Raw genomic sequence first — 60,948 nt, 5'->3', positions numbered from 1 at the left:
CACATCCTTATACTGTTTTGTGGGGTTTTTGTTTGGAGGCAGAGTCTCTCTCTGTCGCCCAGGCAGGAGTGCAGTAGCGTGATCTCAGCTCACTGCAACATCCACCTCCTGGGTTCAAGTGATTCTCCTGCCTCAGCCTTCTGAATAGCTGGGACTACAGTGGCACCCGCCACCATGCCTGGCTAATTTTTGTATTTTTGGTAGAAACGGGGTTTCACAGTGTTGGCCAGGCTGGTCCCAAACTCCTGACAGGTGATCTGCCAGCCTCGGCCTCCCAAAGTCCTGGGATTACAGGCGTAAGCCACCATGCCTGGCCCCTTATACTGTTCTAGCTTATATGCACACAAGTTATCTACTATCTTCTTTGGTTAGGTTAAAAATTCCTTCAGAACATAAATGCTCTTATATTCCCTCTATCACGTCTTTAAGCACATAGAAGGAACTCAAATATTTGCCTAATTGACAAGTTGTTTATGACTGGCGATTCCTCCATTCATTCTTTAGGTTAACAACCCAAATAAATGGGGGGTGATCCTGGAAACAGTCCAGTAGAAAGTACTTAAAAGGTACAGTCAGAGATTGTTGGATAGATAATGTTGGCAATTGTAGAGTCTATGTGCTGGGTTTATGGGAGTTTATGCTTCCTTCAGTTCCATCTGAAATAATTTTTAAAACGTTGGAGGAAAGGTAATCAGTAGGAAAAAGTCACAAAAATTGGACTAGAATTCCTGAGTACCCACAGAGGTACGCAGAAACATAGTACAATTTAAAATTAACTACAAATATGGGTACAGTATTAACTAAAATACAAATGAAGAAAAAAACTTGAGCTTTCAAGTTTGTTTTGTTTAGAGCAACCACCAAAATTTTCTTTTGCCATTCTATCCAGGGTTAAACAAAATAGTCTAGAAGCATCATGTCAGGGATAGAGTCTAGAAGCAGCTATAGCCTAGAAGCACCATGTCAGGAACAGAGGCACATTGGAAAAGCATCAGCCACTGGAACCAGACAAACCTGGACTTGAATCCCTGCTGTTACTTACTAGCTCTGTGGTCCTGTCCAAAAGTTTATTTCTTTGTCCCTAAAGTTGAAATACATATCTTGCCAGCACAGAATTTCTGGTTAGACATGGCTTTTTCAAATCATGTTTACCTCTGCTCTCTCCCAAAACTCCATTAAAAGGACAGGAAAGAAATAGGAAGGTAAAATTATAAAGATGAAAGAATCCGAATGGCCATTAGATTCTCAATAGTGACAACGAAACAGTGGCTTCAAGTCTCAAAAAGTGACACTCAGGCTAAAATTCTATATATAGCCGAACTAGGAATCAAGTATAAGGGTCGAATAAAGACATTTTCAGACTTACAAAGTCTTAGAGATTTTGCCTCCCAGGCACCCTTTCTCAGGAAGCTAGTAGAGCCTTGTGTTCTACAAAAAGTAGACCAAGAAAGAGGGAACAGAGGGAATCCAGAAAACAGGAGTCTAACACAGGAGGTAAAAGGAATCCCCAAGAAGGTTATAGGAAATACCAGAGCAACAGCTAGCTGTACACCTTGCCTGGAGGGCATCAAGTACAAATTGGAAAAGAAGCACCAAGGACTCCTGCAGGGATAACTCTAACAAGGATTATTCAGTATGTTTTAATATATTGAGACACTTATGCTTCTAGAAGATTTGGGAATGAATCACTGATGGGTAGGCACAGAAAAAAAATTTTTTGAAACACTGTTAACACCAAAGACAATAAAAGTTACATAAGTAAATTTAATCATAGCATACTACATAGCTCAGCTGTATTAGTTATGTAGACTTTTGATCTAATCTATAATTGTGACAAAACTATACTGAGAGAATGAAGAAGTGGAAATATATGTGGAACAGAGCCTTCCTCCATGGTATGAAATAGATTTCTTTAAAAAATAAAAAAAAAGAAGTGAACAATATAACCATATTACTTAGAAACATGGAGGTATATACATGAAAAACTCAAGAGTTGAAAGTGGTCACCTCTGGAGAGTGGGAATCTTGAATGGGAGGAATGGGCTGGGGCTTTTTTGTTATAAGCCTTGACTTTTCAAATTATGATCATGTGTAACTGATAAAAGTTAGAATAAAAGCACTAGCACAATGTCTGCCATAAAGTAGGCCCTTGATAAAGAATAGACATTTATCTAATTGTCCCGTCTCTCCACTGCTGCTGCCCCACTTCTTGCATTCAACAATGTAGACATCTGATCCGTTCCTCAACATTCTATTCTCACCCTTCCTAACAAAGTATGACAGGAAAAAAAAATCACCGTTTCAATGGACACTTTTATTGTTTACTTAATGGATCATCAATTTTGTCTCCCTACCTACAAATGGAATTTCATCTTGTTTCCATGCCGAGTAGTGAAACAGTGACAAAGCTAATCATAACCTACATCAAAAGAGAACTAAGTTAACACAGCTCACTTTCTTTTTAACAGGCAAAATATAAATATATGCACTCTAGAATGCACAATGGTTTAGTCACTAAGAAATTCAAATGGGATCTTGAAGAATGTAGGCAAATCCAGGGTGCAGTAAAGATGAGCTGAGATGCTGTGCAACTGTTTAAGGGTTCCTGGCACTGCATATCTTGGCCACTAGCTGAATCTTGACATGGAAGGTTTTAGCTAATGCCAAGTGGAGATGCAGAAAATGCTAAGTTGACTTAGGGGCTGTGCACAGGAACTAAAAGGCAGGAAAGTACTAAATATTGCTGAGAGCATCCACCCCAGGAAGGACTTTACCTGTTTTTGAGAGAGCACACATACATAGACAGCATTACTATAGGGCCCCAGTAAGCCAGATTTCTCCCACTTTATCTTCCCAATAACATGCCAGCTCTTTTTTAGGATATATGGCCAGGAGTTGGCCAACTTTTACATTGTGGATTCCAGGTCTACTAGACCATAACTCTCAGAACAAGTTTCTATCTGTCCCTCCCCACCTCAGTGGATGCCAGGAGCTTTATCTGAAGTTCCTCTGTACTGCCCAGCTAGTAATGACTGCTAATGACAACACTACCTAGTAACTTTCTCCACTCCTTTCTACCCACCTCTCACTGCACAGTCCCACCCTTCTCCCAAACAAGCCAAAAAACAGAAGACCCTCACCTTCCAGGAGCTCCAAACTGGCACCACCCCCAGTGCTCACATGGCTGACTTTATCCTCCGTGTTCCATTTGGCACAGCAAGTGGCAGTGTCTCCACCACCTGTTGAATGAAAGCCAGGTAAAAAGGGAAAAGAGAGAAAAGAAAAAAAAAGGGATTGGCACCAAAACTGTAAGGCAGTGTGCTCCCCAACCCAAAAGGTAGCTTATAAACCCCCAACTCTATCTTACCAAGAGGCTCCTCTGTAAATTATCTACCTGTTTACCTCTTAAGATTTACCCGGAATAAAAAGACACAGAAGTTCTCCATTCCACCTTCCTCTGATCAGAATTCTGCCAGCTTATATGGGTATTAGCTTTGTATAGGACCGCTTACCTATGATGGTGATGCAGCCCCTAGAAGTGGCTTTCACCACCTCATCCATGAGAGCTTTGGTTCCCTGGGCAAAAGCTTCCCATTCAAATACCCCCACAGGACCATTCCACACAATCTGCTTAGCCCGAGTGACAGCGTCAGCATACTTCTTGCTGCTTTCAGGACCACAGTCCAAGCCCTGAGGGGTAGAGGTGAAAGAGAAGATGAGCTATCAAGAAAAGCTACTTAAACACCACCTCCACCAAGACCAGAACTCAGGGCTGCACACCAAAGTTTCTTCTAGAACCAAATAGTACCCTTCAGTCTTTAAAATTATAAACCTGTTCATGGCCTTTGTACTCAAAAATTCTACTGTATGGAAGATCAAGTCTAAAGGAAAACCTCAAAAGTTATTTAATAAAGACATTCTTAGCCACACTATTTATGTTAGTGAAAACTAGATCAATAGTTCTCAACCAGGGTCAGTTTTGCCCCCCTTCACAATAGATAGGCATGTGGCAATGTCTAGAGATATTGTTGTTGTTGCAACTTGGGAGGGTGCTACTGGCATCTAGTGGCCAAGGATGCTTTAAACAACCTTACAATTCAACAGTCCCCCACAAAACAACAGATGTCAATAGTGTTGGGAATGACAGTGAACTATATCAGTAGTACTCAAACTTTGCCATGCGTGAGAATCACCAAGAGGGCTTATTCAAACACAGACTATTTGGCCCCACCCCCAGTTCCTGATTCAGTAGGTCTGGGGTGGGGCCCAAGAACTTGCATTTTTAACAAGTTCCAAAAATGATACTGACACTGCTGGTCTTAGGAACACACTTTGAGAAACACTGAACTAAATAATACGTGAATGCTTGAAAAGAAAAATAAGCAAACTAGCATGTAAAAACATGATACAATTTTACACAGCAATCAAAATGATATTTGGAGCACCCTAAAATCAACTATATTAGTCTTTAATATACACTTACATTTCTCCATGCTTGTAATCAGTATATTTTTTTCATATGAGAAAGTTTTCTTATATAGCTTTCTAGATAGCAACATAATCCAAAACAACCCAAACCATGAAAGTACATGACACTATCTCCAGCACGCAGTAAGTACTTAATACACATTAAACAGATGAAGAAAAAACAGAAAAAACTAAAAATGGGCCGGGCACAGTGGCTCACGCCTGTAATCCCAGCACTCTGGGAGGCCAAAGCGGGTGGATCACGAGGTCAAGAGATCGAGATCATCCTGACCAACATGGTGAAACCCCGTCTCTATGAAAAATACAAAAATTAGCTGGGCATGGTGGTGCACACCTGTAGTCCCAGCTACTGGGGAGGGTTAGGCAAGAGAATCACTTGAACCTGGGAGGCAGAGGTTGCAGTGAGCCAAGATCGTGCCACTGCACTCCAGCCTGTCACTGACACAGTGAGACTCTGTCTGAAAAAAAAAACAACAACAACAACAACAACAAAAGGTTTTGCAACACATTACTGCATTACTGAAGGCCAGTAATCCAACAGCACTGCTTTTCTCCCATGGAGAGGAACTCACTGCAACATGCAGAGCCCTCTCTGACAGATCTCCTATAGAGATTGTTTTAAAATGCTTGTTGATTGGCTCAATCAATGAATAAATGATACCACAGAGTTTCTGTTTACTCACACTACCAACCCACTCAAGTGACTCACCATCCAGCCAGCAGGTATGCCAGAAGCCACAGTGGCTTGGCCAGTCTTGGCATTCTCATCAAACTTGTCAGCAGTGACAAAGTCAACAGGCAAGGTAATCTTCACACCATTCTTCTCAGCTTTGGACATTAGGTCTTTGACAATCTTGGCTCCCTCTTCATCAAACAGAGAAGTGCCAATCTACATAGGGGAGCCAAAATGATGGAGGTCAGCATCTATACTAAGAACAAGACTGCCTCACAAAGCAGACAGGAACCAGACACAATACAATATAAAGGAACAATGCAAAGACAAAAGAAAGACTTGCCAAAATAAATAAAAATGGGAATTTTCAGGGCTTATGTCAAAAGACTGTTTTCTTTTTACATGTATACAACCTGCTATTATCATGGAGAGCAATTTCACATCCACTTGGCATTGGTTTCCTACCTCCATGTTGTTGAGCACCTTAAGGAAGGTAAAAGCCATTCCACCACCAATAATCATCTCATTGACTTTGTCCAGCATATTATTGATGAGCTGGATCTTGTCTGCAACTTTAGCTCTAGAAGAGAAAGCAAGAATCATCACTTAAAGAAGAATGGACTAGAGAAGTGATATTACATAGAACTTGAGTTTCTATTTCAAGGCACAGGAACAGAGAAAGTCTCAAAGTGACAAAAGTACCGCCTAACTTTGCCCTATGTTTCTCCAACCCAAAAACTCAATCATTTCTAAGAAATCCTTTTAAGGTATGGCTCCAGACATCAGTATACCTTTTTAAAAATTCCTCACCCCACTTACCATCAGTACATTTTTTTTTTTAATTCTACCTAGAAGCTGACGGACAACAGATTTAAATCCATATGCTTTTTTTAAGCAGGGCTCAGAAGACCTACTCTTGTCTAAGGAAACTATGGGTTCCAAATCTATTTTGCACATTCCCCAACACACACACACACACACGCACACACACAAATTCAGAGCATCAAGATTGCTAATTGTATCTAAGCACGATTGCTAATTGTGGAATCCCGGAGCCACTCAGAATTATCCTAACCTTAGAGCAGGGATCGGACTGTATACTAAATAAATATATACTGAACAAAAATATATATTCCTAAAGTCATACCCTATGCTCAGTTGCTGGGACATTTTTTTTCTCTCTCTTTTCAACACAAAGTCTCACTCTGTTGCCGAGGCTGGAGTGCAGTGGTACAATCACAGCTCACTGTAACCTGGAACTCCCAGGCTCAAGCAATCCTCTTGCCTCAGCCTCTCAAGTAGCTGCGACCACAGGCATACAACACTACCCCTGGATAATTTTTCTTTTTAAATTTTTTTGTAGAGACAAGGTCTCACTATGTTGCCCTGGCTAGTCTCAAACTCCTAAGCTCAAGTGATCCTCCTGCCTTGGCCTTCCAAAGCACTAGGGTTACATGCCTAAGCCACCATGCCCAGCCTGGGACATTTTCTTTATGGCATTTATTTTTGTTGGATCACCCAATTCAACACATTTACTAGGCACCTACTCTGTGCCAAGCACTATTCTAGGTCTTTGAGAAACATCAGACGGCAAAGGCAACAGAAAGATCCCTACCCTTTGGGAGCTTATTTTCTAGTAGACGGAAATAAGATAAATACACATGTATCTTTCATCTCCCTATGAGACAAAAAAGATCCAAACTAAAGAGAAACAAAGTAATAGCTTGCCTTCCATAAACATTCCCATATAACTAAATCCCACTTACATGGACAAATCACCTTGCGTCTGTTTCCTTCTTCATTCAATAAACAAGATAATGCCTATCCGGTGAGAAACCCTATGCTAGGATTTGTGAAAAGGAGATATGAAACAACAGTGATGTGGGTCAACAGATGGCAAGAAACTATTTACTATTTATTTCAGTTGTAAAGATTGGCTACCACCAAGGGTAAAGATAGATTGTTTTAAATACACACACACACACACACACACAAAGGGAAGAAAGCAGTTAGAAAGGAGTTCAATTTCTTCTAAAGAATAGCTTACAGCTCAAATGCCTGTTTGTTCAACAAATCAACAGAATGAAAGTAATAAATAGGGGATTATTACAAGAGATACCTAACAGCCAAAGGCAACGCATGGACTTCATTTGAATCCTTATTCGAACAAACCAACTGTAAAAAGACACTTCTGAGATGATCAAGAATATCTGAATACAGATTGGGTATTAGATGATAGTAACGAAACTGCTAAATTTGTTAGGTATAATATGGTGATTATTTAAAAGAAATCTTCTTATCAGTTACAAGATGTATACAGGAGTATTACAGGTTGAGTATCCCTAATCCAAAAATCTGAAATCCTCCAAGATCAAAACTGTTTGAGCTCAAAGGAAATATCATTGGAACATTTCAGACTTCATATTTTCAGATTAGGATGCTCAACTGGTAAGTACCATGCAAATATTCCAAAATCCAAAAATAAATCTGAAATCCAAAACATTTATGGTCCCAAGCATTTCAGATAAAAGATACTCAACCTATGTAAGTGAAAGTATATGATGTCCAAGGCTAACTTAAAAACATTCCTGACAGCAGGGCACAAGCTCACGCCTGTAATCTCAACACTTTGGGAGACCAAGGCAGGCAGATCGCCTGAGCCCAGGAGTTCGAGACCAGCCTGGGCAACACAGTGAGACCCTGTCTCTACAAAAAAATTCAAAAATTAGCCAGGCATGGTGATGCATGCCTGTAGTACCAGCTACTCGGGAGGCTGAGGTGGGAGGATTGCTTGAGCCTGGAAGGTCAAAGCTGCAGTGAGCTGTGATCATGCTACTGCACTTCAGCCTGGGCAGCAGAGTGAGACCCTGTATCAGAAAAAAAAATATATCTATATATATATAGATCTAGATCTATCTATATAGACATATCTATAGACATATCTATATAGATCTAGATCTATATATATAAATATGTCTATATATCTACATATATCTATATATCTAAAATATCTATAGATCTATATCTATATATCTAAAATATCTATATATAGATCTATATATCTAAAATATCTATAGATCTATATCTAGATATCTAAAATATCTAGATATAGATCTATATCTATATGTCTAAAATATCTATATATAGATTTATATATATAGATCTATATCTATATATATATACACACACACATATATATATACACATATTTATTTCACTTGTATTCACATTGTCAGGAATATATACGTGTGTGTGTGTGTGTGTGTGTGTGTGTACATTCCTGACAAAACAGAGTTAGGACATAAAAGAAACAAGATTAGCAAAAATGTCAATTAATTGTTGAAACAGGGTAATGGATACCTGGGAGTTTACTATATACTGTTCTCTCAACTTCTGTACATATGAGTGTTTCTTACAATAAATTTTGTTTAATAAAATATAAAAGTTTTCCCAAAAACTGTTAATGGCCTAGGGAAACTACACTGCAAGAAAGGTGGCAAAAAAATCTCACATACAATTCCCCATAACAGCTATTTCAGTCTGAACCTAAAAACCTAACCATAAGGTGGCACTAGGTGGCACTCACTCCCATATTCCAGGTCTACAGAAAGTTGGAAAACAAAGCCCAGGAATAGATACCGTTTTCCAAGAACAAGACACAACAACCTGTATCTACCTGAGTTATTTTTAAGACTCTGAAACTGGGCTCATAAAGCCTGGAGAGCAACTGTATTAGCCCATTTTCACAATGCTATAAAGGACTACCTGAGACTTGGTAATTTATAAAGAAAGGTTTAATTGACTCACAGTTCCGCATGGCTGGAGAGGCCTCAGGAAATTCACAATCGTGGTGGAAGGCAAAGGGGAAGCAAGTCACATCTTACATGGTGGAAGAGAGAGGCGAGCGAGGGTGGAACTGCCAAACAACACTATCACAAGAACAGTATGGGGGAAACCGCCCCCATGATCCAATCACCAGGTCCCTCCCACAACATGTGGGGATTATAATTCGAGATGAGATTTGGGTGGAGACACAGAGCCAAACAGTATAAGCAACTACGCTACCTGAAATTGACACCCAACTCCAGAGTCAATTTTCATCAGGAAATAGTATGTTCACTCCCCTGGGGGAAAAAAAACCTTGCTCATAGAAGGGTAATGGGCCTCCAGCCATAAAGAGACTGCTACCTAGATCACCACACCAAGTCACAGGAAATTGTCTTATCTAAGCAGTGCTGGCTCTCTCACCTAAAACTTATCACCTAAAATTTATCCTCCTCTCAACCCTCAATTCTGAAATTTCTATTTTTAACTAAGCCATTGGAAAATCATCATCTACTTGCTGCCTTTCCCTATAGGAGAAAAGATAAAATAGGTATGTAATCTGGAGAAATGAGGTCTAAATTACATATTAAACACATACGAAGAGGTTTTTATAGTTATACCCTGCCAGGTTATATGTATGTAAAAGGCTCAAGCACTTCAAAATTGCTAAATGAGCACCTATGGTGGATCTTTCCCATTCTTCCCTGCAGAGCCATCTTCTATCCTTCTCCACCCTGTTGCATCACAGGAGGAGGACCTGCATGGACTACATCAAGGAGCTTTCTTGCACTCTGGCTTCCATTTGGGTTTCAGCCAAATTGAGGGTGGGAGGGGGTGCAGCAGCAGGAGACTGAAAGGAGATCAGAATATTTATTGCCCTGGCTCCCCCTCTCTACCAATCTTGTGTCCTTTGACCAAAGGCTACAGTTCCCATCAGATAGCTCTCTCCACACCAACTTTCCTCTCTGAATTCTGATAACCATTCCCCTCCCTTTGTCCCTTCAGGCATAGAGATGGTGATGCCTGTTGGTAGCCCCAAATTACTGTACTGTCCCTTTGCGGTCTCCCTGAAGCCTACCCACACCTCTGTATGTAGTTCGTTCGTTCGTTCATTCATTCATTCATTTATTTTGAAACGGTCTTGCTCTGTCACCCAGGCTGGAGTGCAGTGACGTGATCACAGTGCACTGCAGCCTCTACCTCCCAGGCTCAAGTGATCCTCCCACCTCAGCCTCTCTGGTAGCTGGGACCACAGGTGCATACCACCACCGCCCAGCTAATTTTTTTTGTAGACATGGGATCTCACTTTGTTGTCTGGGCCCATCTCAAACTCCTGGGCTCAAGCAATATTCCTGCCTGGGCCCTCCCAAAGTGCTGGGATTACAGGTGTGAGCCACCATGTCCAGCCTGTAGTTCCTTTATTAAATTCTCCTCAGTTACCCAGTGTGACTGAGCTATATGACAATAAACCACCCAAGTTATGGCCTACTACCAGGCAAACAATACTTAAAGCATGATCTTAAAGAGTTCTTCATACCCGCCCAGGATGGCCAGGAAGGGTCGCTCTGGGCTCTCCAAGGCCTTTGCAAAGTAGTTCAGCTCCTTCTTCATCAAAAACCCACCAGCCTTCTGTGGCAGATTGACTCCTACCATGGAGCTAGAAAAGATCAAAGACATTCAAATTCTAGCCAATCCCTATCATTCCTCCTAGTCCTAGAGGCCAGCTCCTTATCACTAAAATATTTCTACTTCTGGACTGCAAGAAATCATGGTTTTCATCCCTACATTGCAACAAAAAACACTTAGGTACAAGATAAGATTTTTAACTAATACTGCAAGGTCAAGGGGAAAGAGTAAAAAAGTAATGAACTTAGGTAGAATTTAAGATACCCAGTTAACACTCTTCAGCAGGCCAAAGGGCAAATCACAGTAAGTAATTGGCCGGCTGATGATAACAGAAGAGGATTCCTCAATTTGCTTCCTACTGACAACACGAGAGTCTGATCTTGTAACGTTCATAAAAGGATAACTCTGTACAAAATATCTAAGGTGAGAAAGAGCAACCTCTTCCTGAAACTCCACAAAAAGCCCTACAATTACCAACATTTTTTTACCTTTATTTCCTCTTTGGATGAGAGCTACTCAACAAGAGCCATAGTGGCAGTTCCAATTAGAGAAGCTGAAAGGGTTACAGTATAATACAAAACTCTCCAAAAACCACCCAGAGCTTGGGCTACTCAAGTAAATAGGAATACTGTTCTCAGTGTGGTAGTCTACGAGGTTCTTGGTACCTGTGGGCTCTGTGAGCAGTGCCAAAAGCATCATTGACGTAGACATCCCCTAGCTTGGAAAGTGAAGCTCGGAAAGCTTCTATTTTGGCTGGCTCGGCTTTAACCTATAGAGAAAAACAAAAACAGAAAATGTGATGGCTCCAAAGACAACTATAAAAGCATTTCATACACCAAGAGTCCTCTTGAACATCTCTAAAGACCCTGAGTAGGTGGGACAGCGATTTTTTAGAACCAGCAGTAGGATGTGTTCTTTCTTCCAAATATTCCAGGTACTTTGGTCATTTCTGCATGTTTCTGCTCTCCCTTAACTTCCCTCAAATTGCAAACCTAACATTCCTGAACGATGGCTTTACCTCTAATCACATGAAGTTAACCACACCCCACTAGCCTCTCCCCAGCCTTCAGCTCATGGTTCTGATTATCCTTCCCTCTCCTTGACTTAGTTCCTCATTTTAAACATTCTCCTTGTGATAGTATCATACTTGACTCAAGCTGCTGGCTACCAAGGCCTTTCTGCGAAGTGGAAGGGGCTCTCACACATATTCCTCATAAAAGCAACAAGGGCAAGCTGGGACAGAGAAGGCAGATGGAAACATGACAACAGAAAAGAACCTCAGAAACACTTCACATTGACAAAGAGGTATTTTATGACCTTCTCTGGAAGCTAGGCATCTGAGAAAACAAGAGATATACTTCTACAAAAAGAGAGGAAGAAAATGTAGAAGTTAAACATAGAGCTTTAAAATGTCAGCTTGCCATCAAGGGATACCCCAAAGGTGACAGAAAGCAACATGGGAGGATAAGCAAAACAGACAGTCTCTGGCAGGAGATTAAGCAAAGAGGCACAGGAAGCAAGCCAGATGAAAGGGGACAGGACACAGAAGAGTACATAGCACAAAGCAGATGTTCATTTCAAGTCACTGCCCACTCCTATGCTCCTATGTATCAAGGAGGTGAAGGGGACTGCCATAAAAAATGGGGCTTTTCCCTAAAGACCCAAAGAATTGCAGAGGCACTAATGCTAAAAATTGAAGATTGTGGTGCTCCCATAACCTCTCTAGAATAGAATAACATCTGCCACTAGTGACTGGAAGATGACACATGTAGTAATGATAACAATGCTGAAATGTAAGGAGACCTGAGTTCTATGTCCAGCTCTGACACTAATTCATTGTGTCACCTTTGGGAAGTTGCTCTGAAATTTTCCCTTCTATCAAAAAGGCATAATAACCCCTCCATTTAAGAACTATTTAAGGAGGCCGGGGCAGTAGCTCACACCTATAATCCCAACACTTTGGGAGGCCAACATGGGAGGATCACTTATGCCCAGGAGTTCGAGATGAGCCTGGGCAACATAGCAAGACCCCGTCTTTACCAGAAAAAAAAAAAAAAAGTAAAAGTCAGTTGGGCATGGTGGTATGTGCCTGTAGTCGTAGCTCCCTGCAAGGGATGAGGCAGGAGGATCACTTCAGCCCACAAGTTTGAGGCTGCAATGAGTTATGATCATGCCACTGCACTCCACCATGGGCAACAGAACAAGACCCTGTCTCTTTAAAAAGATATTTAAGGAAAAACAGGGTAAATCGAAAGCTCTTCATGAAAAAAGGTGCCATGGAAATAAACAATATCAATCAGAACTCATTTCTCATTTACTGATCTGCAAATAACTAGAAGAAAGAGAAGGCCCTTAAAAGATCAATGTGGGCACTTTGGATAAAGGGAAAATGTTTATGTCCTCATGTCCTCACTTTGTTTTTGTGGTTTTTTTGAGACAGTCTTGCTCTGTTGCCCAGGCTGGAATGCAGTGGTGCAAACTTGGCTCACTGCAACCTCCACATCCTGGGTTCAAGCAATTCTCCTGCCTCACCCTCCCCAGTAGCTGGGATTACAGGCACTTGCCACCATGCCCGACTTTTTTGTATTTTTAGTAGAAACAGGGTTTCACCATGTTGGCCAGGCTGGTCTCAAACTCCTGACCTCGTGATCCACCCACCTCGGCCTCCCAAAGTGCTGGGATTACAGGCATGAGGCACCTCACCCAGCCTCACTGTTTTTTTAATCCATTTTGAACTTGGGACTGACTCCTGAAATTTCAGGTATTAAAAGCCATTAGATAGTGAATGTCAAGTCAATTAACTAAAAAAGTCATAGACTACATAGTCAGCTCATCATTTCCTAAATAAAAAGTTTTGCTTCAATTTGCCCTTTGCCTCCTGCCACTTCTAAGTCCCAGAGTTCATGCATCATGAGTTCCAGTTTAAAAGGACACCAAATTTTAGGTCAGCATTTGACTCCTAATACTGTAGCAAGACCACGCCAAAAGCAGGATAAGGCAAGACCAGCACCTTTGGTGCTAAAAAAAGAAACTGCTTGAAAGCAGGCACTCCCAATGACCTTAATAAATTTGAGAAGCCAAAGGAGACTGAGACACTAGACTCAGAGCATCTTGTTCTCCGAGATACTAAAGACCAGAATAGTGGAAAGTACTAAAAAATACCTTCAGCTTCCTTTCTAGCCAATGGGCAAATTCAAAATCATCTGCAAAGAGCCAGTTTTATCACTGAATATTTGAATTCTGGTTGTCAGTTCACAGTAATCTGTTTGGTGAGTTAGCTATGGCTGCTTTTGCACAACACTGACAGAGAGGAGTAGTTCCAACAGAGACTATATGCAGATGGCAGTGACTGCACAACACAGAAAGCCTAACAGAAAGCCTAAAATATTAACTATCTGGCCATTTATAGAAAAAGTTTGCTGATCGAATGGGCTGAGCTCTAAAGACCACCAACAGCACCACTGCCTCTAACTTTAATCATACAATTGCCTTTCAGAAACTTAAGTTTTTGAGACTTAGTTTCTTTATGAAATAAGGTGATACCTGTACCTCTATCTTAAAGAGAGATTTAAAGGAACATACTTTACACGTCTTAAGAAAATGCCTTAAATCCAAGGTGACATCATGACCATCATATTCACTGAATACTCTTCCACCACAAAGGTGTTCACATATTTTTCAAACATATTTAAACACCACCTGAACATGAAGGAGGGCTTCTGGGATGCTGCTAATATTCTACTCCTTGAGCCGGGTGATGGTTACACAAGTGTGTTTACTTTGAGATAACCCATCAAGCTGTGTCAGCATTGTATACTTCAATAAAAGGTGTCTAAGTCAAAATAAATGAGCTTTCTCTATTCTTCAACCACAGTCTCTTACAGACTCAGGCCCTCACTCCCAATAATGTCAAAATCACAGGTCCTACCTTGTTCCCAGAAGCATCTTTTCCCTTCCCTTCTTCCTCCACATGAAAGCGGAGGTTCTCCAGCAGGATGACAGACCCAGCAGCTGGGTTGGCACAGGCTTTCTCCACTTCTGGGCCTACACAGTCCTTCAAGAACAGAACATCCCTGAGAAGAGAAGAGATGAAGACACTTGAGCAGTCTGAAAGTTAAAAACCAGTAACAACGTGCTTGACAACTTCCCCCGCCACAAAGTCTACCAGCACCAGAGCCTGGCACTTACTTGCCCAGCAGAGATTTGAGTTCTACAGCAACTGGCTCTAAGGAGTACTTGTCAGGCATAGGGACACCATCAGGCCGGCCTAGGTGGCTCATAAGGACTACTGACTTGGCTCCATTGTCCAAGCAGAATTTGATGCTTGGGACAGCAGCCTTAATCCTGCAACCAAAGAGAGACAACAAACAGAACGAAGTTACTCCTAGAAATTAGTGGGAACTAGTTTATTGATAACCTCATAAAGCATAAAGCTCCTTTTCTTCTCCAAGTTCCTTCAAATCTACTATCAGTAATTCAATGGTGGTCCTTAGGGGAAGAAGTTAAATGCAATGCCAACCCTCCACCTAGGATTGTACAATCTCATTATGTATCTGCCCCTTTCACAGACAAGAGTTAACACAGCAGGCCTGAGGCTACTATCTACAGAAGGACCTGTCTGTAAGACTGGATCCTGGCTGGTATCTGGGAACTTGGCTTTCAAAGTTAACTGATAAGACCAACAAGGGCTATTCGCTCTTCCTAGACTGTCTATACAAACATGGTGATTTATGCTGAACACCTGCCCCACTCTAGAAGTCTAGAATTTTTTTTTCCTTTTTTTTTTTTTTTTTTTTGAGACAGGGTCTCACTCTGTCACCCAGCAAGCTGGAGTGGAGAGGCACAATCTCGGCTCACTGCAGCTTCAACCTCCCCAGGGGCTTAGGTGATCTTCCCACCTCAGCCTCCCAAGTAGCTGGAACTACAGGAATGTACCACCATGCCCAGCTAATTTTTGTATTTTTTGTAGGGGTTTTGCCATGTTGTCCAGGCTGGTCTTGAACTCCTGGGCTCGAGTTATCTGTGGGCCTCAGCCTCCCAAACTGCTGGGAATACAGGCGTGAGCCACCACACCCAGCAAAAGTTTGGAATTTTGGTAGTTGCTAGGCAGAGGATACCTATGTGACCAGTTCCCAATAAAAATCTTGGGATCTGAGTCTCTAGCATGCTTCTCCAGGCAGCGACATTGCAGACAATTACTGCATTTTTCACTGCTGAAGAAAGGAAAACACTTGATGTGTCCCCTCACGGGAAACTGGAAGCCCATGGATTTCTCTAGACTCCCCCATGTCTTTTCCTCTTCCTAATCTTGTCATGCATTCTTTCACTGTAATAAACTTTAGCCATGAGAACAGCTCTGAGTCCTAGCAAATCATCCTGAGATATGTGGGTGGTCTTGGGGACCCCTGAAAACACTCTTCTTATATGACTATGGAAAATAGATAAAATTCTCAAATATTGAAACCATCAAAGGAAATTTGGGGAAAAATCAAAAACATGTAGTAACTTTTCTGCACCTATTAGTAGATCCTAAGTCACTTTTTTATGTAGGAAAAAATAATTGCACTGTCTAGAGCTTGGTTTCCATAATGTATCACATTTATTACATTATAAATTAATCAAAAAATTAACTCCCTTTAAACATTTAAAAGTTTTGTTATAAACCTGCTACTAACTTGCCATTTTGCCAGTTTATAAGAAATTAAAATTGATCAAGAAAAGCATTTATTTATTCACCAAATATTTACTGAATGCTTCTTTTGTGCCAGGCATCATTCCAGGTTCTGAGAATGAAACAGAAAACTCTTAAAAAGTCTCTGTTCTCATGGAAGTGAAATTCTAATGGAGAGAGACAATAAACATGTATGTGTGTGTGCGTACATGTAATATATCAGATGGTGAGATACAGAAAAAAACAAACCATTGTTCCCCATTTTTGTCCCCCTACTTTTGAGGACAAAAATGACCGGGGAACAATGGTAGAGGAGATTTTTAGATAGGATGGCCAGGGACAGTCTGATAAGATGACATCTGAGCAAAGAATGGAATGATTTAAAAAGTTATATTTTTAAAATATGCTATTAATATTTAGCAGATATAAGAACTCATTTATATCAAATTTAAAAATCTGTATCAGGTACAAAGTTTGTGCAATGGAACCAATTAGTTTTCAGGACTATCCCTTATCAGCAAGTTTTATTATTTCTAATGTTTCATTTTGTTAACTCCATGGATTTCCGGAAATGAAAAGATTTCCAAACATGTTTCTTTACTCTTAAAATACCTTGATAGGCATATTTCCAATCGTTTCTGTGTGTTGCACAATAATGAAGATCAAGAGGGATCAGACCTGCCTTATACAAAGACCCTGCCACTATGGTACAGCAGGGATGTGCTTGGCAAAATGACAGGCTCTATTCTGGGACCAATACCTGAAAATGTTCTGGGTCTAGACCTGCACAGTCCATTACAACAGTCATTTAGTCATGTGTGTCTGTTGAGTACTAGATATATAACTAGATCAAATTGAGATGTGCTGTCAGTATAAAAACACATGCCAGATCTTGAAGACTTAGTACCAAAAAAGTTAAATGTCCCTTTAATTTAATTAACACAATTTGGCTCACATTGTATTTCTATTAGATACCACTGGTCTAGATCATTGGAAAGCACCTTGCCAACACAAACCCTTCATTTAAAATTTAAAATAGGCCGAGCACAGTGACTCACGCCTGTATTCCCAGCACTTTGGGAGGCCAAGGTGGGCGGGGTCCAGGAGCTCAAGGCCAGCCTGGGCAAAAGGGCAAAACACTGTCTCTACAAAAAAAATACGAAAAAGTAGCCAGGTGTGGTGGCTCACGCCTATGGTCTCAGCTCCCTGGGAGGCTGAGATGGGAGGATCGCTTGAGCCCAGGAGGCAGAAATTGCAGTGAGCCAAGATCGTGCCACTGCACTCCAGCCTGGGCGACAGAATGAGGCCGTCTCAAAAAAAAAAAAAAAAAAAAAAAAAAAAAATTAAATAAAAACCTTCTTGATGGATACCCCATTTAACCTGATGTGATTATGTATTGCATGCTTGTATCAAAATATCTCATGTAACCCATATATATATAAAATCTACAAAAATTAAAAATTAAAAAAATTAAAAAGAAAGTAAAGACAAAAATAAAGACCTTTTACAACCTAGTTAAAAGCAAGAGCAGTACTCTCACTTAAAATTTGTTTCTGAATCTAGGATCCAAGACATTGGAGCAGCTAAACTGACTGAAAATGTACTTCTGAAGTCCTTCCTGTTTGTTTTTTTGGAAGCAAAAACAAATGAAAATTCTCAAAAATTGACTTTATCTGAGTCATATGGAATGGGGGCTTGTAAAACTACACGTAACCTTAGTAACTACTGGTACTTTTAAAATCCTTCTCTTACATAGTTCTTCATTTTGCAAGAGAAGCCAAGTAACCCTAAACTTTTATATTCTTTTTGTGTGTTTTATAGAGATGGTGTCTTACTATGTTGGCCAGGCTGTTCTCGAACTACTGGCCTCAAGCAATCCTCCTGCCTCGGCCTTCCAAAATGCTGGGATTACAGATGTGAGCCACCACACCCAGCCAACTTTTATATTCTTTAAAAATGAATAACTCTGCCAGGTGTGGGGGCTCACATCTGTGGTCCCAGCACTTTAGGAAGCCAAGCAGGAGGAGCACTTGAGTCCAGGAGTTTGAGAACAGCCTAGGCAACATAGTGAGACCCCATCTCTACAAAAAAATTTTTTTTTAATTTAACCAGGTGCAGTGGTGTGCACCTGTTGTCCCAGCTACTCGGGAAGCTGAGGCCAGAGGACTGCTTGAGCCCAGAAGGTTAAGGCTGCAGTGAACCGTGATCACACCACTACACTCCAGTTTGGGTGACAGAGTGAGATCCTATCTCAAAAAAAGAAAATGAACTCCAAATTCTTCTAATTTTCAAAAAATAAGGGGAGGAGAATCACTTTCTTAAGATTTTGCTTATGTTTGTATGTTCTCATAAATAAGAAAGCAGATCAGATAGTGGGTTGATAGAAAGCCAAAATCATTTGTTCTAAGTTGCTACAGTTCCATAATACAATATGAAAGGAAAAACATTTCATCCTATGTACCTACACACATCTTAAACCCAGCCCAAGGCTTAGCAGGGACCTTACCTCTGGTTGTTTGTTATCTGGTTGTTCTTCATAGGAACATTGAAGTCGACTCTAAAAAAGAAAGATTCAAGACCATGATCAACTTACTGTTCCATCAAAGATTAGGAGATGCACTTTTAATGAACCAGTTAAATAAGTCGGAAATTCAAATCTCATCTTAAAAATAATCAATGGCATTAAAAGTCAAAATAGTGGTCAGTCACGGGGAGGATGGCAGGAGTGGTGACTGGGATAAGGACACCAGAGGCTTTGGGGTTCTGGTAATATTCTATCTCTTAACCTCAGTGATCATACAAATGTGCTCATTTTGTGGTAATTCTTTGAACTTGTGATTTGTGCCCTTTTAGGTATGTATTCATACTTTAAAAAGAATTAAAAAAAAAAAAAAACCTAACTTAAATCACAGGAACTAGCTCTGAAGATCTGGGAAGCTAAAGCCAGTTCCACCTAAAAAGATATCTGTCTGGGCCTGGCATGATAGTATCTGGGTAGCAGCTGGAGGAGTGAGGAATAATAAGGAATGCATCTTGACCCTAATTCCCTTGATACTATTTCTGGGTCCTCGTGAAACTAACATGACTAGAGAAAAAAATTAAAATAAAAATAAAACACACTAAGAGAAAATCATTCTTTTTGGAGAAAGCCTGGGGCCTTAAGACTAGGGGTCCTTCAAGCAATACACACAGCATAAGACAGCCTCTTTCAAAAAGCCTGAGAAGAGAGAGTGGGACATGTGCCCCAGCCCACCTGACAAACAGGCAAATTAGAAGGGAAGTAATCAAGACGACACAAGAAAATAATATACTGCAGTCTCTCTTACCCAACAGATTACTGTGTTATCATTCTTAAGAACCAATTATTCTGAACTCCTTGGAACCTCAGCCTACTTCAATGTGAATGAAAACAATAATGTACGGCAGCTATTTTTAAGGTTTAAGAGTTGTGCCTGCCATGATCATTTTTAAGTGATTTTTTTCTCATCGGGATGACAGTATCTACCTCGTAGTTATTGAGAGAATTAAGTCAGCCAGCAATTTGTAAAGTGCTTAGAAGTGTACCTGACACACAGTAAGTGCCGTAAAAGTGTTAGTTGTTGTTACATGTTTCTCCAGAATGTAATTCTGTGATTTGACACGTAAATCAACCACTACTAAAAACAGCTAGCATCACTTGCAAAGGGACTACAGTGAAGTATGACCTAATCAAGAAGACTGCTGCTATCCTTGATTATAAGCCTCCATCTTTTTCCTCTGCCTTTTTATATACCCCTTCCTCTCTAAGGCTAAGGCAATTACAAACTCCTACAGACATACTGAGAAGACCACCAATTTCTTATATCCACTAAGCCTGAACTCCAATCTACCTCACTGAAGAACAGCCTTTCCAAAGGTAGGCTGGGGAAAAATAATTCTATATTAAAACATGTTTTAAAGTCTTCAAAATTAAAGGCAGTAAGCCTCTGATGAAAGAAATACACTCTACTTTGTTTCAGGCCACTTGATTCTCTGTCTTCTTTAAATATCCCGAACAAGGAGCCTGCCAGCCTTAAAGTACATTCCAAAGAAGAGAGAATATCCCATTACCATGGGTCATTTTCCCCCATGCAACCTCCCAGAAGGCCTATGCTCAAAAGGACTAATGGCACAAGGATGAGCACAAGCCACTTCTTGCAGTGCTACTCTCTACCCCCAACCCTTACAGGGACGAATATCTTTGGGCAGAGACACCTAAGAAACTGTCTCATCTATCCAAGCTGCCATGCTGTCAGCTTACTAATGAATTAGACTTGATTTACACTCTCTCCTCAAGGCCCTCTGGATTACCTCCCCTCATCTCCTACACTCACACAACAGCTCTGCTTTTAGCTTCTCCTCTGAGGACTCCAACACAGCAACTGCTCTTGCCTACAGATTCTACTTGTTCCATTTTACATAAAATATGCACAATTTTCTTTTTTTTTTTTTTTTTTTTTCGTTTCCTTATAACACTCCTGTGCTTTGCTTCAGGCACAAAGTCAGTTATTACTACATATCCATCAGAACGAAGAATAACTAAAATAGCTGGTAATGAAGCAGAGAAACTGATTACTCACATACTGCTGGTAGAAATGTGAAATGCTGCGGCCACCTTGGAAAACAGTCTGGGGATATCTTAAAAGGATGTGGCCCAGCAATTCCACTCCTACGTGTTTACCCATGAAAAATGACAGCATATGTCCATACCAAGACTTGTATACAAATGTTCACAGCAGCTTCATTTGTAATAGCCCCAAATCAGAAACAACCCTAATACCCTTCAATGATAGTTAAACAAACTATGATACATCCATACCATGGAATACTACTCAGCAATACACAGGTATGAACTTTTGATACATGTGACGATGTGGATAAATTTTGAGGACATTATGCTAAGTGAAAAAAGTTAATCCCAAAAGGTTATATACCATGTGATTCTATCTGTATAGTATTTTTGAAGTGACAAAATTTTAGAAACAGTGGACAGATCAGTAGTTACCAGGAGTCAGGAAGGGAGGTGGGTATTATAAAGGGTTAGCATGAAGGAGATCTTGGTGGTGATTGAATAGTTCTGTATCTTGATTGTGGTGGTGGTTACACAAATCAATGCATGTAATAAAATGGTATAGAACCATACATACTTTATACCAAAGTCAATTTCCTACTTTTGATATTATTCTATAATTAGGTAAGATGCCTCCATTGGGGGAAAATGGGTTGAACACAACACCTAACTTTGTAACCTCCCATGAATCTTTAATTATTTCAAAATAAAACATTAAAAAATATACTGATTTAGCTGGAATAAGAATATCAAGTCTCTATCACCTGAAATCTCAGGTCCCAGGTCCAGTTCCATTAAAAACTCTCAAAGGAACCACGTCCATCAATGCTTCACTGCCCCAAATGGAAAACTGGGATATTGTGGGTGTCTTAGTGACTTTTTCTCTGCTCTCAATTTTTTCCTGTTTCTCTTCCCACTACATCAAAGCAGTTTCTCTACAAGTTACAACAAGTTGGAGAAAACCAGCGAGGTTTAAAAAAACAGGCAGGAGCAAGCAAAAAGGAAGTGCTTTACAAGCAGGCAAAGGATGACTGGCAACCTATGAGAGAAAGGAAGGAAATTACCACAAAAATAAGCAGAAGTGTATTCAAAGAGACTGTAAAGTCAACTGGGGAGTCCTAAAAAACTAAGATGAAACCTGGTAATTAACAAGTCAGAGGTTTCTGGCTATCCCATGTTCCCTCAACAAATCAATTTTCCTTGGCAATCCAAACCAGTGGACCAGAAGAGTCAGCAAATACCAGAGTTCACTTCTGCAGGACAAAGACGACAAATGCGGCAGCCACTACTCAGGAAGCCCCATTCCGGAAACACCGCCAGCAACCACCACGTTGAAACAAAAAGGAATTGAGCTGACACGACATGGCTGCCTAGGCACCTCCAAAAAAGTAGACCTACAACGTGACTCTCTGTTCAAAAGAAATACATTAATAATCAGGGAACGATGTAACTTCCTGTCCTCAGCCTAAATAAGTAGAAGGTATCCAGATTACGGGAGAAAAGTTCTATTTCAACGTATCCTTGGTCATTGTCTCGAATATTCGGAGGATCTAGTTGATAGCCAAGGAGACCCAAATTCTACTCCTAGCTCTGCCACCAACTTGGTAGTTCAGTAACCCTGAACAGGTCATTTTCCATCAGCAAAACAGGACTAGCCAATCATTTCAAGGCTATGGGTTAGTGTGTGCTAAATGAAACTTTATTAGGTCCAGAGGGAGAAAAGTTAAGCAGCTCCTCCAATCCCACCCCCAGCTAGCTTCCTCAAGCCAGTTTCCCTAGAGAGAGGAAATAAAGCCCAAGACTGCAATTATAGGAAGGTTATCAGCATGATGTCCCACTCCTTGTCTTTTAGTTGGTCCATGCATCTGGAAGAATCAGCCTCGAACACAGGGGAGATGCAAGGAACTAATTAAAACCTAAAAGCTAGTTGCATGCCAATGTCCACCTGTCCTGTTTTTTTTTACAGGGTCTATCCCCTTTTTTTAGAATTGTATGAGGGCCAGAAAGGGCACTCCTCTAGTACTAACATGGCTGTGATTCCTACTTTGTCCAGATTACAAAGGCCTATGTCATTTGGGGAAATGTGGAAACCAGGTATTTTTCACGGACATAAATTATTGGGTTCTTCTATCTCCATAGCAGGGCAGAAGTTACCTGCAAAGTAATATTGACCAAAGTGAAATTAGAGAGAAGGGGAGAGCTACATGTACTTTTAGGATACCCATACAGTTCCCTAACTCAATCGTGTCCTCATATGTTTAAAGTTAGAGTAAAGGGAGATCTCCTACTGACTTATGTGTCTGTTAATATCCAACACAAGCCCTCATTTGAACCAGCCCAAATTGGAAAAGGGGCCAGATTACACCAGCCACATGCCTACCTATCAATCAACCACTTCCCAAAAAGGTCAAGGTTGCAAAATGCTATCAACAGAAACCTTTATGACCCCTCAAAAACACCACTCTTGGATCCTGTTAAGGTATATAAACAGTCAAGTCCATCAGTTACATACCGACTCATCCTCCTGCACCTTGCTCCTGGCATGCACAAATATACCACACGTGACAAAAAGAATAAATGTAAAAGCTCCCCACTATATCAACAATTCTGGCAGATAAGAAAGAAACCGTGTTGGCAAGTGACCAGAGATCCAGATGCGCAGAGTAAGAGACCCAAAGTGCACAAGGAACCTTCTTCCCCCACTTTTAAAATTCTACTTTTCTAGCCACACGTGGGGATGAGGTTGGAGGCCAGCAAGTATGAGGAGCCACACCCTGCTCTACCATTACCTAGTATGTCACAATCCTGATGCAAATCCTGTGCCCAAGAGTCCAACGATACCACGCTGCAGGGCAGCAGAGGCCTGTTACATAAGCTCTGCAGGGCCTCCTCCGGTGCGCCCCGCCCTACCCTCCCACCCCAATTCTTTAGTGGCGGGGGGCGGGGGGGTCTACTCCTGAACAGTTAAATCAACATCCTCTTGGAAAAATATCCTTTTGTGCAGGGACCTGTGAGATGTGGGCCGTTTCTCATTTGGCTGCGACGGTCTAGGAGCGTGGGGGAAGGGAAATTAACAAAATGACCTTTCAAGGTCCCTTCCTTGAAGCCTAGAGATTTGCAGGATAAGCATTAAGTCCCATCTAGCCGACTGGGGGCTGGAGGCAACGGAACCGCATTTCACCAATAGGAAAAAGGACAAAATGAGTCCCAGCGGCAATCTCGGCCCTTCCTCAGTGGGATCCATCCCCGAAGGGTGACTTCGGCTGCTTCCTGGGCTGGGGAAAATGCGGCTAGAAACCACCAAACCCGTGAACAGCCTCGCCCTCCAAGCCTAGGACCCCTGGGACCCACCCAAAAGCTAAAAGCAACTTAGAGCAGACGAGAGAACAAGTCGGCTCCGGCCAAAGAGGTTTGCGACAGAGCACAGAGAGCACGCGGGCAAACGTGCAGAATTACCTCATAACGACCCGCTTCCCTTTAACGTCCAGCTTGTCCAGCGTCAGCTTGTTAGAAAGCGACATTTTGGAAATACAGCTGGGGAGAAAGGTCGGTGATTCGGTCAACGAGGGAGCCGGCAGCCGACGTGCGCTCCGGAGGCTTGCAGAATGCCGAACAGAGCGCGGGCAGGAACAGGAGCCACACTGCCGCCCCACACCCCGCCTCCCGCACCGCCCCTTCCCGGCCGCTGCTCCCGGCGCGCCCTGCTGAGCAGCGGCTATTGGCCACAGCCCGTCGCGGTCGGCGCGCTGCCATTGCTCCCTGGCGCTGTCCGTCTGCGAGGGTACTAGTGAGACGTGCGGCTTCCGTTTGTCACGTCCGGCACGCCGCGAACCGCAAAGAACCTTCCCGACTTAGGGGCGGAGCGGGAAGCGTCGCCGGGGGCCCCGCAAGTGTAGCGGCGAAGATCCAGGTGGCGCTGCGAACGGACCGGAAGAATGTGCTAGACCCAAGGTCGGCGCCGCTGCGTTTCCCGGAACCACGCCCAGAGCAGCCGCAGCCGTGCGCAAGCCCAGGACTGCGTTGGAAAAGGCGCCACCCCAACCCCGTGGAATTCGAGGCTGCCCTACCAGGATCAATGCAAATGCCACCTCCTTTTGGAAAGTCCTGGTTTCCTAGCTCCCTTCATGGAATTGTGCTTCTTAAGGCTTACTTAATAATAGAGACCTCTCAGAAGTTGGAAAAGGCCGAGGTCCACTCTGGCCCCCATCTTTTTTAAAATAAAAAATGTAATGTAATTTTTCTGGTTATGGCATGATTGATGCTAATGGCAAACATGTGGCATTTTTCATATATTAACCAACGCTCACAAAACGCAGAAGTGACTACTGTTATCCTCATTAGGCAAATGAAATAACTGATGCACAGAGAAGTTTAGTGGGCCAGGCGCGGTGGCTCACGCCTTTAATCCCGCACTTTGGGAGGCCAAGGCCAACGGATTGCTTGAGCCCGGTGGTTTGAGATCAGCCTGAGCAACATAGCGAAACCCCATCTCTACTTAAAAAAAAAAAAAAAAAAAAAAAAAACAGCCTGAGCAACATAGCAAAACCCCATCTCTACTAAAAATACAAAAAATTAGCTAGACGTGGTGGCGGGCACCTGTAGTCCTGTTACCCGTGGAGGGTGTCCAAGTTCTTAGCGTCTTGAACTAAGAACTGGACGAAATGCACAAAGCAAGGAAAGAATGAAGCAATAAAAGCAGAGATGTATTGAAAACGAAAGTGTAACCGCCCAATGGGTTCACCTTCTCGGCTACCTAGACAGAGCCGATTTATGAAGACGGGAATTACAATGGTGAAAGAGTAATTCACGCTAAGGGGCTGTGCGGGAGACCAGAGTTTCATTATCACTCAAATCAGTCTCCCTGAGCATTCTGGAATCAGAGTTTTTAAGGATAATTTGGCGGGTATGGGTTCGGAAAGTGGGGAGTGCTAATTGGTCGGGATGAAGATGAAATCACGGGGTCGTGAGTTCTTGCGAGTTCTTCCTGGGTGGGATCGTGGAGCTAGTTGAGCCAGATTATCAGTCTGGGTGGTGTCCTCTGCTGCATGAGAATGCAGGGTCTGCAAAATATCTCAAGCACTGATCTTAGGATTTGCAGTGGTGATGTTATTCCCAGAAGCAATTTGGGGAGGTTCAGATTCTTGCAGCCAGAGGCTGCATGGCCCCTAAACTGTAATTTATAATCTTGTAGCTAATTTGTTACACCTACAAAAAAAAGGCAGACTGGTTCCGGCAAGAAGGGGAAAGGGCTATTATCAATTTTGTCTCAGAGCTTACACTATAAATTCTTTCCCAAGGCTAGTTTGGCCTATATCCAGGAATGAACAAAGACATTTTAGAAGTTAAAAGGAAAGATACAGTAGGTTAGGTCTGATCTCTTTCACTGTCATAATTTCCTCAGTTATGATTTTTGCAAAGGCGGTTTCAAAAGTATACTCCACAGGGTGAGAGCAGGCCTGAGCAAGCAGCTCAAGAGCTTGGTTACAGAATTTTCTGGGGTTTAAATACCCTCTAGAGGTTTCCCATTAGCCACTTGGTGTATACTCCATGCAAATGAAGTAGTGGTCCATGGTCAGTCTGATTGGTTGCAGAAAGTGACCAATCAGAGGCTGAAGTGAAGTTACAAAGTTACACTGCTATACAAATGAAAACTTGGCCTGCCACCAGCCTGATTGGTTGCAGGAGGGGACCAATCAGAGGTACTTTCAATTTCTCATTTAACTGACTTTTATTCACAGTGCTGGGAAAATATATATACTGACTGAGGAGATATTCTAGTTAACCAAGTATGATGATGATATGATATATCATTCAGATTCCCTCTTTCAGAACTGAGGCACTCATTATTAGCTGCTGGGAGTATTAGTTGCTGACAGCTCACAGCTGAGTTTCTCCCCAGAAACTGCCCTGTGCTGAAGGAAGCTGCCTTGCCTAAGGTTATACCCACTTCCCAGGGGCATCCATCAGTGGTTGCTCAATGCTGTTCCAAAGGCCTGGCTTCTTTGCTTCATTTCAGGACATCTCTAAAGGACCATCTCTGCTTCAGAACTGTCTGTGGGGTTGGCTGAAGCCTCTGTTGAAACTTCTCCCTTTCTATCCAAATCTGATTTCCTTACTCCTTTACAGGAGTTGTTCCCAGAAGCAACCCCCAGTGATCCACCTGCACACAAATCTCAATCTTAGAGCCATTTCCCAATGCTAAGATGGTGCCCATGATCTCTGCCCTCTAGTGTTCACATCTTTCTATAATTTCCTCCCCTTGAATGTGAGCTGGAACTATGACTGGCTTCTAACCAATAGGATGTGGCAGAAGTGATGAGATATAACTCCCATGATTAGATTATGATGTAGATAGGAGATTCCATCTTTCTATCTTTCTAGTTTGCTCTAGAGAGACACCCTTGTTAGCTTTTTTTTTTTTGTTTTTGAGACGGAGTCTCACTCTGTTGCCCAGGCTGGAGTGCAGGGACACAATCTCGCCTCACTGCAACCTCCGCCTCCCGGGTTCAAGTGGTTCTCATGCTTCAGCCTCCTGAGTAGCTGGGATTACAGGTGCATGCCACCACGCCCAGCTAATTTTTGTATTTTTAGTAGAGACGTAGGTTCACCATGTTGGCCAGGCTGGTCTCGAACTCCTGACCTCAAATGATCTGCCCAATTCGGCCTCCCAAAGTGCTAGGATTACAGGTGTGAGCCGCCACACCCAGCCCAATGTTATTTCTTTAAACCAATGAGAATTCTTGACAAACAACTTTGCAATCACCCCCACTCCTGATTCATCCTTTTTTCTTAAAAAATTTGAACCTCCCCATTGTTCTTCAGAGTACTCTTCAAGGCAACCTGGAAGTGTGTCCCAGGCTGCAGTTCTCAACCATGGCCCAAATGACCTTTCCATATTTTGCCTACACTTCTTCCTTTTAGGTAGACATGATCTATAGAGAAAAATCAATTGAAGATATCTGTAATGTTAAATTTGTTAACCATAAAATGCAACTGGGAGACAGATTGCAGGCAATTTTATGAAAAAACTTAATAAGACCATATTGAAAAAAATACATTTTTCAGAAAAATACCAGTAACATGGTATTAGAGACAGATATAGCTAAGAAACTGATCAAAATATGTGTATGCCCCAAAAAAATCTGCTTGTGGTTATTTTTTTGGGGGGGAGGGGAGGGTTGTTTGTTTGCTTGTTTTAAAGACAGGACCTTGCTCTGTCTCCCAGGCTGGAGTGCAGTCCAGCAATCAGCTCACTGCAATCAGGCTCAACCTCCGGGGTTCAAGGGATCCTCCTGCCTCAGTCTCCCAAGTAGCTAGGACTACAGGCATGAGCCACCACGCCCAGCCTCCCTAAACTCTTTAAAGTATCCCAGTTTAGGTGATAAATCATATAGTCTCTCTAAGGCTATAGGATCTTTCTTTTTGTGGCTTTTTCCCGTCCTTTAGTTTAGTTATCTATTGCCCAGATATAGTGTTGTCTTCTGTAAATATAAAAGAGCCACTTACTTGAGCCACTTAAATTGTCTATTCTTTATCACATTCAAGGGAGATATCAAAGGAAGGGAGATAGGAAGTTCAGAGGTATAAGCAGGCTCGGGCTTTTGTTCCCTGAGAGGTTTCTTTTTGCCAATTAATTCATTAACAAGCCCCAATAGTTGCCTCAGAAATAGATTGATACCTCCAGGGACATATGAGTAAAGCAGTGAGAAAAGAAAAAAAAAACGCACACATACAGCAACATATACAGAAAAACAGAAAGAGCATGCAAGAGCTCTAACAAATAGTAAATACAATTCTAAGTAAAGAGAATCCCACAAATGTGAAGGTAAGAGGTAGAGCCTATATGAATCCTAGACTCCTCTGCACCAATCCTCTATTGTGAATTCCTGGAGGAAAGTTTATGCCATTATTTACGTTACAATGCCCCAATACCTTCTACATTGGGGTCCTTACCATTAGGTCACCATTGTAACAGAGACCATTTTCCCTTTCTTTACTAATAGAACTCCTAAATTTTAATCAAACACATGGCTCTCTAGCAAGAGACTACATTTCTCCATCTTCCTTGTGGCTTGGAGTGACCATGTGAGCAAGTTCTGGGCAACTGATATAAGCCATTTCCACATAGTGACCCTAAAAAGGAAAGTTCATGCTGTCTTTAGCCCTTTTCTGCCTTCTGCTGACTGGGAGATGGCAGAAGCTGGGGCAGCCACCTTGGCCTCAGTGATGGTAGTGCTTCCTCATCAGCCCTGGACCACTCACCTCTATACTGTTAACATGACAGAGAAATCAACTTCTATCTTGTTTAAACTACTTGTGTGCAATCTTTGTTACAGTACCAGTCCCCTCCCTAATAAAACTATGATGAGCTAACCTTGCAAAATGAAAAAAGCACACATTGAGTCACTGGAACATGAGTAGAAAGACCAGTGGGACAGAATAGAAATTCTATAAATAGAACCAAATGCATGTAGAAAATTAGTACCGAGTCAAATCAGTGGGGTAATAATGGACTTTTATTTTAAATCAATGGTCTTGAGACAACGGCATAGCTATATAGAAAAGATAAAGTTTGATCTCTTCTTCACACATATGGCAGGCAAACTCTAAGTGACACAAAGATCTAATAGATTTACCCTTTGAGCCAGCAGTTCCATTTCTGTGAATCTAGTGTAAGGATAGATCTGGACTTTATGTATTTCTGTATGTACATTTTCTCGTTTGTCATAGCAAAAGACAGGAAAAATCCCAAGTGTCTGTCAATAAAGGACTAGTTAAATAAACTATGGTACATCAATACAATAGAATACTGTACTATATGAAGCTTAAGAATGAGGGAGCTCATTCCATATCAAGGCTGCAGTAAGCTATGATGGCGCCACTACACTCTGTTCTGGGTGGCAGAGAGAAACCCTGTCTACTGGCTCTACAAATATATATATATATTTGTATGTATACGGCTTGTTGCCTTGTGTTTGCATAAAGAAACACTGGCAGGACACGGTGGCTCACGACTGTATCCCAGCCCTTTAGGAGGCCAAAGCCGGATAATCGCTGGAGGCAAGGAGTTCGAGACCACCCTGGGCAACATACCAAGACCCCTGTCTCTACAAAAAAGAAAGAAGAAGAAGAAGAAGAAACACTGAAAGGATATATAAGAAATGAATAACGTTGTTATTTATGGGAGTAGGAAGTGTAAGTTAGATGGGGACAGGAGTAGGTATGGGGGTTCTAAATGTAAATCTTGTTCGTTTATTTTTTGAACCATGTTAATGTATTACTTATTCAAAATAAGTAACTTAAAAAGAAATCGGGGTTAGAGAAACAAGATCATCCATAAGCTACATTAGGAAAGCCCAAGATTTTCTGAGAGGCCAAAGCTATCAGTAGTCACTGCTACTTAAACAACTCACTGAATGCCAGTGTGCCCCAGTGAACCTACAGAAAAGGAAATCAAGAAAAATGGCATGTCTTTGGGCTGTAAACTGGCTAGAGAATCCAGATACCATGAAACAACAGTAGAAATTCATACAGAAGTTGATGGGTTTAGCATTCTCCATGGTGGTAGATGAGACTTCTTTCTGTCCCTTTTCTTGTCATCAAGTATGGTTTCAAGTGCAGTCACTTTAGACCACATAGTAAAATGGCAGAGATCATCAACAACGAGATCACAAAATGCAATGAGCTTTTGTTGAATCACTTAGCCTCTGGGACATATGCAAAGACAGCTAGATGTGTAGAGAGAATTGATAATGATGGCTAAGTAGCTGCCTTGCTCAGATTTTCTGCACTGAACTACCAAGGATACAAATGTCACCCTTTAAGGCAATGATTGAGTAAAAGGTTGGAATGCTCTGGCTAAATAGTGAGTTGGGGAGTTATCATATTAGGCAATTACCACCCAGTAACACCTTATTATGCATTAGCTAGTTAACTAGAGTTCTGAAATGTGAACAATAAGTTATTAGGTTTTCCTGCTGAAATAAAGGCTGAAAGGAATAGTGCAATGAATAGTATCAGAAGAGGGCAGGCTTGGGAGAGTAACAGTAATGGAGGTTTAGGGAAGGGGATGAAACATGAGAGTCTGGGAAATGACAAGATACAGACCTGGTCATGGAGGAGCCCATACAAAAACAGCCTAGTTCCGTGTAGCTTGCCACACAGATGTCCAAGCCCCACCTAGGTTTAGTGTTTTGTTTGTTTATTTATTTGTTTTGTTTGTTTTTGTTTTGAGACGGTGTTTTGCTCTTGTTGCCTAGGCTGGAGTGCAATGGCACAATCTTGGCTGACTGCAACCTCCACCTCCCGGGTTCAAACGATTCTCCTGCCTCAGCCTCCCAAGCAGCTGGGATTACAGGCACCTGCCACCATGCCCAGCTAATTTTTGTATTTTTAGTAGAGACGGGGTTTCACCATGTTGGCCAGGCTGGTCTCGAACTCCTGACCTTGTGATCCACCCGCCTCAACCTCCCAAAGTGCTGGGATTACAGGCGTGAGCCACCACGCCCGGCCCCACCTAGGTTTATTAAATCATATGTCCTGTGAAATTTCAAATGGAACAACAATGTAATGCACTTAAAGGGAAGTTATAAAACTTCTTAAGTACCCCAGGTGAATCTAATGCACAGTAAGCCTCTCAAACTGCAACTTTCTGGTATCTACTGGCCATGACAGTTATATTTCTCACTGCAAATAAATTTATTTTTTCTGTCAGGCAGTTTCTCAAGGGATCAACCCTGGGACATGCCTAATTCCTCAATGAGAGTGGGGTAGCCAAATAGCTCATGATCGAAGACTGGAATTAACACAAATGAAAACAGAGAGGGCAAAATAAACATTTTAAGAACAGTTTAAAGTAAGGCAAGTTGGCACAGACACTGGCCTAATCATAAGATGAAGGAATTGAAACTGGCTTTGCAAAAATTATATCAGTGTGTAATAGAGCAGCTTAGCTTCAAACCATGTTTTAAAACTTTTTTTTTTTTCTTTTCTTCTTTCCCCCCAGTCTCAAGACATGGCTTTGACACAAACTACAGAAGTGTTTTCTTTTTCCTTGAAATATAGCCTGGGGATGTGCTTTAAAACTCCACTTCCTCCCCTTTCCCACCTTATGCTCCCATGCCTTATGCATATTTATTTACCTGGATGCTTGTTAAGTTCACACTGGCTCACTTACCTGGTCATATATTTCCTTAGAAGCTTCAAGGACCGAATCCTGACAGGAAACAGGCACCTCCAGGATTCTCTCCCCAGCAGGAGATTACTTCAAGACCGGAGTTCCCTCTGGACTAGAGATTGACTGCAAAATTGAATGTGATTGATTTGTACCTGTCAGGTCCACAGTGGTGCCATGGAACAATAATTCAAGATAAGCCATCAGAGCAAGTCACACCATCTGGCACCTCCTAGCCCCCTTCCTCTCTTGAATTCCAAGCCCCTCTTCTTAAACCCTTGCCATCTCTCCAGAAATTGGAAATTGGCAATTTTTGGAAAGGATTCCAGCCACTTTCCCCCTTGCTGGCAACGGATAATAAAATTCACTCTCTTTTTATCATACCTGGCTCTTGTTACTTTAACTTCTTACTGCAACCATCAAGCAGCCAGACCCTCTTTTGGTTATAAGACATACTCACAAATTCCAGCAGAATCTACTATTATGGTTACAAACTAAAGGATAATGTTCACATATGCATAGTATTAAAATAATTAGTGGTCATACACTGAACCATCCACCACATCACATTTCTCTCACTATTGGCCATGTTATCATTAAACATAAAGGACAATAAATTAAATATATGTAATTTAAGTACTTTTACCAATGGAGGTGAGCAATGTCAGATAATTCAAGCTATCAAATCAAGATAGTCCAGCGACTCAGGAACCTGAAGCAGAAGGATTGCTTGAGCCCAGGAGTTTGAGGCTGCAGTGAGCTATGATCACACTACTGCCCTCCAGCATGGACGAAAGAGTGAGACTTTGTCTCTAAAATAAAATAAAGGATGGACAGGAGTATAGCAGAAAAACAGAAAGAACACACAACAAAACATAAACAATGCTAGGGCATTATATCTAAACAGATGCTATCTCATTTTCTTTTCTTTTCTTTGTTTTTTTGTTTGTTTGTTTTGTTTGGAGAGACAAGGTCTCGCCCTGTTGCCCATTCTGGAGTACAGTGGCATCATCATAGTTCACAGCATCCTTGAACCCCTGGGCTCAAGCCATCCTCCAGTCTCAAGCCATTTTCCTGCCTCAGCGTCCCGAGTACCAAGGGCTATAGGCACACACCACCACAGTCAGCTAATTTTTTTAATTTTGTAGAGACGGGGTCTCGCACTGTTGCCCAGGCTGATCTTGAGCTCCTGGCTGCAAGCAACCCTCTCTCTTCAGCCTCCCAAAATGCTGAGATTACAGGCATGAGCCATCACACCCAGCCGATGCTGTCTCATTTTCCTGTGAGTTTGATCAAAACCAAACAATCCTGTCCCACTCACCAATCTAGAGATAACTGTGAACTGCATGTGGAAGAAAATTTGTATATGGATGTGAATGACTGAACAAATGGGAATTAAATTTTTGACAGTACTTTCTTTTTCTTTTTTTTTTTTTTTAGACAAAGTTTTGCTCTGTTGCCCAGGCTGGAGTGCAGTGGCATGATCTCGGCTCACTCCAACCTTTGCCTCCCGGATTCAAGCGATTCTCCTGCCTCTGCCTCCCAAGTAGCTGAGATTACTGGCATGCACCGTCGTGCCCTGCTAATATTTGTATTTTTAATACAGACAGAATTTCACCATGTTGGCCAGGCTGGTTTCAAACTCGTGACCTCAGGTGATTCACCCGCCTTGGCCTCCCAAAGTACTGGGATTACAGGTGTGAGCCACCACGCCCAGCCAACATTACTTTCAAAAACAATAAGACAAAGCTTTTTGGCTATATATATCCTCTCAGATTTTCTAGAAGAAAATTATATTGTTTGCAAACAATGAGAGTTTTGTCTCTTCCTTTACAATATTTATACATTTTTCTTTCTCTTTCACATCGACTGGAACCTCCAAGAAAATGTTGACAAGAAGCAGTGTTGTTGAACATCTTGCTTTTGTTTTTGACTTTATAGATACTTTCACCATCTACATAAAAGTTTTCCAACTTTTTTTTACCATGTCCCACAGCAAAAAACAAACAGAAAACATTTTAGTTTTGCAATCCGGTACACACACAGAGACACATTTTCAAGAAATAATGCTTACCCTTTCTACATGCAACACACTCTAATATTTTATATTCTAGTACGTGTTTTCATGCTGAGTGCATTAAAGACATTTAGAGGCTATTGGGGAACTATGCATATGACTAGGTTTTAGATGATATTAAGGGATTGCTGTTAATTTAGGTATGATAATAGTATTGTGATTATGTGAGAAAATGTCCTTGTATTTTAGAGATGCATACTGCTATGGTCTGAACGTCCCTTCCAAAACTCATGTTGAAGCTTAATCCCCAATGTGGCAGTATTGAGAGGTGAGGCCCTTAAGAGGTGATTGGATCATGTAGGCTCTACCCTCAAGAATGGATTAATCCATTCATGAATTAATAAATTAATGGGTTATGACTTATCATGGGAGGGGAACTGGTGGCTTTGTAAGAGAAAGAAGAGAGACCTGAGCTAGCATGCTAGCACAGTAAGCCCCCTTGCCATGTGCTGCCTTGTGCCACCTTGGAACTCTTCAGGGAGTTCCTACCTGCAAGAAGGCCCTCACCAGATGTAGCTTGTCAATCTTGGACTTCTTTGCCTCCGTGACTGTAAAATATAAATTCCTTTTCTTGATAAGTCGAGGCAGAGCAAGATGGGGGAATAGAAAGCTCCACGGGCCATCCCCCCACTCTGCAAAAACACAAAATTAACAACTATCTACACAGAAAACAACACCTTCATAAGAACCAAAAATTAGATAAGCACTCCTAGTACCTTGTTTTAACTTTGTATTACTGAAAGACGTACTGAAGAAATAGGAAAAACAGTCCTGGATCTATAACGCCACCCCTCCCCAACCCCGGTAGCAAAAGCATGGTGTGGAGAGCATCTCTGGGAGGTGGGGGAGGCAGAGCACAGCAATTGTGAGGCACTGGACTCAGTGCCATCCTGTTAGAGTAGAAAGGAAACCTGAATCAAACTTAGATGACACCTGCCCACAGAGCGAGCATTTAAACCAACCCCAGCCAGAGGGGAATCGCCAGTCCCAGCGATCCGATCTTGAGTGCTTGCAAACGTTGCCACCAAGGGCTACAGCACTCCATGTCTCCAAGTAAACTTGAAAGACAGTCTAGGCCAGAAGGACTGCAACTCTTAGGCAGTCCTAGTCTTGAACTAGGCCTAAAGGCAGTGGAATGAGGGGGCACGATGTGTCATACTGAAACACCAGCTGGGGCAGCCAAGGGAGTGCTGGGATCACCCCTCCCCTAACCCCAGCCTGCACAGCTTGAGGCCCCAAAAGAGACCTCTTCATTCCACTTAAGGAGAGGAGAGGGAAGAGTAGGGAGGACTTTGTCTTGTCTCTAGGAAACCAGCTCAGTCACAGCAGGATAGGGCACCAGTCTGAGTTGTGAGACCTCTGTTTCAGACCCTAGCTCCCAGATGACATTTCTAGAAGGGAACCCACTGCTTTGAAGGAAAGGACCCAGTCCTGGCAGCATTTATCACTTGCTAACTGAAGAGCCCTTGGGCCCTGAATAACCAGCAGCAATACCCAGGTACTACATCAAGGGCCTTCAGTGAGCCTCTGAGATTTGCTGGATTCACATGGAACTCAGCACATAACCAGCTGTGATGGTTACCAGGAAAAACTCCTTCTGCTTGAGAAAAGCAGAAAGAAAAGTAAAGGGGCTTAGGTACCAGAACAGCCACAGGGGGGTAGTAGAGCACCAAGCAGGCACTTGGGGCTCTGATTCCAGGACTTAACTCTTCGATGACATTACTGGACATGCCCTGGCCGAGAGGGAAAACCACTGCCCTGAAGGGTAAGTCCCAAGCCAGGCAGCATTCACCACAGGCTGACTTAGACCCTGGGGCTTAAGAGAACATCGGCTACAGCCTGACAGTACTCCTCATGGCCTAGGATGGCAGTGGCTACTGGGTGGGGCTCATCTTCCTTTGCAAAGGGGAGAGAAGAGTGGAAAGGACTGCATCTTGTGGTTTGAGTGCCAGCTCAGCCGCAATACAGTAAAACAACAGGTAGACATCTAAGATATTTGATTGTAGTCCCAGGCCCCTAGATAGCACTTCCAGACCCACCTGGGGCCTGAGGAACCTTGCTGCCCTGAAGGAAAGAATACAGGCCTCACTGGCTTTGCCGCCTGCTGATTGTAGAGGCCCAGGGCCTCGAGTGAACATAAGCAGTAGCGAGGGAGTGGTCACAGCAGGCCTTGGGGAAGTCGCAGTGCTGTGCTGACCTCAGGTCTGACCCAAAGCAGTCAAAGTAGTGTTGGCCGCAGGGGTGCCCGTGTCACTCCATCCCCAGCTTTAGGTGGCTCTGAACAGAGAGAGAGACTCAGTATGTTTGGGAGATAGTAAGGGAAGAGAACAAGGGTCTCTGCCTGGCAATCCAGAGAATTCTCTCAGATCTTATGCAAGACCATCAAGGCAGTACATCTATGAGTTTGCAAAAACCACAGCATTACTGAGCTTGGAGTGTCCCCTAAAGAAGATATAGCTTAGATCACAACACTAAAGTTCTTTCAAATATCTGAAAAGCCTCCCCAAGAAGGACAGCTACAAATAACCCCAGACAGTGAAGACTACAATAAAGACCTAACTCCTTAATGCCCAGACACCAAAGAATATCTACTAGCACCAACAACATCCAGGAAAGCATAGCCTCACCAAATGAACTAAATAAGGCACCAAGAATCAATCCTGGAGGAACATATATGTAACCTTTCAGACAGAGAATTCAAAATATCTGTGTTGAGGAAACTCAAAAAAATTCAAGATAACACAGAGAATGAATGCAGAATTGTATCAGATATATTTAACAAAGAGATTGAAATAATTAAAAAGAATCAAGCAGAATTGCTGGAGTTGAAAAATGCAATTGGCATACTGAAGAATACATCAGAGTCCATTAATAGCAGAATTGCTCAAACAGAAGAAAGAATTAGTGATCTTGAAGACAGGCTATTTCAAAATACACAGGAGACAAAAGAAGAAATAATAAAAAAAAAAAAGCATGCCTATAGGATATAGAAAATAGCCTCAAAAGGGCAAATCTAAGAGTTATTGGCCTTAAGGCAGAGGTAGAGAAAGAGATAGGGGTAGAAAGTTTATTCAAAGGGATAATAACAGAGAACTTCACAAACCTAAAGAAATATATCAATATCCCAAAACAAGAAGGTTATAGAATACCAAGCAGATTTAACTCAAAGAAGATTCCCTCAAAGCATTTACTAATCAAACTCCCAAAGATGAAGGATAAAGACAAAATTTTAAAAGCAGCAAGAAAACAGAAACAATTAAAATTAAATGGACCTTCATTAGATCTGGCAGCAGACTTTTCAGTGGAAACCTTAAGGCCGAGAGAGTGGCATGACATATTTAAAGTGCTGAAGGAAAAAAAATGTTTACCCTAGAATAGTATATTTGGTGAAAATATCCTTCAAACATGAATGAGAAATAGATTTCCCCAGAAAAACAAAAGCTGAGGGATTTCATTAATATCAGACTTGTCCTATAAGAAATGCTAAAGGGAGTACTTCAATCAGAAAAAAAAGGACATTAATGAGACATAAGTAATCATCTGAAGGTACAAAATTCACTGGTAATAGTAAGTACAAAGAAAAACACAGAACATTATAACACTGTAACTGTTTTGTGTAACTACTCTTAAGTAGAAAGACTAAACAATGAACCAATCCAAAAATAATAACTGCAATGACTTTTCAAGACTCAGACAGTACAATAAAATATATATAGAAACAATAAAATGTTAAAAAGTGGAGGTATAAAATTAAGGCATACAGTATTAGTGGGTTTTTTTTTTGCTTGTTTATGCAAACAGTGTTGTCATTAGCTTAAAATAATGGGTTATAGTATCTCCAAGCCTCATAGCAACCTCAAACCATAAAACATACAATTGATACATAAAAAATAAAAAACAAGAAACTAAATCATATCACCAGAGAAAATTATCTTCACTAACGAATTCAAGAAGGAGAAAAAGAAGCAAGAGAAGACCACAAAACAACCAGAAAACAAATAACAAAATGACAGGAGTAAGTCCTTACTTATCGATAATCACATTGCCTGTAAATGGACTAAACTCTCCAAACAAAAGACATAAAATGGAGGCTAGGTGGGGTGGCTCACACCTGTAATCCCAGCACTTTGGGAGGCTGAGGAGGGCAGATCACTTGAGGTCAGGAGTTAGAGACCAGCCTGGCAAACATGTTGAAGCCCCATCTCTACTAAAAATACAAAAATTAACTGGGTGTGGTGGCAGCCACCTGTAATCCCAGCTACTCGGGGGGCTGAGATGGAAGGATCACTTGAACCCAAGAGGTGGGGAGGTTGTAGTGAGCTGAGATTTTGCCACTGCACTCCAGACAGAAAATGGCTGAAGGGATGAGAAAACAAAAGCCATTGATCTGTTGGCTACAAGAAACATACTTCACCTATAAAGACACATGTAGACTGAGATTAAAAGGACAGGAAAAAAACAATCCATACCAATGGAAACCCAAAAAGAGCAGGAGTAGAGCAGACAAAAGAGATTTCAAGACAAAAACTATAAGAAGAGAAAAAGAAGGTCACTATATAATGATAAAGGGGTCAATTCAGCAAGAGGATATAACAGTTTTAAATATGTATGCACCAAACACTGTAGCACCCAGATATGTAAAGCAAATATTATTAGAGATAAAGAGAGAGATAGGCTCTAATACAATACTAGCTGCATACTTCAACACCCCACTTTTAGCATTAGACATATCTTCCAGACAGAAAATCAACAAAAAAAAATCAGACTTAATCTATATCATAGATCAAATGGATCTAATCGATTTTACAGAACATTTAATCCACAAGAGCTGCAGAATACACATTTCTTTCCTCCCCACATGGATCATTCTCAAGGATAGACTATATGTTATGTCACAAAACAAGCCTTAAAACATTCAAAAAATTGAAATACTATCAAGCATCTTATCTGACCAAAATGGAATGAAACTAGAAATTAATAAAAGGAATTTTGGAAACTATACAAATACATGGACATTAAACAATATGCTCCTGAATGACCAGCGGGCAATGAAGAAATGAAGAAAGAAATTGAGGCCAGGTGCAGTGGCTCACACCTGTAATCCCATCACTTTGGGAGGCCGAGGCAGGTGGATCATGAGGTCAGGAGATTGAGACCATCCTGACTAACACAGTAAAACCCCATCTCTACTAAAAATACAAAAAATTAGTTGGGCGCAGTGGCACACACCTGTAGTCCCAGCTACTCAGGAGGCTGAGGCAGAATTGCTTGAACCCAGGAGGCAGAGGTTGCAGTGAGCCAAGATTGTGCCACTGCACTCCAGCCTAAGGGGCAGAGCAAGACTCCATCTAAAAGAAAAGAAAAAGAAATTTAGAAATTTCTTGAAGTGAATAATAGTGGAAACAAAACATACCAAAGCCTATGGGATACAGCAAAAGCAGTACTAACAGGGAAGGTTATAGCTATAAGTGCCTACATCAAAAAAGAGGAAAAACTTCAAATGAACAATTTAACAATGCATCATAAAGAACTAGAAAAGTAAAAGCAAATCAAACCCAAAATTAGTAGAAGAAAATAAATAATAAAGATCAGAGCAGAAATAAATCAAATTGAAATGAAAAAATAATACAAAAGGGCAATGAAACAAAAAGTTGGTTTTCTAAAAAGTTAAACAAAATTGACAAACCTTTAGCCAGACTAAGAAAAAAAGAGAGATGGTTCAAATAAATAAAATCAGAAGTGAAAAAGGACACATTACAACCAATACTGCAGAAATTCAAAGAATCATTAGTGGCTACTGTGAGCAACTATATACCAATAAATTGGAAAACCTAGAATAAACGGACAAATTCCTAGATACTAGACCCTAGAAATCCAAAACCTGAAGAGAGCAATAACAAGTAATGAGATCGAAGCCATAATAAAAAGTCTCCCAGCCGGGCACGGTGGCTCATGCCTGTAATCCTAGCAGTTTGGGAGGTTGAGGTGGGCAGATCACTTGAGGTCAGCAGTTTGAAACCAGGCTCTACTAAAAATACAAAAAAAATAGCTGGGCATGGTGGTGGGTGCCTATAATCCCAGCTACTCGGGAGGCTGAGGCAGGAGAATTGCTTGAACCTGGGAGGCAGAGGTTGCAGTGAGCTGAGATCATGCCACTGCACTCCAGCCTGGGCAACAGAGCAAGACTCCTTCTCAAAAAAAAAAAAGAAAGTCTCACACACAAAAAGCCTGGGAACTGATAGCCTCATGACTGAATTCTACCAAACATTTAAAGGAGAATTAATACCAATCATCCACAAGCTATTCTTAAATCATCCACAAACTATTCTTAAAAATAGAGGAGAAAGGTATACTTCCAAACTCATTTGACACATTTAGTATTACCCTGATCCCCAAACCAGACAAAGACACATCAAAAAAAGAAAACTATAGGCCAGTATCTCTGATGAATATTAATGCATAAATCCTCAACAAAATACTAGCAAATCAAATTCAACAATACATTAAGATGATTCATCGTGACCAAGTGGGATTTATGCCTAGAATGCAAGGATGATTCAACATTCACAAATCAGTCAATGTGATATATCATATCAACAGAATGAAGGATAAAAACCATATCAGATCATTCAATTGATGCTGAAAAAGAAGTTGATAAAATTCAACATCCCTTCATGATAAAAACTCTCAAAAAACTGGCTATAGAAGGAACATACCTCAACATAATAAAAGCCATATATAGCAAACCCACAGCTAGTATCATACTGAATGCAGAGAAACTGAAAGCCTTTCCTCTAAGATTGGGAACAAGGCAAGGATGCCTACTGTCACCACTGTTATTCAACATAGTACTAGAAGTTCTTGCTAGAGCAATCAGACAAGAGAAAGACATAAAGAGCCTCCAAATTGAAAATGAAGAAGTCAAATTATCCTTGTTTGCAGATGATGTCGTCTTATATTTGGAAAAACCTAAAGACTTCACAGGAAAACTATTAGAACTGATAAACAGTTAAGTAAAGTCACAGGAAACAAAATCAACATACAAAAATCAGTAGCATTTCTATATGCCAATGGTGAACAATGTGAAAAAGAAATTTTAAAAGCAATCCCATTTAATGTTATGCCACACATAACATTAAATACCTAGGATTAACCAAAGAAGTGAAAGATCTCTATAATGAAAACTATAAAACACTGATGAAAGAAATGGAAGAGAATGCCAAAAAAGGGAAACATATTCCATGTTCATGAATTGGAAGAATCACTGTTGTTAAAATGTCCATACTACCCAAAGCAATCTATAGATTCAATGCAATCCCTATCAAAATATCAGTGACATTCTTCACAAAAATAGAAAATCCTATCCTAAAATGTATATGGAACTGCAAAAGACCCAAATAGCCAAATCTATACTAAGCAAAAAGGACAAAACTGGAGGAATCATATTACCTGACTTTAAATTATATTACAGAGTTATAGTAACCACACATATCAGCTCTAACTAAACTGGAGATAATTATTGAGTACTTAAAATTGAACAAGCATTGTGCAAAATGCTTTACACGTTGTGTTAGTTTGCTCAAGCTGCCATAACAGCTGGATGGTTTAGACAACAGAAATTTATTTTCTCACAGTTCTGGAGGCTAGAATTCCAAGATCAAGGTGTTGACAAGATTGATTTTATTCCCAGGCCTCTCTCGTTGGTTTGCAGGTGGCTGACTTCTCACTGTGTCCTCATATGGTCTTTCCTTTGTGCACACACATCCCTGGTGTCTCTTTGTGTGTGCAAATGTTCTCTTCTGATAAGAACACCAGTCAGATTGAATTAAGGCCCACCCTTACAGCCTCATATTAACTTGATTACTTCTTTAAAGGCCCTATCTCCATATACAGTCACATTCTGAGATACTGGGGGTTAGAGCTTCATCATATGAATTTTGAAGAGACATAATTCCGCCCATAACACATGTATTATCTGGTTATTCAACAGTATTACGAGATACATTCATTCCTCATTTTACCTCTGAAATTCTCCCTTTCCCATCAATGCTCCCTAACCCTCTACCATCTCCCTTTATTTCCTCTTCACGTTCCTGTCCAGACATAGGCCCACAGTAGTCTGTTTATATAAAAATGTTAATATCACAATTATTTATTTCACATATTTGTTCTTGTTTAATATCAGGAAGTGCATGGTTAACTCTATCACTTTTGCTTATTCTGATACATTTCCATCCTTGCCTGGGTGCAAAACCTATGGAAATCAAAGGAAGACCATCTGTTGAATTGCACAGGACACTGCACACCACAGCTGACAAGAGATGCCTGTCAAGGGCACTGGATATGGGCCTCGAATCTGCAGCTTCACAGAGCTTGAAGAGAGGGTCAACTCTGCCACTTAGGAACTTCTCCATGATTTTCTTCATTTGTGATAATTTACCTTTATTTAAAAAATAATTAATAGACTTCATTTTTAGAACAATTTTAGCTTTATAGAAAAATTGAGCAGTAAGTACAGAAAGTTCCCATAGACATCCCCCTTTGCCCACTCCCTCACATATACATAGATTCCCCTACTATTAACATCTTGCATTAGTGTGGTACATTTATTACAAGTGATGAATCTATATTGAACACATTATTATTATTATTATTATTAACTAAAGTGTATAGTTTACATAAGGGTTCACTCTTTGTGTTGTATGTTCTGTGGGCTTGACAAAGGTTTAATGACATATATCCACCATTACAGAATCATAAATAATAGTTTCACTGCCCTAAAAATCCTCGTGCTCCACCTACTCATCTCTCCCTCCCTGTTCCCTAACCCCTGCCAACCACTGATCCTTTTACTGTCTCCATAGTTTTGCTTTATCCAGAATGTCATACACTTGGAATCATACAGTGTTTTAGTTCATTTTCTGTTACTATAGCTGAATGCCTGAGACTGGGTAATTTATAAAGAAAAGGAATTTTGTAGGTTGCCTGTTCACTCTGATGGTAGTTTCTTTTGCTGTGCAGAAGCTCTTTAGTTTAATTAGATCCCATTTGTCAATTTTGGCTTTTGTTGCCATTGCTTTTGGTGTTTTAGACATGAAGTCCTTGTCCATGCCTATGTCCTGGATGGTAATGCCTAGGTTTTCTTCTAGGGTTTTTATGGTTTTAGGTCTAACATTTAAGTCTTTAATCCATCTTGAATTGATTTTTGTATAAGGTGTAAGGAAGGGATCCAGTTTCAGCTTTCTACATATGGCTAGCCAGTTTTCCCAGCACCATTTATTAAATAGGGAATCCTTTCCCCATTTCTTGTTTTTCTCAGGTTTGTCAAAGATCAGATACTTGTAGATATGTGGCATTATTTCTGACGGCTCTGTTCTGTTCCATTGATCTATATCTCTGTTTTGGTACCAGTACCATGCTGTTTTGGTTACTGTAGCCTTGTAGTATAGTTTGAAGTCAGGTAGTGTGATGCCTCCAGCTTTGTTCTTTTGGCTTAGGATTGACTTGGCGATGCGGGCTCTTTTTTGGTTCCATATGAACTTTAAAGTAGTTTTTTCCAATTCTGTGAAGAAAGTCATTGGTAGCTTGATGGGGATGGCATTGAATCTCTAAATTACCTTGGGAAGGATGGCCATTTTCATGATATTGATACTTCCTACCCATGAGCATGGAATGTTCTTCCATTTGTTTGTATCCTCTTTTATTTCCTTGAGCAGTGGTTTGTAGTTCTCCTTGAAGAGGTCTTTCACATCCCTTGTAAGTTGGATTCCTAGGTATTTTATTCTCTTTGAAGCAATTGTGAATGGGAGTTCACTCATGATTTGGCTCTCTGTTTGTCTGTTATTGATGTATAAGAATGCTTGTGATTTTTGCACATTGATTTTGTATCCTGAGACTTTGCTGAAGTTGCTTATCAGCTTAAGGAGATTTTGGGCTGAGACAATGGGGTTTTCTAGATATACTATCATGTCATCTGCAAACAGGGACAATTTGACTTCCTCTTTTCCTAATTGAATACCCTTGATTTCCTTCTCCTGCCTAATTGCCCTGGCCAGAACTTCCAACACTATGTTGAATAGAAGTGGTGAGAGAGGGCATGGGAGAAAATTTTCGCAACCTACTCATCTGACAAAGGGCTAATATCCAGAATCTACAATGAACTCCAACAAATTGACAAGAAAAAAACAAACAACCCCATCAAAAAGTGGACGAAGGACATGAACAGACACTTCTCAAAAGAAGACATTTATGCAGCCAAAAAACACATGAAAAAATGCTCACCATCACTGGCCATCAGAGAAATGCAAATCAAAACCACAATGAGATACCATCTCACACCAGTTAGAATGGCAATCATTAAAAAGTCAGGAAACAACAGGTGCTGGAGAGGATGTGGAGAAATAGGAACACTTTTACACTGTTGGTGGGACTGTAAACTAGTTCAACCCTTGTGGAAGTCAGTGTGGCGATTCCTCAGGGATCTAGAACTAGAAATTCCATTTGACCCAGCCATCCCGTTACTGGGTATATACCCAAAGGACTATAAATCATGCTGCTATAAAGACACATGCACACGTATGTTTATTGCGGCATTATTCACAATAGCAAAGACTTGGAACCAACCCAAATGTCCAACAATGATAGACTGGATTAAGAAAATGTGGCACATATACACCATGGAATACTATGCAGCCATAAAAAATGATGAGTTCATGTCCTTTGTAGGGACATGGATGAAATTGGAAATCATCATTCTCAGTAAACTATCGCAAGAACAAAAAACCAAACACCGCATATTCTCACTCATAGGTGGGAATTGAACAATGAGAACACATGGACACAGGAAGGGGAACATCACACTTCGGGGACTGTTGTGGGGTGGGGGGAGGGGGGAGGGATAGCATTGGGAGATACACCTAATGCTAGATGACGAGTTGGTGGGTGCAGCGCACCAGCATGGCACATGTATACATATGTAACTTACCTGCACATTGCGCACATGTACCATAAAACCTAAAGCATAATAATAATAATAATAATTAAAAAAAAACAATCAAAACAAAAAAATAAAAATAAAAATAAAAAAATAAAAAAAGAAAATAAAAAGAAAAGGAATTTATTTCTTATAGTTCTGGAAGCTGGGAAGTCTAAGGTCGAGGGGCCACATCTGATGAGGGTCTTCTTACTGCATCATAACATAGCAGAAAGCATCACTTGGCAAGAGGGCAAGAGCATGCCAGCTCAGGTCTTTCTTCCTTTTCTTATAAAGCCACCAGTCCCACACTAATAACTTTATCTAATCCTAATTACCTCCCAAGGCTCCACCACCAAATGCCATCAAAATATGAATTTGGGGATTAAGGTTTCAACACATGAAATTTTAATGACACATTCAAACCATGGCTTCTTTCACTTAGCAATACATGTTTAAGTTTCCTTCACATCTCTTTGTGGCTTAAGAGCTCATTTCTTTTTATCATTGAATAAATAAATATTCTATTATCTGGATGTATCACAGTTTATCCATTCACCTATTGAAGGACATTATGGTTGCTCCCAAATTTTGGCAATTATGGGTAAAGCAGCTATAAACAAACATTTGTGTGTAAGTTTTTATGTAGTTGATTTATCTTTTATTTAAAAATGAGAGTTTTTCTGAAATACTTTTTTTTTTTTTTGAGGTGGAGTCTCGCTCTGTCACCCAGTCTGGAATGCAGTGGTGCAATCTTGGCTCACTGCAACCTCTGCCTCCAAGGTTCAAGCGATTCTCCTGCCTCAGCCTCCTGAGCAGCTGAGATTACAGGCGCGCCACCATGCCCTGCTAATTTTTGTATTTTTAGTAGAGAGGGGGTTTCACTATATTGGCCAGGCTGATCTCAAACTCCTGACCTCATGACCCGGCCGCCCAGCCTGAAATACATTTTTAATGTTAGTTTTTCATTACAAAATAATACATGCTTGCTGCCACAAATTCAAATGACATGGAAGTAAATAAAGTAAAAAGTGAAAGCTGGTCCCTGATTCTGCTGAGAGATCATTAAAGAAAAAATAATTGTCCAGGCACAGTGGCTCACGCCTGTAATCCCAGCACTTTGGGAGGCCGAGGTGGGCAGATCACGAGGTCAGGAGACCAAGACCATCCTGGCCAACATGGTGAAACCCCGTCTCTACTAAAAATACAAAAATTAGGTGGGTGTGGTGGCGGGCGCCTGTAATCCCAGCTACTCGGGAGCCTGAGACAGGAGAATCGCTTGAACCCGGGAGGCGGAGGTTGCAGTGAGCCGACCTTGTGCCACTGCACTCTAGCCTGGTGACAGAGTAAGACTCCGTCTCAAAAAGAAAAAGAAAAAATAATAATAAATGATAATAAAATAAGATGGTCCCTAACATCACTTTCCAATCATTCCTTTTATAATATAAAATAAGACTGTGTGCACTGGCTCATGCCTGTAATCCCAACACTTTGGGAGGCTGAGGTGAGAGGATTGTTTGAGGTCAGAAGTTCAAGACCAGCCTGGGCAACATAGAGAGACACCATCTCTACAAAAATTTTTAAAAATTAGCCGGATGTGGCCACCTGTGCCTGTAGTCCCAGCTATTCAGGAGGCTGAGGTGGAAGGATTGCTTGAGCCCAGGATGTCAAGGCTGCAGTAAGCTGTGATCGCACCACTGCACTCCAGCCTGGGAGACAGAGAAAGACTCTGTCTCCAAAAAATAAATAAATAAAATATAGATATTCATTATAGCAAATTTGGAAGACACAAAAAGTAAAATGAAGAATTGTCCCCCAGTTCCACCTCACAAAGACACCCACTATTACTAATATATTGGTGTATTTCCAGTGCTAAGGGTTTAAACAAATATATATAATATATAATATAAATAAAATATTTTATATATTAAATAAAATCATATAAATTTCTATATAAAATTTTATATAAAAATTAAATAAAATTTATACATATTAAATTTAAAAATATATATATATACACCCACCCCCAACACACACACGCAAACCATACACACAAATAATACAGATTGAGGAAAAATTAGAAAATACAGGTACATTAACAGAAAAATTTTAAACCACCCAAAGTTTCACCATCCAATGATCATCCCTGTTAAAATTCTGGGCTGGGCACGGCTCACGCCTGTAATCCAAACACTCTGGGAGGCCAAGGTGGGCAGATCATCAGGTCAGGAGTTCGAGACCAGCCTGGCCAACATGGTGAAACCCTGTCGCTACTAAAAATACAAAAATTAGCCAGGCGTGGTGGCACACCCCTGTAATCCCAGCTTACTCAGGAGGCTGAGGCAGGAGAATCACTTAAACCCGGGAGACGGAAGTTGCAGTGAGCCGAGATCGCGTCACTGCACTCCAGCCTGGGTGACAGAGTGAGACTCCATCTCAAAATAAATAAATAAATAAAAAATTCTGGTACGTATCCTTATAGATATGTTCCTTCACATATAGACATATAAATGCATGTATATGAAAGCGAAATCATGCTTGACATACCATTTTTGACTTGTTTTTTTAGTTTACAATATACTGTGACATCTTTCCATTTCAATAAATATATAAATTAATACTGTCATTTATGAAGCCTCTATCACATTCCTTTATATGGACATATAATTTATTTTATCAGTGTCCTGTGGCTGAACATAATTACAGTTTCCAAGTTTTCACCATTGAACAATGCTTCAAGAAATAGCCCTATCTTTAAGTATTTTCCAGTTACTTCCTTACTATAAATTCCTGCATTCAAAATACTAGGTCAAAGAATATGGGCATTGAAAAAACAATGGAAAACACATACATACATACATAGGTTGACTAAAATTCAAATCAAACAAAATGATAGGCAATGAAAATAAGTCTTCCTATTACTCCATACCTTCCAAGTCCCTCTTTATTTTTCAGAAAATTACAGGATAATATACACATGGTTTTGCTTTTTTTCACTCAATATGTGTTAGAGAGATGTTCATGGTAGTACACATAGATCTTATTTTTCTTTTTTCACATTAAAAATAAATAATGATCCTTGAATTTATTATGCTAAGTGGAATAAGCCAGATACAAAAGGACAAATAGTGTATGATTCTGCTTATATGAAGTACATAGAGTCATCAAATTCATAGAGATAGAATGTAGAGCAGTGGTTACCAGGGGTTGGGGGAAGGAGGAATGGAGACTTATTGTTTAGTAAGTACAGAGTTTCAATTTCAGTTTAGGGATAATAAAAAGCTCTGGAAATGTAACCGAACATAGGTCCAGTTGCTTGCTGCTTGCAGAGTCCAATCATAACAAGAGCGAGGGCCGGGCACAGTGGCTCACGCCTGTAATCCCAGCACTTTGGGAGGCTGAGGTGGGTGGATCACCTGATGTCAGGGGCTTCAGACCAGCCTGACCAAGACATAGTGAAACCCCATCTCTACTAAAAATTACAAAAATTAACTGGGCATGGTGGCACACGCCTGTAGTCCCAGCTACTTGGGAAGCTGAGGCAGGAGAATTGCTTGAGCCTAGGAGGTGGAAATTGCAGTGAGCTGAGATAGATTGTGTCACTGCACTGCAGCCTGGGTGACAGTGCAAGACTACGTCTCTCAAAAATAAATAAATAAATAAATAAATAAGTAAATAAATAGAATGACAAGAACAAGGTCTGTTAGGAAAAATAAGTGACTTATTAGCCAAAACTAGTAAACCCCACCAGTACATCACCATCATCAAAGACCAAAGGCAGATAAAACCACAAAAATGGGGAAAAAACAGAGAGGAAAAACTGAAAATTCTAAAAATCAGAGCATCTCTCCTCCTCCAAAGGAACGCAGCACCTCACCAGCAATGGAACAAAGCTGGACGGAGAATGACTTTGACGAGTTGAGAGAAGAAGGCTTCAGATGATCAAACTTCTCTGAGCTAAAGGAGGAAGTTTGAACCCATGGCAAAGAAGTTAAAAACCTTGAAAAAAGATTAGATGAATGGCTAAATAGAATAACCAATGCAGAGAAGTCCTTAAAGGACCTGATGGAGCTGAAAACCGTGGCATGAGAACTACGTGATGAATGCACAATCTTCAGTAGCTGATTCGATAAACTGGAAGAAAGGGTATCAGTGATGGAAGATCAAATGAATGAAATGAAGCGAGAAGGGAAGTTTAGAGAAAAAAGAATAAAAAGAAACGAACAAAGCCTCCAAGAAATATGGGACTATGTGAAAAGGCCAAATCTATGTCTGATTGGTGTACCTGAAAGTGACGGGGAGAATGCAACCAAGTTGGAAAACATTCTGCAGGATATTATCCAGGAGAACTACCCCAACCTAGCAAGGCAGGCCAACATTCAAATTAAGGAAATACAGAGAACGCCACAAAGATACTCCTCAAGAAGAGCAACTCCAAGACAGATAACTGTCAGATTCACCAAAGTTGAAATGAAGGAAAAAATGTTAAGGGCAGCCAGAGAGAAAGGTTGGGTTACCCACAAAGGGAAGCCCATCAGACTAACAGCGGATCTCTCGGCAGGAACTCTACAAGTCAGAAGAGAGTGGGGGCCAATATTCAACATTCTTAAAGAAAAGAATTTTCAACCCATAATTTCATATCCAGCCAAACTAAGCTTCATAAATGAAGGAGAAATAAAATATTTTACAGACAAGCAAATGCTGAGAGATTTTGTCACCACCAGGCCTGCCCTAAAAGAGCTCCTGAAGGAAGCACTAAACATAGAAAGGAACAACCGGTACCAGCCACTGCAAAAACATCACAAATTGTAAAGACCATTGATGCTATAAAGAAACTGCAACAACTAACGAGTGAAATAACCAGCTAACATCATAATGACAGGATCAAATTCACACATAACAATATTAGCCTTAAATGTAAATGGCTAAATGCTCCAATTAAAAGACACAGACAGGCAACTTGGATAAAAAGTCAAGACACATCAGTGTGCTGTATTCAGGAAACCCATCTCATGTGCAGAGACACACATAGACTCAAAATAAAGGGATGGAGGAAGATCTACCAAGCAAATGGAAAACCAAAAAAAAGCAGGGGTTGCAATCCTAGTCTCTGATAAAACAGACTTTAAACCAACAAAGATCAAAAGAGACAAAGAATGCCATTACATAATGGTAAAGAAGAGCTAACTATCCTAAATATATATGCACCCAATACAAGAGCACCCAGCTTCATGAAGCAAGTCCTTAGAGACCTACAAAGAGACTTAGACTCCCACACAATAATAATGAGAGAGTTTAACACCCCACTGTCAACATTAGACAGATCAATGAGACAGAAAGTTAACAAAGATACCCAGGAATTGAACTCAGCTCTGCACCAAGTGGACCTAATAGACATCTACAGAACTCTCCACCCCAAATCAACAGAATATACATTCTTCTCAGCACCACATCACACTTATTACAAAATTGACCACATAGTTGGAAGTACAGCACTCCTCAGCAAATGTAAAAGAACAGAAATTATAACAAACTGTCTCTCAGACCACAGTGCAATCAAACTAGAACTCAGAATTAAGAAACTCACTCAAAACCGCTCAACTACATGGAAACTGAACAACCTGCTCCTGAATGACTACTGGGTACCTAATGAAACGAAGGCAGAAATAAAGATGTTCTTTGAAACCAATGAGAACAAAGACACAACATATCAGAATCTCTGGGACACATTGAAAGCAGTGTGTAGAGGGAAATTTAAAGCACTAAATGCCTACAAGAGAAAGCAGGAAAGATCTAAAATTGACATCCTAACATCACAATTAAAAGAACTAGAGAAGCAAGAGCAAACACATTCAAAAGCTAGCAGAAGACAAGAAATAACTAAGATCAGAGCAGAACTGAAAGAAATAGAAACCAAAAAAACCCTTCAAAAAATCAATGAATCCAGAAGTTGGTATTTGAAAAGATCAGCAAAATTGATAGGCCGCTAGCAAGACTGATAAAGAAAAGAGAGAAGAATCAAATAGATGCAATAAAAAATGATAAAGGGGATATCACCACCAATCCCACAGAAATACAAACTGCCATCAGAGAGTATTATAAACGCCTCTATGCAAATAAACTAGAAAATCTAGAAGAAATGAATGAATTCTTCGACACATACACTCTCCCAAGACTAAACCAGGAAGAAGATGAATCTTTGTATAGACCAATAACAGGCTCTGAAATTGAGGCAATAATTAATAGATTACCAACCAAAAAAAGTCCAGGACCACATGGACTCAGAGCCGAATTCTACCAGAGGTACAAGGAGGAGCTGGTACCATTCCTTCTGAAAGTATTCCAATCAATAGAAAAAGAGGAAATCCTCCCTAACTCATTTGATGAGGCCAGCATCATCCTGATACCAAAGCCTGGCAGAGACACAACAAAAAAAGAGAGTTTTAGACCAATATCCCTGATGAACATCGATGCAAAAATCCTCAATAAAATACTGGCAAACCAAATCCAGCAGCACATTAAAAAGTTTATCCACCATGATCAAGTGGGCTTCATCCCTGGGATGCAAGTCTGGTTCAACATACACAAATCAATAAATGTAATACAGCATATAAACAGAACCAAAGACAAAAACCACATGATTATCTCAATAGACGCAGAAAAGGCCTTTGACAAAATTCAACAACCCTTCATGCTAAAAACTCTCAAAAAATTAGGTATTGATGGGACATATCTCAAAATAATAACAGCTATTTATGACAAACCCACAGCCAAGATCACACTGAATGGACAAAAACTGGAAGCATTCCCTTTGAAAACTGGCACAAGACAGGGATGCCCTCTCTCACCACTTCTATTCAACATAGTGTTGGAAGTTCTGGTCAGGGCAGTGAGGCAGGAGAAAGAAATAAAGTGTATTCAATTAGGAAAAGAGGAAGTCAAATTGTCCCTGTTTGCAGATGACGTGATTATATATTTAGAAAACCCCATCATCTCAGCCCAAAATCTCCTTAAGCTGATAAGCAACTTCAGCAAAGTCTCAGGATACAAAACCAATGTGCAAAAATCACAAGCATTCCTATACACCAATAACAGACAGAGAGCCAAATCATGAGTCAACTCCCATTCACAATTGCTTCAAAGAGAATAAAATACCTGGGAATCCAACTTACAAGGGATGTGAAAGACCTCTTCAAGGAGAACTACAAACCACTGCTCAACGAAATAAAAGAGGACACAAACAAATGGAAGAGCATTCCATGCTGATGGATAGGAAGAAAGAATATCGTGAAAATGGCCATACTGCCCAAGGTAATTTATAGATTCAATGCCATCCCCATCAAGCTACCAATGACTTTCTTCACAGAATTGGAAAAAACTACTTTAAAGTTCATATGGAACCAAAAAAGAGCCCGCATTGCCAAGTCAATCCTAAGCCAAAAGAACAAAGCTGGAGGCATCATGCTACCTGACTTCAAACTATACTACAAGGCTACAGTAACCAAAACATCATGATACTGGTACCAAAACAGAGATATAGACCAATGGAACAGACAGAGCCCTCAAAAATAATACCATACATCTACAACCATCTGATCTTTGATGAACCTGACAAAAACAAGAAATGGGGAAAGGATTCTCTATTTAATAAATGGTGCTGGGAAAACTGGCTAGCCATATGTAGAAAGCTGAAACTGGATCCCTTCCTTACACCTTATACAAAAATTAACTCAAGATGGATTAAAGACTTACATGTTAGACCTAAAACCATAAAATCCCTAGAAGAAAACCTAGGCAATACCATTCAGGACATAGGCATGGGCAAGGACTTCATGACTAAAACACCAAAAGCAATGGCAACAAAAGCCAAAATTGACAAATGGGATCTAATTCAACTAAAGAGCTTCTGCACAGCAAAAGAAACTACCATCAGAGTGAACAGGCGACCTGCAGAATGGGAGAAAATTTTTACAATCTACGCATCTGGCAAAGGGCTAATATCCAGAATCCACAAACAACTTAAACAAATTTATGAGAAAAAAATCAAACAATCCATCAAAAAGTGGGAAAAGGACATGAACAGACACTTCTCAAAAGAAGACATTTATGCAGCCAACAGACACATGAAAAAATGCTCATCATCACTGGCCATCAGAGAAATGCAAATCAAAACCACAATGAGATACCATCTCACACCAGTTAGAATGGCGATCATTAAAAGGTCAGGAAACAACAGGTGCTGGAGAGGATGTGGAGAAATAGGAACACTTTTACACTGTTGGTGGGACTGTAAACTAGTTCCACCATTGTGGAAGACAGTGTGGCGATTCCTCAAGGGTCTAGAACTAGAAATACCATTTGACCCAGCAATCCCATTACTGGATATATACCCAAAGGACTATAAATCATGCTGCTATAAAGACACATGCACACGTATGTTTATTGCAGCACTATTCACAATAGCAAAGACTTGGAACCAACCCAAATGTCCATCAATGATAGACTGGATTAAGAAAATGTGACACATATACACCATGGAATATCATGCAGCCATAAAAAAGGATGAGTTCATGTCCTTTGTAGGGACATGGATGAAGCTGGAAACCATCATTCTCAGCAAACTATCACAAGGACAAAAAACCAAATACCGCATGTTCTCACTCATAGGTGGGAACTGAACAATGAAAACACTTGGACACAGGGTGGGGAACATCACACGCCAGGGCCTGTCATGGGGTAGGGGGAGTGGGGAGGGATAGCATTAGGGGATATACCTAACTTAAATGACAAGTTAACAGATGCAGCACACCAACATGGCACGTGTATACATATGTAACGAACCTGCACATTGGGCACATGTATCCTAGAACTGAAAGTATAATTTAAAAAAAAAGAATCAGTATGTCAGTATGTTCGATTATTTGCCTTCTGCTTTTAAACTTAACTTTCTCATAAAGCAACCTTTTTCCATCACCTGCTCTACCCTGACTCATTTTGATTACCTCCTCCACCCTGACTCATTCTCCACCCTGACTCATTCTGATTTCCTGCTCTGCCATTACCATTTTTTCCCACAAAACCACTCACCCCATCACTCTCTTTAAATTAGCCAATCGGAATTAGTTTAGCCTGTGTGGTCTAACCCTAGTCAATAGGGGAATGACACAGCAGCAGGGGCCACGTGCATCAGGAATAAGAACCCCTTCCCCTCCCTTGTCCAGGTGTATGCTCACCATTGTTCCATCTGTGAGAGCGCACCCTTCCATAGAAGTAAATTGCCTTGCTGAGAAGAAAAAAAGAAAACTTTTTATTCAAGTGCTATTTCTTTTGCAGCACCAAAACTTTATTTATAACACCAAGATAATTGAGGTATTCATGAGTATAAATAATTTAAATGCATGCATTCATTTGTTAATTCACTCCATACACATTTGCTAGGTATGTACTTTGTTTCAGCTACTATGCTAGGTGATGCTCACATCAGCAAAGCATGTGAGGGATGGTTCCTGCCCTGAGCAATAATTTACAGAAAGATGGATTCACATACACTAGTAAGTTATGTTACATGGAAGTAAGCTCTCTGATAAATGAATAAGGAAAACGTTATTGGAGTTGAGGTCTCCAAGCCCAGATCAAAAACAATTTAATATATTAAAAAGACTTCTTAGATATAATTTTGAAAAAAAACTGCTGGTAATCTTTGAGAAGTTATAACAACTAAAGATTTTTGTTTAGCGAGCCAAACATGTTACAGAATTGCTCAGGCAGCTAATACAACCTTGGATTAAATTAATAATATATTGTTCCCCTGGTCAGACCATACCTAGAATTTTTCTGTTCACCATGTTTTAAATTAAATAAGCTCATTTTGATGTTTGCCAAAATGAAATGGGTATCTAAAGAAAGGTGACTAGCACAAGGAGGGTTCTGGAAAGGAAGTTATTGTGAGCAATCATTGTGGCCTGATGTATGCCTAATGCTCTGTCATGCCATCCCATTATTACCCCTTCCCCCTTTTCATTCTCTTTTTTTTTTTTTTTTTTTTTTTTTTGAGGAGTCTTGCTCTGTCTCCCAGGCTGGAGTACAGTGGCATGATCTGGGCTCACTGCAACCTCTGCCTCCCGGATTCAAGTGATTCTCATGCCTCAGCCTCCTGAGTAGCTGGGATTACAGGTGCGCACCACCATGCCTGGCTAATTTTTGTATTTTTAGTAGAGACAGGTTTTCACCATTTTGGCCAGGCTGGTCTTGAACTCCTGATTTCAAGTGATCTGCCTGCCTCAGACTCCCAAAGTGCTGGGATAGCAGGCATGAGCCACTGCACCTGGCCTTTTTTTTTTTTTTTTTAAGACAGAGTCTTGCTCTGTCTTCCAGGCTGAAGTGCAGTGGCATGATCGGCTCACTGCAACCCCTGCCTCCCAGGTTCAAGCAATTCTTCTGCCTCAGCCTCCCAAATAGCTGGGGTTACAGGTATGTGCCACCACGCTCAGCTAATTTTTGTATTTTTAGTGGAGATGGGGTTTCAGCATGTTCTTCAGGCCAGTCTCAAATTCCGACCTCAAGTGATCCACACGCCTCAGCCTCCCAAAGTGCTGGGATTACAGGCATGAGCCACTGTGCCTGGCCAGTTTGTTTTTAAAGAAGGAAGGGACCCACAAATGTAAAAGTGCATAGGGTCTACAAAAGTTATAATGTAGCCCTGGTAATGAGTGGCTGAACTAGGATCCAGATGAGAACCTATGCTCTCAACCTCTATATGAAAAGCAAACCAGCTAAGGGGAGAAGAGAAAGATGGACTCAGAGCATCATGCTGGCTGTCTTCAGCTAGCCAGAGGGTGGCCATAGGAAGAGAGTACCTCTGTGTTTATTTGTTGTTTCATTTCTGCCTTTCTGCTTCAGCTGTGCTTATTGAAATCTTATCCAAGCTTCAAGATACAGCTGTTACTGTCTTTAGGATACTTTACCTAAACCAACTTTGTTGCAATTAGTTTCACTTTCTTCTGTACTCCTGCAGCTCATCTTTGTACAGTCAGGCACTGCATAACACCATTTCAGTCAACAACAGACCACATATATTATGGTGGTCCCATAGGATAATAATGAAGCTGAAAAATTCCTATCACCTAGAGATGTCATAACTATCATAACATCATAGTGAGAGGTGAAGCCAGCTGAGCTTCTGGGTCAGATGGGGACTTGGAGAACTTTTGTGTCTAGCTAAAGGATTGTAAATGCACCAATCAGCACTCTGGTTCTAGCTAAAGGATTGTAAACGCACCAATCAGCACTCTGTAAAATCACACCAATCAGCACTCTGTGTCTAGCTAAAGGATTGTAAATGCACCAATCAGCGCTCTGTAAAATGGACCAATCAGAGCTCCATAAAATGGACCAATCAGCAGGGTGTGGGTGGGGCCAAATAAGGGAATAAAATCTGGCCACCTGAGCCAGCAATGGCAACCTGCTTGTGTCCCCTTCCACACTGTGGAAGTTTTGCTCTTTTGCTCATCACAATAAATCTTGCTGCTGCTCACTCTTTGGGTCCGCACTACCTTTATGAGCTGTAACACTCACTTTAAAGGTCTGTGGCTTCACCCCTGAAGTCAGCGAGACCACGAACCCACCAGGAGGAGCAAACAATGCCGGACGCGCCACCTTTAAGAGCTGTAACACTCACTGCGAAGGTCTGCGGCTTCACTCCTGAAGTCAGCAAGACCACGAACCCACTGGAAGGAAGAAACTCTGGACACATCCAAACATTAAGAACTGTAACATTCACCATGAGGGTCCGTGGCTTCATTCTTGAAGTCATCGAGACCAAGAACCCACCAGAAGGAACCAATTCCAGACAGAATAGCACAATGCGTTACTCACGTGTTTGTGGTGATGCTGAAGTAAACAAACCTACTGTGCTGCCAGTAGGTTTGCACACGCCATTATATACAGTACATATTACTTGATAATGGTGATAAACAACTATGTTACTGGTTCATGTATTTACTGTACTGTCCTTTCCATCATTATTTTGAAGTGTACTCCTACTTATATATAAAAAAGTTAACTGTAAAACAGCCACAGGCAGGTCCTTCAGTAGGTATTTCAAAAGAAGGCATTTTTATCATAGTAGGTGACAGCTCCATGCATGTTCTTTTGCCCCTGAAGACCTTCCAGTGGGACAAGATATGAAGGCAGAAGACAGTGATATTGATGATCCTGACCCTGTGTAGGCCTAGCCTACTGTGTGTGTGTCTTTTTTTTTTTTTTTTTTGAGACAGTCTTACTCTGTCGCCCAGGCTGGAGTGCAGTGGCATGATTTTTGCTCACTGCAACCTCTGACTCTTGGGTTCAAGTGATTCTCCTGCCTCAGCCTCCAGAGTGGCTGGGATTACAGGTGCCCACCACCACACCAGGCTAATTTTTGTATTTTTTTTAGTAGAGACAGGGTTTCACCATGTTGGTCAGGCTGGTCTTGAACTCCTGACCTCAAGTGATCCACCTGCCTCAGCCTTGTGTCTTTGTTTTTAACAAAAAAGTTTAAAAAGTAAAAATAAAATAAAATAAAATATTTTGAAATAGAAAAAGGCTTATAGAATAAAGATACATAGAAAGAAAATATTGCTGGGCACAGTGGCTCACACCTGTAATCCCAGCACTTTGGGAGACTGAGGCAGGCAGATCACGAGGTCAGGAGTTCAAGACCAGCCTGGCCAACATAGTGAAACCCTATCTCTACTAAAATTACAAAAATTAGCTGGGCATGGTGGTGGGCGCCTGTAGTCCCAGCTACTTGGGAGGCTGAGGAAGAAGAATTACTTGAATCCAGGAGGTGGATGTTGCAGTGAGCCGAGATCACGCCATTGCACTCCAGCCTGGGTGACACAGTAGGACTCCGTCTCAAAAAAAAAAAAAAAAAAAAAAGAAGAAAGAAAATATCAAATATTTTGTAGTGCTGTACAGGGTGTTTGTGTTTTAAGCTAAGTGTTAGTACAAAAGGGTCAAAAGTGAAAAATATTTAAAAGTTTATAAAGTAAAAAAGTTACAATAAGCTAAGGTTAATTTATAATTATTATTATGATTATTTAAAAGACACTTACTCTGTTGCCCATGCTGGAGTGCAATGGCATGATCAGCTCACAGTAACCTAAAAGCCCTGGGCTCAAGCAATCCTCCCACCTCAGCCTCCCGAGTGGCCTGGACTACAGGCACCCAGCTATTTAAAAAAAATTTTTTGTAGAGACAGGGTCCACTATGTTGTCCAGGCTGGTCTTGAACTCCTGACCTCTAGTGATCCTCATGTTTCAGCCTCCCTAAATGCTGGAATTACAAGTGTGAGCCTGTGGCAGGCCAGGTCTCACTAACATAGGCCTCCTTAACAATTGTTTCAGCACTGACTGAATGGTTAAGTTAAATATTAAAAGCTAAAAGAGCCAGTGCCCTTATACAAAGGCTGGGATGTAACAAAAGTCCACCAAGAGTTTCGCCTAGGCCCTCCTGGGCCTTGAAGCATGACAAAATAATGAAGGAATTCTTAACAGAACCTGTTTAGGATTAAAAAAGTTTTATTGAAGGTCTGAAGAAACTCCCCAGACCTCCACAAACAAGTTTATTGGGGGTCTGAAGGAACTCCCCAAATCTCCATGATTTAGCCAGAGACAAGATAAGGGTAATCACTCCAGCACCTGGACCCATTTAGATTGAATAAATTTACTGAGGTTCCAGAGGAAGGTCTTCAGGACTCAGACCTTAGTTATAAATTAAAAGAAGTTAATCACTTATTTCTTTAGATAAATGCACACTTACACATAGACATACAGCTTAGAAGGTATATAAGCACTGGAAAACTTTGTAATTTTGAGTTGATCTGGCAACATTTTCTAGGCCTTCTCTGTAACCGGTTACAGAGATAAAAACTCCCTCCTTTCCCAGTTCATCTGTATCTCGTTAGTCCACGAGAATAAGCAGCCCGACCCTCGGTTTGGTCCGGGAACAAGCTACCACACCCAGCCTCATTTATTATTGAATAAATAAAATTTTAAAAATAAATTTAGCAAAGCCTAAATGTACAGTGTGTATAAAGTCTACAGTAATATACAGTAATGTCCCAGGCCTTCACATTCACTCACCACTCACTGACTCAGCCAGATCAACTTCCAGTCCTGTAGGCTCCATTCCTGGTAAGTGCCCTATACAGGTATACCATTTTTTGTCTTCTATACTATATTTTGACTGTACCTTTTCTATATTTAGGATATGTTTAGATACACAAACACTGACCATTGTGTTCCAATTGTCTACAGTGTCCAGTACAGTCATATGCCGTAAAGGTTTGTAGCCTAGGAGCAATAGACTATGGTATATAGGCTAGGTGTGTGGCAGGCTATACCATTTAGGTTTGTTTAAGTACACTCCGTAATGTTCACACAAGGACAAAATCATATAATAATGCATTTTCAGAACATATCCTCATTGTTAAGTGACGCGTGACTGTATTCACATTATAGCATGTAGCATAGTCTGCCATATATAGTAGCCATCATATGAATGCTTATTTATCTTAAGAGTCTGTAAGGTACAGGGTATATCCTTTTCTTTGTATATACCAAATAGAATGGTTTGAATGTACTACAAGTTCAGCAAACACGAGCTGAGAATATTTTCTTCCCCAGCTTCCCCAGTTTATTGTTAAGTTAAACTTCTTAACAATCAGAGACAATCCATATTGGAATGATCTACTTTTGAGATACCAAGCTCCTGACACTGAAAATTTTCAAGCAGGGCAGGGAGGGCATACAAAGGATTCCTCTATTGGTTGGAAGGTTGGACTAAAAGTCCATTAATTGCCTTTCCAACTCTGAGTCTGTGGTTTTAGAATTCTTCTTGTAGCCTCAAAAAGCAGCACAGTATTATGGCTGAAAGTATGGGGTCTGGAGCTAGACTGCAAAGGTTTAACTCTGGGCTCTGCCACTTATTGACTTTGTAGCCTTGGGTAAACATTTCACCTCTCAGAGCCTCAATATCTTCATCTGTAAAATGGGGATAATAATTGTACCCACTGCATAACATTGTTATGAGGATTAAATGAGTTAATACAGGTAAAATATTTAGAACAGCACCTAGCACAAAGTAAGAACTATGTAAAAGCTTTTCAAATAAATAAATATATTTATGATTGCTTTTCTGCCCCCTTAACTTTGTCCACTTATATTTTGAAATCCAAAGCCGAAGCTTTAAGAAACCTGGACAAAAGTATAGCCCAAAGAAAGCTGAATTCCTAACTCCGGTACCTATTGTCCCTGATAATATGACCCCATATCATTCTTGCTATTTGAACAGCTTTGCAAGGACCTTCTTTTGCCCATCTGAAACGTCAGGATCCTATTTCAGAACCCAAGGAGAAGGGGAGACATGCTAACCCCTTTCTTGTTTTCTTGGTCAGTGTCAGTGTTGCTGCAGCTGAGGAGAGAGGCCATTTCTCCTACTCTCCCCTGTCTCCAAAGTAAAGGAGGAAGTAAAAGCTGAAAAATAACAGACTGATTGGGGCCACTGGCCAGGCCTATAGGTTAAAGATTAACCCCCACCCTAACCACTTGTGCTATCTATAGATCACAGACAATGGCATGGAGAAATACTTGCCTTGCTCACCACCCTCACCTAGTCACCTACCCCATGCTTGCTCAATCTATCCCGACCCTTTCACGTGGACCCCTTAGAGTTGTAAGCCCTTAAAAGGGCCAGGAACTCTTTCTTTGGGGAGCTCGGTTCTTGAGATGCAAGTCTGCCAATGCTCCCGGCCGAATAAAGCCTCTTCCTTCTTTAACCCTGTGTCTGAGGGGTTTTGTCTGCAGCTCGTCCTGC

General features: G+C 40.9%; 1 protein-coding gene across 1 annotated transcript; it reads right to left on the bottom strand.

The window, feature by feature from the left end:
• Positions 1-2,293: 2,293 nt before the first annotated feature.
• On the bottom strand, positions 2,294-24,835 carry PGK1 (phosphoglycerate kinase 1). The gene is made up of 11 exons (XM_054471257.2): positions 24,328-24,835; positions 18,790-18,840; positions 14,801-14,956; positions 14,541-14,685; positions 11,278-11,381; positions 10,524-10,643; positions 5,627-5,741; positions 5,198-5,377; positions 3,513-3,690; positions 3,141-3,239; positions 2,294-2,774 (listed from the first exon to the last, which is right to left on the bottom strand). Exons 1-11 carry the CDS (start codon positions 24,390-24,392, stop codon positions 2,734-2,736), a joined length of 1,254 nt encoding a protein of 417 aa, XP_054327232.1. The 5' UTR covers positions 24,393-24,835; the 3' UTR covers positions 2,294-2,733.
• Positions 24,836-60,948: the final 36,113 nt, after the last annotated feature.

This window comes from Pongo pygmaeus, chromosome X (genome assembly GCF_028885625.2).
Source record: "Pongo pygmaeus isolate AG05252 chromosome X, NHGRI_mPonPyg2-v2.0_pri, whole genome shotgun sequence".
In the NCBI taxonomy this organism is placed as follows: Eukaryota; Metazoa; Chordata; class Mammalia; order Primates; family Hominidae; genus Pongo; species Pongo pygmaeus.
This window is presented reverse-complemented; position numbering and strand designations above follow the sequence as displayed.

Coding starts and splice junctions, on each gene's coding strand:
- PGK1 (XM_054471257.2), bottom strand. CDS start 24,392: ATGTCGCTTTCTAACAAGCTGACGCTGGACAAGCTGGACGTTAAAGGG. Junction 10,644..11,277: donor ACTGCTCACAGAGCCCACAG/GTACCAAGAACC, acceptor GATCTTTTCTAG/CTCCATGGTAGGAGTCAATC. Junction 2,775..3,140: donor CAGTTTGGAGCTCCTGGAAG/GTGAGGGTCTTC, acceptor TCTCAAAAACAG/GTAAAGTCCTTCCTGGGGTG.